The sequence below is a fragment of the Lolium perenne genome, chromosome 4 (assembly GCF_019359855.2).
Source record: "Lolium perenne isolate Kyuss_39 chromosome 4, Kyuss_2.0, whole genome shotgun sequence".
Classification (NCBI taxonomy): domain Eukaryota; kingdom Viridiplantae; phylum Streptophyta; class Magnoliopsida; order Poales; family Poaceae; genus Lolium; species Lolium perenne.
In genome coordinates this window covers 236,960,213-237,032,301 of record NC_067247.2, presented here as the reverse complement: position 1 = coordinate 237,032,301, position 72,089 = coordinate 236,960,213, and the positions used below count along the sequence as shown (strand labels likewise).

The 72,089-nt window shown below is 43.8% G+C and overlaps 2 protein-coding genes and 1 long non-coding RNA gene across 6 annotated transcripts; 1 reads left to right on the top strand and 2 right to left on the bottom strand.

Moving 5' to 3' along the window:
• Window positions 1-3,271: 3,271 nt before the first annotated feature.
• On the bottom strand, window positions 3,272-12,045 carry LOC139839307 (uncharacterized). Its single transcript, XM_071829352.1, has 2 exons — window positions 11,563-12,045; window positions 3,272-3,301 (listed from the first exon to the last, which is right to left on the bottom strand). Exons 1-2 carry the CDS (start codon window positions 12,043-12,045, stop codon window positions 3,272-3,274), a joined length of 513 nt encoding a protein of 170 aa, XP_071685453.1.
• A 14,025-nt stretch (window positions 12,046-26,070) lies between these two features.
• Window positions 26,071-29,740, bottom strand: LOC127332549 (uncharacterized). Of its 3 annotated transcripts, none has more exons than XR_011743420.1 (4): window positions 29,160-29,740; window positions 28,214-28,380; window positions 26,657-28,091; window positions 26,071-26,568 (listed from the first exon to the last, which is right to left on the bottom strand). It is a non-coding gene; the product is annotated as an uncharacterized lncRNA (long non-coding RNA). The 3 variants fall into 3 exon arrangements; XR_011743419.1 differs by having other exon boundaries at window positions 28,214-28,387; window positions 29,160-29,739; XR_007870530.2 differs by having other exon boundaries at window positions 26,657-26,702; window positions 28,214-28,387; window positions 29,160-29,720.
• Window positions 29,741-29,835: 95 nt separating this feature from the next.
• LOC127332547 (uncharacterized) lies at window positions 29,836-41,827 on the top strand. 2 transcript variants are annotated; one of them, XM_051358855.2, is made up of 18 exons: window positions 29,836-30,039; window positions 30,742-30,911; window positions 31,705-31,843; window positions 32,017-32,168; window positions 32,554-32,637; window positions 32,725-32,787; window positions 34,074-34,211; window positions 34,286-34,489; window positions 35,138-35,254; window positions 36,120-36,169; window positions 38,312-38,474; window positions 38,569-38,691; window positions 38,884-39,012; window positions 39,102-39,200; window positions 39,899-39,988; window positions 40,121-40,205; window positions 40,634-40,764; window positions 41,414-41,827. In XM_051358855.2, the coding sequence occupies exons 2-18, from the start codon at window positions 30,792-30,794 to the stop codon at window positions 41,564-41,566; spliced, it is 2,040 nt and encodes a 679-aa protein (XP_051214815.1). In that variant the 5' UTR covers window positions 29,836-30,039; window positions 30,742-30,791; the 3' UTR covers window positions 41,567-41,827. The 2 variants fall into 2 exon arrangements, with proteins under 2 accessions (XP_051214815.1, XP_051214816.1); XM_051358856.2 differs by having other exon boundaries at window positions 29,836-30,145.
• Window positions 41,828-72,089: the final 30,262 nt, after the last annotated feature.

Sequence of the window (72,089 nt, the reverse complement as noted above, 5' to 3'; positions counted from 1 at the left end):
CAGGGAATATATTTCTATAGTTGAAAAATAATAAAGTATACATTTTTGTTTGTTTGACTCTACCCAAACGTGTCAAGAAAACCTTTCCGGGGGATCAAAAATCTAAGTCTAAACTAAAATACTCTAGATATTCAATTTGAGAAAATGACGAAAAGATTCAATCTAAAAAATGGATGAGAGAATATGCATTTTAAGATGCAGCCTCTCAACCTCATCAATACTTCTCTCAAAAGCACATATGATTTATCCCCCGGCCTTATGCACAACAGATTTCTACATGGATTTGCAAAACAGAATGCTATGTCAAGAACATACCAAAAGAAAGTATATAACTGTTTTGTACCTGGAAAAAGGGAGGCAGTTTAAGTGAGATAAATAATTAGGCCATTCTGCAAGTTGGTGCTAGGGAAAATCATATGCGCACTAATGATGAAGATTATAAATCCTATATGCGACTGGATATGTAAATAAGTTACTGCATATATCTCCATGTATTTATTTGTGCACGATGGAAAGCAACAATTAGCTAATTGGATGAAAAACATTTAACTGATGTCCCGTGGACATTAGCAATCTAGACAACTCACTGATGTAGTTTATGAAAAGCATGTAAAAGGACACTTTGATAGGCCATCCCTTAAAATATATTTCACATTATATTTTCTATAAGGGGCAGCTCCAAACGCTAGATACCTGACCTGCAAAGGAAATAGATCAAACCTATTGTTAGAAACGGACCTAAAAAATGTAGATTGATTACATAGTTATAGTTGTAAGAAAAAATCATACTAAGCCTTTTTCTGCATCTAAAAGCATGTAAAAGGACACTTTGATAGGCCATAAGTTAAAATATATTCAACATTATGTTTTCTGTAAGCGGCAGCTCCAAACGCTACATACCTGACCTGTAGAGGAAATCGATCAAACATATTGTTAGAAACGGACCTAAAGAATGTTTATTGATTATATAGTTATAGTTGCAGGAAAAATCATACTAAGCCTTCTTCTGTATCTGAACATGCAGTTAGCTAGCGTAATTATGTTTATAGGAACATTTCTAAATTCTGACACCAGATTTACCAAGAAACGATTATAGACTCTATTTATATCAGTTCAAGATATGTAGCAAGACGATTTGTGGTAAATATCAAATTCATAAATTATTCCGAACCTAGGCATCATGCCTTCATTTAATGCTGCGAGGTTTAAGGGTTAGATATACCGAAAAAAATCTATATGTATATGGCGTATGAAGAATAAACATAGAAATCCTCTCCTGAAAAACTTGGACTAATTAATTGGCCACTCCAGTTAGTAAATATTAGAAAAAAGTATCATGGAAAACCATCTCTAAAAACTCATGTAAACATCAAAGTGAGCCTGTCGCCCAGTGTTTGACTTGAGGTCATGCAGAAAGAATGCCTTTAACTGATCCCTCCATGCTAAAAGTAATCTCCTTCCAAAAGCAGATGAGTTCAGACTTCAGAGCATCCGCGTACCTGCTTGTATCTTATGCATGTTGATTAGCACAGGTGAAGCACACCAGAAGATGATTGTTAATGTATATCATAATTAGAAGCATAACTTGAATTTCTTACCTCTCTTAGACGCATAATATCATAATTATTTCCAAGGAAATCCTTTAAGTATAATTGATACATCACCTAGTCAGCAATTAGTCAAACACCTTAAACGCAACATATACCAAGAAAGCAGTAGTAATCAGACGGACCATCATGATGGAGAAAAGAAGTACCACAGTTCAGGATCGATATCTTCCTCGTGAAACTCGTTCGCTTCTAAATCCACTGATGGTAGTCCTAATTAGATGGGCTTCCCTGAAAAAAATTAGAGCCACGGCGTTGCTGAAAAAAGATTGGACCGTGGGCATATGTGGTGGCCAGGCTGCCGGTGATGTGATCAAAATAGAATTGTCTAGCATCTCACGAATCTAATTAGAAATAGAACGTGGATTCCTTACCTCTTAGGCTGCTCATAGTGGGGAGTAACATATGGTGGTGTCATGCATAAGTTACTAGTCAATGTTACTACCTTCATAGTGGAAAGTAACTTAGAGATGATATCATGCAAAGTCTCATTTATTATGTTGTAGACTCATTTTGCTTTGGGTTGTGTGATGTTATGGTAACATAGCTAGTTACCACCTCCCTCTTTTTTTTCATTTATTGCTATGCCATGTCACCAAAATATCTTGAAATGTGTGATGTTACTACCTAAGTTACTCCCACTATGAGCAGTCTTACTTGTGATACCACTCCTTGGGCAGTCCAGCTTGCGGGAGATGTTGGGCACGTTACAAACTCTGACCGCTACTACTTTTGGGGAGCATAGGGTTGGATGATGCATTGATGCGGCTCGGCTGTAAAAAATTAATCGGAAGCAGTTCACAGCATGGGACATGAAGGCCGCCAGATTGAACAGTCCCACCGTTACACAGTCGAGGCGACGACGATTAGATCTGTTTTACTTTTGTTTTTTCTTTTAGACGGAGAAGAGTCACACGGACACGATGACTCTTGGGGAAAACCCTTCGCACAATTATTTCATCTTGACCGTCTGATTTAGATCCTAAGGTTACTATAAGTTAGTTTTCTAGGATTAACAGGATGTCTCGTAGGGAGTCTCCAATTAGTAAATATAAGATGTAACTACTCTGTTACATCAAAAGGGGAAAAGGAAAAATAGTTGCATCTAATTAGAAGCCAGATTAGAGTGGAGATACTCTAAATCACCACTCTATCCATCTCCAGCCCTCTCTCTCCTGTAGTCCTGTTCCCCAATATCTGTTGACGGGAGGAACAGGGGTGGAGCTCCCCATCCTGTCCTTCTCCCTCATCTATTTCTAGGAAATCACAGGTTATAGCTAAAACTCCTCCCACCTGTTTAATTCTTGTTAAAGTTCCAGGCTGATTCATCTAATGTAACTACTCGGTTACATCAAAAGGGGAAAATGAACAATAGTTGCATATAATTAGATGCCAGATTAGTTACATCCTACTGCATTGGTTGAAGTAAAAAAAAAAAAATCAACCGTTGTGGATACATCAGGATTTTAACCCAATGCAAGGGGGAGAAAGTAACATGCCAGTGCATCAGATTCCAACTTTTTATCATCCTAGGCTTAAAAAACTTACTCTCGGAGAAACATTTGCATGTAACATGAAAATGATCACGAGATCGCGTTTTCTGTTGCACTGATTGCTGACGACAACTGTTTGCATTATGAACTTACTTTCTGCTTGGCATCTCCTTAAGGATCATCACTGACAGAAACATGAACCTGCAAAAAGGAAGAATGGAATAATCCAGATTAGAAACTACAAAAATACAGAATTTGTGGTTCATTATGATGAACCAATAATGTGGTTTTGACAGAAACTACAAATACAACAGGAACTCATCATTTATTTACATGTTTTAGTTAAAGAAGAAAAATTCATTTAATTCGACAAAATTTAACCTGGGTTACAGCTATGTTGGTCTGGGAGCATCGGTACTCCACCACCGCCTGAGTAGTCTGTGACGTCCAGCGTTCCTTGATAAACAATCCCAATCGCTGTTCTCATTTACGGGCGCACGCCAGCTGTGTGGCCAGCAACAAATGCAGACTCGATCTCTCTCAAAATATCACTCCATTCTAGCACGTTGTGCAACTGTGGTGAGGAGAAGCTAGCTAGCAGTAGCAGGCAACAAATGAAAAGCTAGCTAGTAGTAGCAGGCAACAAACGCAATCTGGGTCTATTTGAGTGTTTCCCTGTGTGTTTATTCTTTACTATTTCCTAGCTCCTCCAACAAATGCAGTCCTCTATTTCGTTAATTTTAATCCTTGCATCTTAATTGGAGAAAGTTCGAATAATGCCTCAGTTTTTGCACAAATATACCTTTTTTTCCTTACATATTTCTATGTTTTTTTTTGAAAGGGGGCAAAAGCTTTGCCCCATTCATTGAATAAGAAAGAGTTATGGTTTGTTACAAGCCGAGTACAAACTCGGAAAACAAAAGATCACTCTCGCGGCATGATAGAACCCAAGTGTGTAGCACCCGCCGCGCTCCAAAGAGCCGCCTCTCCTTTAATTTTAGCTACAACAACCATCGGCATGGTGGAAACCTTACGGAAAACCCTCGCATTGCGCTCGTTCCAAATTTCCCAAGAGGTGAGCATGATGAGAGACGCTAAGGATTTCCGTCTCGTGCCATTGACGAAGATGAAGCTTAGCCACCAATCTTCGACCGTCACGAAGTTAGGCCAATTAGAGGTGTCGACCGAGATGATCCCAAGCCAAGAAAGTAAAGAGTTCCAAATCCTCCGGGAGTAGCGGCATGTGGTGACCCAGCATACCACTGCATGGTGTAGTATGCAAGTCTGATATAACACCAATGAAACACCGTTCCACTCGTATTAAATCGCTCAGAGTGGTACAACAGAAACATATGCGGGTCCAAGGCATGTCTATAGAATTACAACACAGACTCTTTACAAAAGATCCACACAGCCTCCTACTTTACAATGAGGTAAAACTACAAATAAACTCCAGAAGAACGACTCGTGATCTAATCTTATCACGGACTCAATTTATAGAGTATTTGACTAGCTAAAGAGGTTATGACTAGATTCTAGCTAAATAGGAGCTAGGTTTAGGAAGCTAGTTCCATTCTACTACTTAATTTAGGTTTTCTCCATGGTAGTTGTGGTGTTTGACTCTTCCGGCAGGTTCCTGTCCCCTTGAAGTATTTGTAGACTCCTCGGTCTTCGAGTTGCACGGTAGATCCTCCTTCGATGCCTCCATATCTAAGCAGGGGATTTAAGAGTGGGATGAGTACGAGCGTACTCAACAAGTTCATTATAGGAAAGAGGTGTTTAATGCACTAGCTACGGCATTAGACCAGAAAGTCTAATACCAATGCAGGTTTTCATAACCATTTCTTCAAAAGGTTGCTTTTATTCAGAAGAACTATGTCCGACAGCCTTCACCGGTTTACTAGAACTTCATGGAGCTCCTTTCAGCCCGCGTTCGCAGTTCCATATCCCGGAACAGGGAGTGACAGGTCACGATTCATTACACTCTGCAGAGGTGTGTTGCTTTACCCATAAGAGATCTTAACCTTGGTGCCAACCGAGTCTATAGTTCTCGTCCACACTTCCTTTGGTGTGAGGCCCGGTATAAGGTCATAGCCAATCATATTCCTCCGCTACCTCATACACCCACCCGTTGATGCAAACTCCGACCCTGGGTCCTCGCCGGTGCTCTTATACCAATTAAGGACGGCCCCCGACCACGACAACAGTTCAGGTCTCTACCATGAACTCCTTCGCCGGCAGCTGCAACCCATCATAGACCGCAATAACCGTGGGGACTTCATCGGGACCCCCACCCTACCACTTGTCCTCTCTTGGATCAAGGGTACCACTTGTCCTCTCTTGGATCAAGGGTCTACGGTAAAGCGCATCCGTTGATGTACAAGAGGTGGAAATACAATTGACTATTCCGTCCCACTCCAGATCTTATGGTTAACACGGGTATTACGGCACAAGAATCACTGGACGACATTTGTTGTTTAATCCTAGATGGATATAAACCCTTGCAATGGAACCTCCACCATATCAACACAATCCATGGTTCCATTGCCCACCACATAGTCATATTCATAGTTATGAAAATAGTGGTTTTGGTTTTTATGCAATAGTGATAATCATAGTACTTTGCAAGTAATTTGATAAAGATACTCAAATGACATGAGCAAGCGATGAACTTGCCTTTCTTGACTGCAAGATTATGCAGGCAACAGCTTCGATACGTGATAACTCCAAATTCTGAAATACCATCATCGTCCGGTAAGGACAATGTTTAAAGAACTGGCAAAGATGCTATAATGCATAGTATGAGATGCAATCGCCCCGAGTGTAACCTAACCCCGATGATTTAGGATTGGGTGAGTTGTAAAGATTTCGTTAGGGTGTGTTGCACTTTTAGGATGGTTCTCAAACAAGGTTCTTATTAGGGTTGGTCATAGTATAGTATAAACAAGTGATATAATGCATTATAACAATCATACACCCAAAGGAATGGTGGTTGCATAATAAGTTAAGAGTATTTGTCAGTTTTAAGTTCTACAGGACAAGGTTGATGATTACTTATATCCCACTTCAAAAGAATAACTTTTGAAGAACATGTTAATTAAGAAATAGTAAGTATTTCAAATAAGAACTATGGGCTTCTATGGTTTGATTGACATTTGTACTTAAAAAGAATAAATTTTGAAGAACAGGTTAAATAAGAACAAGAACTACTATAAATAGGTGCTATGGGCTTCTAGGGTTTACTAAATAATCTCTAATGGTTTCTAAGCTGAGTGGCTTATCATTTCCTAAGTAGGGTTTAGTGGAATAGGAGCATGTGATGTGAATTGTTACACAAGGTTGGTACTAGGGTTTATCTTATGGTTCTACTAGGGTTTGATGATTGAGGTTGATTTCAATGGTGTGGTATGATGATCAATGGTGTCAATGTGAGATTAGCAAGCTAGGGTTTGCAATTAAGTGGCACTAGTGGATCATACAAGGTTTATTTAAAAACGAAGACATGAAATGATGACTTCATGTGAAGTGGTTTTGTTTTATTTTAGTATATCATGAGCATGTATTAAATTGTTTCTTATTAGGGTTCTATAGGTGTAAGTGAAGCTTATAGATTCACATGGGTTAAACCCCTAGGTTTTAGGATTGCAACAATTAAGGATGAACACATAAAATAATGGGGTCAAGGTCTTAATTAAATTGAAACTAGGGTTTCTAAATTATGATACAATTCTTAAAATGATAACTGGCAATTAGTTGTGGTTACTAATTACTTTGAAATAAAATTAATAATGGATTTAACATTTATTATTTTTAAAAGACTTAAAATATGATAAATATTAATAGGGTTTAGGGTTTTAATTAATAGTTGGAATACTCAACAATTAGGATTTTCATATGATTAGACATAATCATCAAGAAATATTTGTTGTTTTATATGAAATTTTAATGTGAAGTAATATTTAATATTTTCTTTATGTGAAGAATTGAAACAAGAAATTATATTTTTAGTATTTAGGTTTAATAGTTTAAGATTTAAAATTAGTCTTTTTAAAATTTAGAGGAAACTCTAAATTATTTTTCCTTTAGTTTCAAAGTATTTGTTATATATTATTATAGGGGTAATTTTCTGTTACTCACTTTTATTTATTGGTTGTTATTTAACTAAATTTTAGGTGATAAAATTTCATAGGGAAAGGAAATAAATAAAAAAAATGGACCAAATGGCCCAATGGTTTGGCCTAAGGACCAGGTCAACTAGGTCCGGCCCAACCTGGTCGGGTTAGGTCGAGTGGACCGAACCCGTTGGGCCACCGACCCCCAGCACTCTTCTTCCCCCTCTCGTTCCTCTCTGTTCCTCTCGCACTTGCCAAGCGACCATGGCTCCACCGCGCCGCCTCTCACTCATGCCCGACTCTGGTCCTCCCCGACGCCGGCGTGGTGGAGATATGGACCACCTCGTCGTGCTCTACCCTTCTATCCAAATCGATTTGATTTTCCCGACCCCTTTTCTCTGGATCCCGACTCCTGGAACCCTAGGTGGTCACCGATCAGTCTGGCCGCCGTCGCCACCACTTCGGCCGGCTCCAGGCGTCCTTGCTACACCTCGACCTCCCCCACATAACCTCCATCGGCATCACCCTCTCCATGCCCCTGTAACATGCTCGATGGCAACCCTAGCCGTGGCTAGGTCGCCGGTGTGGTTTCTGGTTGCCACGCCTCCTGCTGCTCCGTTTCACTGCCTACGAGCACTACTTCGTTCTTCTTGAGCTCTTGTCTTCGGTGGAGTGGTGCCAGTGTGGTGTAACGGTGTGTTGCTATGGTGGTGGTGCTTCTGTGAGCTGCGGTGCTCGACATCGATGGACGGCGCCATAGACGCAACCTCAGCGTCGGTGTACTGGTGGTGCTGTCACTGTCCTCACTGCATCCTCGACCTCGACGCCGGCAGGACGGCGTCGTCGACGCAACCCCGGTGTCAACCGCTACGACTACTCCTCTATAACAATGTGAGCTACTTATACCCTCTTTCCCTCTTTCTCTCTCGGTATTCTATATGGCTATGGATTTGTTGGCCAAGAACTTGTGTGTGTTTGGCCAGATTATTGCATATGCGTGTGAGTGCTATACATGTGCTATATGACTTGTAAAATTATCAGTCACGTACTGATGCTAGTGAGTTATATTATATGCTTAAGATTGGTAACTCATTTGTGAAGTGGAATGCTTCATTTTTGGATGGATTAATCATCCAAAGCATGTGTAGTTTGTGGTGGCATTAGTCTGACCAAACAGAATGTATAATTTCAATTACATGATTTGGTTACAGTTGTGTTTATCTCAAGGATGAACTGAGATATGGCAGTATACTAGTGTTGATGTATACAGAGACCTTATTTACTTGATACTTAATTTGGCAATTCACTTGATGGCTTGCTGTGTTAGCTTGTATGCTTGTAGCCTCTAATTGCTGCCATGGTGCTACTTGGTTGGCCTAGGAGGATTTCCTGGACCCCAAGTAGATTATGAGTTTACTGCTGAAAGCTGTGCTATGTAAAAATTTATAAGAACATAGATTGCACTTGATATCTTGGCCCAGCCTATGATGCAAAGGCTGAGGCACAAACTTGTGATAAGAACAGATGCTTTGATGTGGCTTTTTTAATTCTCTAGGATAATTGTGAGCAGCACCTCTGTTCATGACTGAGAGAAATATATTTCTCTATCCTCCTAGATGATACTCTAGTAGAAGGGTAGTTAAATGGAATGATTGTATATACTTCCTTTATTTACCCAGAGATGTTTATGGGGAACATATATTGTATGATCTATTTGAGCTACTGGTTGATTTCTACATGTTGCTCCCTAGCTTGATATCTGGTGGATTCTTCTAGCTTCTGTGATACCTTGCTTCTGGTGACATGCCTGCTCCTCCTAGCTTCTTGATCTACTTCATATTGATCTAGTTGCTGTCTCTCAGAGATGTGTGTGGGTGCTTGTTGTTCTAGATTTTCTTGATATCTACTAATGTGTATATGATCAAGGGCTGTTGGTGCTGCCTTTGTCAAAGCACAAACAAGGTTATGGCCGGATAGATTGTGTGTGTCCAAGGGACTGCTGGTACTGCGGTACTGCCTTTTATACTGTTGGCTGCGGTTTGTGGTGTTGACAACACACACCTGCATGTGTGTGACTGTGCTACTTGTGGTTAGACCCCACCTGGGTGCTTCTCCCCTGTGCAATCTACAGTGGTGTCCATGCTTATCCATGTGTAGTCCTCTGCTAGTTGCCAACTTGATTTTCTCATCCTCTTGTGCAAGGCACGGCTGATATAGATACTTATCACTGTTCTGTCTATCCTTGGTACTGTTAAGTGAAAAATACGTATTGGCTAATACTATTATTATTATGCGGACTAAATATTCAAGTGTGCCCCTAAGATTTAATTAAGCTTTTCTTAATTATTAAGTGGCTTATATAGTTAGTTGACTTAGGATCATGCTGACTTTTCTATGTCAAAAATGATCCAGTAAAATTTCCAGTGGGCTTTCTCTATAAAGGAACTTGACTAGGTTAGAGCGATCAATTAGTTATCTTTTTTTGCCTAAGATAAACTGATAAATGTTGCCTCCTGTCCCTTTGCTAAGATGGATCATTCAATGTTGCCTTGTCCCTTTTATTGTATGGATCAAATGCTGCCTTAAATCCTTGTTGCCTACTTGTCAGGAATGATCTAAAGTGATCCAAGTTTGATCCATGATATATGTCTTGTTGCCAACAGATTGAGGTTGACCCCTCTAGCCACTCTTTGGATACTAGGATAAATTCCTACTGTCTAATAGTTGAGTTCCAAAATTAAAATGCCTCACCTTGGTGATGGCAACATCATAACATTAACCAATGTTATTTCTGTTTGCCTTTGTTTTCTTTGTATCTTACAGGAAGAGAAGACTGGAAAGATTGAGAAGATTAGATTTAGGACTTCTTGTATTTTCTTTTGTAATCTTTCTATATTTCTATTTATGTGACTTGTAAATAGTTGGGTAATGATATTTGTAATAAAGTTTAAATTGTTTGTTCATTTGGAGTTATCAAATGTGTGTACTATTACTTATTATGTTTATATACTTGTTTAGATTTAAATTCCAATTCAAATTCTCATTTGAATTTCTATTTTCATATTTGAATTTGAATTCAAATTATTTCCCCCATAACACATGTGTTTAGAAAGGTCATGTCGAAATTTATCGCACCCACATCGAAGACTAACTCAATTCCACCGATGTAAGAGAAACCTCGATCCCTTTGGAGGTTTTAAACAAAAGCGCGAAAATTCCCCAGATTTTCTATGCATGAATGCAATGCACACATCTGTTTCCTCTCTTTTTGTAACCCCCAATCCTGGGATATTACAGTCTCTCCCCCTTAAACTAAACTTCGTCCTCGAAGTTTGAACTCTCTCACGTTTCCGGAGTGTGGATCTGACTTATGCAGACTACGACTTCTCTCGAACTCCGTGGTGATCTCACTAGATATAATTGAATATATCCCTTGTCCAGATTCTTCCTGGAATCCATTAGGTTTTGTCTTACTTGAGCTTTCATACTTCTGAGTAAATATTACTCACTTTCTCAAGTTATAATCCACTTCTTACTTCCTCGAGGTATAAACCTCGGCTTCTGGTCTGACATCCTTCTGAAAGTAGTGTTCGATAATCTTATGAAAATAAGATTGAACTTTCTCTCAGTTCAGACCTTCATCAACTATCTTGCTCAAAGTATTGATTCATATTGGACCCAACTGATCCCTTGCTCTCCCCCTTGGGGATGTCCTAATGGTTGCTAAGCTCATCTTCCCCAACCAACTCGCTCCTTGGTTAGGCTATATGTCTTTTCCTTTGCTTTCTATTGTACTTTTCTAGGGTATCCTATTTGGGTTGGTGGTGTACCCACATGGCTGTGAATACCAGTACGATATGTTAGTTGGTTATGCAACTATGGTTATTCCAACTTTACACAGGACAAGTGTGTTGCCCATGAAAGCTTGAGCAATTTAAAGATATTATTCTGCAACTAATATTCTGCTAAATGAAGAAGTTGTTTCAACATACTGATTGGGTCAGAATAAGTATGGTCAAAGTCCTATGCATCCGTCCTTGTGCTCCATCCACTTCCTTGTTCGAACTTCTTAGATGATGAGCTCCCTCGGTGATTTGAAAATCGGTTCATTGCTTCATTTGATCTTCGTACCAGATATGGATCCGGGCATTCTGATTTCATATGACCTAGTTGTCCACATCCAAAACAGGTAATATCCTGTTGCGTGCAATCCTTGGCATAGTGACCTTTTCTTGCACAGTTATGGCATCGAACTTGACTATAAAACGGTGTGATTGTCTCATCTCTAGTTTGGAAATTCATCTCTGGTTGAGTTTGTTGTATCTGAATTGGTTGTGGTTCCAACCTTGCCTTCCATTTTCTTTCATTCTGCACTTCTTCATAATCATTCTCCAAAGTAATTGCAGTATCCACTAGCTCGTGGAACCTTGTGCATTTGGTCAGATTCAACTGCATTTTCAGGAATGGATTCATCCCTTTTAAGAACCTTTTTATCCTTTTCTCCTCTGTGTTCACATCCTCTGCTGCATAACGTGATAAACGATCAAACTCTACTAGATATTTCCATACCGACAAGTCATTCTGCTTCAAGGTCTCGAACTCTCTTCTCTTTAGTTCCATGATACTTTCAGGAACCTGGGCTTCTCGGAACTTCTTCTTAAACTCGTCCCACGTGAAAACATGTCCCGAAGGTTGAATTAGAATCACGTTATCCCACCATGACGCTGCTAGTCCTGATAGTAGATAGGTGGCATATCTAACCTTCTCTTCATCATTACACCGAACTGTCTTTAATTTCCGCTCAGTGTCCCTCAACCAATCATCTGCATCCATAGGTTCTGGTGCGGTAGCAAAAGTCATTGGATTGGTTTGTAGGAATTCCGTAAGACTCACTCCTTTTGGCCCTCCATTTCTGATACCTCCATTATTCTCACGTATCAAACGACTGAAAAACTCATTTTGTTGTGCTAAGTTTGTTGTTCTATCCTCAGCCATCCTTTCCATGTGCTCAAAGAATTCTTGCCCAAGCAGGACAGGGGTTGATGTTGACGATCTAGTGGCGGAGAATGCCTCTTCCATTCACTTAGCTTCTCTTTCCTGACCTTCTTTTGCCTCCCTCTCTTCATGAGTCGTTACTATTTCCTCAGTTGGTTGGTAACTCGTCTCTCCCTCACGCGATCCCATTTACCCTCTAGACCTGTAACATCAAGAAAGAACTCAATGATGCAACATGCATTTTCACACCAAGGTCAAACTTCATGCACAGATCTAGTCAATCAATGAAAATCCAATAAAATCCAAGAAGATTCAGCTTTGTGCTTATAATACACATCATCATAGGCCTGAATAAAATAGTTGAGTAAGACATCTCTAAACATCAGGCTCTGATGTGTAGTATATAACACCACATAAGATAGGTTTAAATCGTGATACTTAGCACGAATATATGGGATTCTACTATTTGTCTCACCCTTTACCTTAATTACACATTTGCAATGAGATAAACTTGAAACAAAATGGTCTAGGATAGTTAAGGTTAACCTAATTTTCTTTGGAAGTACTAATTTAGCTTCCCTTTTTGTTGAGGAATACCTCACATGATATCTTTAGGTTCCAACATGGCTACTCTAAGTACATAACTATTAGAGCATAGCTCATATACTTCCAAGTGTTTCTACAATGTGGCTATGGTCCTGATATACTTGGCACAATCACCATGGTTTAGGAACATAAATCTTGCACTATCATTGAACACCTGACTTCTTATTGTACTCCTCCTAAATATTTACGATGTTTTAGTCCATCACATCATGATTCTCAGGTGAATCATATATGATTACTTTCCCTACCATGGAAGTAGACATATATTATTCCTATCACTCTTCCTTTCCTCCCATGATTGACTCATCATGGTCTATACTACCTTATATAACTTATGATTATCACTTACTATTCGTTGTTTCACAAGTCTGGATAGTTTTCTTACTCATTACTTGTATTGGTTTACACCTTCTAGTAGGATATCTTTCTTATACACATATCTTCATTACTTGATATTACTCTATTATGAGTTTGATTAACTCTTACTTAATCATAACATGTGTTGGTACACATCTTCCAATAGGATATCTTCCTTATGGTTGTATCCTCTCTTTGGACTACCATGTATTGTATACCAACTATGGTCTACTCATATATTGTTTTAAGGACTTACTGGTGTGATACATACTTGGGATTATCTAACTAACTTTACTTAAGAAGAATAGATAAGAAAAGTTGACTTAAGTGTGTCAGGATTATTCTCAAGTGAATATCCATCTCAATTCATCAGAACTATTTGGTTTAGCTAAGACAACTTCCTATAGACACTACCCATCCTATAGGTCTCCTTTGAAGGTTTTTAATCCTAGGGTCAAAGCATTTGCTCTGATACCAACTGTGGTGACCCAGCATACCAATGCATGGTGTAGTATGCAAGTCTGATATAACACCAATGAAACACCGTTCCACTCGTATTAAATCGCTCAGAGTGGTACAACAGAAACATATGCGGGTCCGAGGCATGTCTATAGAATTACAACACAGACTCTTTACAAAAGATCCACATAGCCTCCTACTTTACAATGAGGTAAAACTGCAAATAAACTCCAGAAGAACGACTCGTGATCTAATCTTATCACGGACTCTATTTATAGAGTATTTGACTAGCTAAAGAGGCTATGACTAGATTCTAGCTAAATAGGAGCTAGGTTTAGGAAGCTATTTCCCTTCTACTACTTAATTTAGGTTTTCTCCATGGTAGTTGTGGTGTTTGACTCTTCCGGCAGGTTCCTGTCCCCTTGAAGTATTTGTAGACTCCTCGGTCTTCGAGTTGCACGGTAGATCCTCCTTCGATGCCTCCATATCTAAGCAGGGTATTTAAGAGTGGGATGAGTACGAGCGTACTCAACAAGTTCATTATAGGAAAGAGGTGTTTAATGCACTAGCTACGGCATTAGACCAGAAAGTCTAATACCAATGCAGGTTTTCATAACCATTTCTTCAAAAGGTTGCTTTTATTCAGAAGAACTATGTCCGTCAGACTTCACCGGTTTACTAGAACTTCATGGAGCTCCTTTCCGGCCGCGTTCGCAGTTCCATATCCCAGAACAGGGAGTGACAGGTCACGATTCATTACACTCTGCAGAGGTGTGTTGCTTTACCCATAAGAGATCTTAACCTTGGTGCCAACCGAGTCTATAGTTCTCGTCCACACTTCCTTTGGTGTGAGGCCCGGTATAAGGTCATAGCCAATCATATTCCTCCGCTACCTCATACACCCACCCGTTCATGCAAACTCCGACCCTGGGTCCTCGCCGGTGCTCTTATACCAATTAAGGACGGCCCCCGACCACGACAACAGTTCAGGTCTCTACCATGAACTCCTTCGCCGGCAGCTGCAACCCATCATAGACCGCAATAACCGTGGGGACTTCATCGGGACCCCCACCCTACCACTTGTCCTCTCTTGGATCAAGGGTACCACTTGTCCTCTCTTGGATCAAGGGTCTACGGTAAAGCGCATCCGTTGATGTACAAGAGGTGGAAATACAATTGACTATTCCGTCCCACTCCAGATCTTATGGTTAACACGGGTATTACGGCACAAGAATCACTGGACGACATTTGTTGTTTAATCCTAGATGGATATAAACCCTTGCAATGGAACCTCCACCATATCAACACAATCCATGGTTCCATTGCCCACCACATAGTCATATTCATAGTTATGAAAATAGTGGTTTTGGTTTTTATGCAATAGTGATAATCATAGTACTTTGCAAGTAATTTGATAAAGATACTCAAATGACATGAGCAAGCGATGAACTTGCCTTTCTTGACTGCAAGATTATGCAGGCAACAGCTTTGATACGTGATAACTCCAAATTCTGAAATACCATCATCGTCCGGTAAGGACAATGTTTAAAGAACTGGCAAAGATGCTATAATGCATAGTATGAGATGCAATCGCCCCGAGTGTAACCTAACCCCGATGATTTAGGATTGGGTGAGTTGTAAAGATTTCGTTAGGGTGTGTTGCACTTTTAGGATGGTTCTCAAACAAGGTTCTTATTAGGGTTGGTCATAGTATAATATAAACAAGTGATATAATGCATTATAACAATCATACACCCAAAGGAATGGTGGTTGCATAATAAGTTAAGAGTATTTGTCAGTTTTAAGTTCTACAGGACAAGGTTGATGATTACTTATATCCCACTTCAAAAGAATAACTTTTGAAGAACATGTTAATTAAGAAATAGTAAGTATTTCAAATAAGAACTATGGGCTTCTATGGTTTGATTGACATTTGTACTTAAAAAGAATAAATTTTCAAGAACAGGTTAAATAAGAACAAGAACTACTATAAATAGGTGCTATGGGCTTCTAGGGTTTACTAAATAATCTCTAATGGTTTCTAAGCTGAGTGGCTTATCATTTCCTAAGTAGGGTTTAGTGGAATAGGAGCATGTGATGTGAATTGTTACACAAGGTTGGTACTAGGGTTTATCTTATGGTTCTACTAGGGTTTGATGATTGAGGTTGATTTCAATGGTGTGGTATGATGATCAATGGTGTCAATGTGAGATTAGCAAGCTAGGGTTTGCAATTAAGTGGCACTAGTGGATCATACAAGGTTTATTTAAAAACGAAGACATGAAATGATGACTTCATGTGAAGTGGTTTTGTTTTATTTTAGTAGATCATGAGCATGTATTAATTTGTTTCTTATTAGGGTTCTATAGGTGTAAGTGAAGCTTATAGATTCACATGGGTTAAACCCCTAGGTTTTAGGATTGCAACAATTAAGGATGAACACATAAAATAATGGGGTCAAGGTCTTACTTAAATTGAAACTAGGGTTTCTAAATTATGATACAATTCTTAAAATGATAACTGGCAATTAGTTGTGGTTACTAATTACTTTGAAATAAAATTAATAATGGATTTAACATTTATTATTTTTAAAAGACTTAAAATATGATAAATATTAATAGGGTTTAGGGTTTTAATTAATAGTTGAAATACTCAACAATTAGGATTTTCATATGATTAGACATAATCATCAAGAAATATTTGTTGTTTTATATGAAATTTTAATGTGAAGTAATATTTAATATTTTCTTTATGTGAAGAATTGAAACAAGAAATTATATTTTTAGTATTTAGGTTTAATAGTTTAAGATTTAAAATTAGTCTTTTTAAAATTTAGAGGAAACTCTAAATTATTTTTCCTTTAGTTTCAAAGTATTTGTTATATATTATTATAGGGGTAATTTTCTGTTACTCACTTTTATTTATTGGTTGTTATTTAACTAAATTTTAGGTGATAAAATTTCATAGGGAAAGGAAATAAATAAAAAAATGGACCAAATGGCCCAATGGTTTGGCCTAAGGACCAGGTCAACTAGGTCCGGCCCAACCTGGTCGGGTTAGGTCGAGTGGACCGAACCCGTTGGGCCACCGACCCCCAGCACTCTTCTTCCCCCTCTCGTTCCTCTCTGTTCCTCTCGCACTTGCCAGGCGACCATGGCTCCGCCGCGCCGCCTCTCACTCATGCCCGACTCTGGTCCTCCCCGACGCCGGCGTGGTGGAGATATGGACCACCTCGTCATGCTCTACCCTTCTATCCAAATCGATTTAATTTTCCCGACCCCTTTTCTCTGGATCCCGACTCCTGGAACCCTAGGTGGTCACCGATCAGTCCGGCCGCCGTCGCCACCACTTCGGCCGGCTCCAGGCGTCCTTGCTACACCTCGACCTCCCCCACATAACCTCCATCGGCATCACCCTCTCCATGCCCCTGTAACATGCTCGATGGCAACCCTAGCCGTGGCTAGGTTGCCGGTGTGGTTTCTGGTTGCCACGCCTCCTGCTGCTCCGTTTCACTGCCTACGAGCACTACTTCGTTCTTCTTGAGCTCTTGTCTTCGGTGGAGTGGTGCCAGTGTGGTGTGACGGTGTGTTGCTATGGTGGTGGTGCTTCTGTGAGCTGCGGTGCTCGACATCGATGGACGGCGCCATAGACGCAACCTCGGCGTCGGTGTACTGGTGGTGCTGTCGCTGTCCTCACTGCATCCTCGACCTCGACGCCGGCAGGACGGCGTCGCCGACGCAACCCCGGTGTCAACCGCTACGACTACTCCTCTATAACAATGTGAGCTACTTATACCCTCTTTCCCTCTTTCTCTCTCGGTATTCTATATGGCTATGGATTTGTTGGCCAAGAACTTGTGTGTGTTTGGCCATATTATTGCATATGCTTGTGAGTGCTATACATGTGCTATATGACTTGTAAAATTATCAGTCACGTACTGATGCTAGTGAGTTATATTATATGCTTAAGATTGGTAACTCATTTGTGAAGTGGAATGCTTCATTTTTGGATGGATTAATCATCCAAAGCATGTGTAGTTTGTGGTGGCATTAGTCTGACCAAACAGAATGTATAATTTCAATTACATGATTTGGTTACAGTTGTGTTTATCTCAAGGATGAACTGAGATATGGCAGTATACTAGTGTTGATGTATACAGAGACCTTATTTACTTGATACTTAATTTGGCAATTCACTTGATGGCTTGCTGTGTTAGCTTGTATGCTTGTAGCCTCTAATCGCTGCCATGGTGCTACTTGGTTGGCTTAGGAGGATTTCCTGGACCCCAAGTAGATTATGAGTTTACTGCTGAAAGCTGTGCTATGTAAAAATTTATAAGAACATAGATTGCACTTGATATCTTGGCCCAGCCTATGATGCAAAGGCTGTGGCACAAACTTGTGATAAGAACAGATGCTTTGATGTGGCTTTTTTAATTCTCTAGGATGATTGTGAGCAGCACCTCTGTTCATGACTGAGAGAAATATATTTCTCTATCCTCCTAGATGATACTCTAGTAGAAGGGTAGTTAAATGGAATGACTGTATATACTTCCTTTATTTACCCAGAGATGTTTATGGGGAATATATACTGTATGATCTATTTGAGCTACTGGTTGATTTCTACCTGTTGCTCCCTAGCTTGATATCTGGTGGATTCTTCTAGCTTCTGTGATACCTTGCTTCTGGTGACATGCCTGCTCCTCCTAGCTTCTTGATCTACTTCATATTGATCTAGTTGATGTCTCTCGGAGATGTGTGTGGGTGCTTGTTGTTCTAGCTTTTCTTGATATCTACTAATGTGTATATGATCAAGGGTTGTTGGTGCTGCCTTTGTCAAAGCACAAACAAGGTTATGGCCGGATAGATTGTGTGTGTCCAAGGGACTGCTGGTACTGCGGTACTGCCTTTTATACTGCTGGCTACGGTTTATGGTGTTGACAACACACAGCTGCATGTGTGTGACTGTGCTACTTGTGGTTAGACCCCACCTGGGTGCTTCTCCCCTGTGCAATCTACAGTGGTGTCCATGCTTATCCATGTGTAGTCCTCTGCTAGTTGCCAACTTGATTTTCTCATCCTCTTGTGCAAGGCACGGCTGATATAGATACTTATCACTGTTCTGTCTATCCTTGGTACTGTTAAGTGAAAAATGCTTATTGGCTAATACTATTATTATTATGCGGACTAAATATTCAAGTGTGCCCCTAAGATTTAATTAAGCTTTTCTTAATTATTAAGTGGCTTATATAGTTAGTTTACTTAGGATCATGTTGACTTTTCTATGTCAAAAATGATGCAGTAAAATTTTCAGTGGGCTTTCTCTATAAAGGAACTTGACTAGGTTAGAGGGATCAATTAGTTATCTTTTTTTTGCCTAAGATAAATTGATAAATGTTGCCTCCTGTCCCTTTGCTAAGATGGATCATTCAATGTTGCCTTGTCCCTTTTATTGTATGGATCAAATGCTGCCTTAAATCCTTGTTGCCTACTTGTCAGGAATGATCTAAAGTGATCCAAGTTTGATCCATGATATATGTCTTGTTGCCAACAGATTGAGGTTGATCCCTCTAGCCACTCTTTGGATACTAGGATAAATTCCTACTGTCTAATAGTTGAGTTCCAAAATTAAAATGCCTCACCTTGGTGATGGCAACATCATAACATTAACCAATGTTATTTCTGTTTGCCTTTGTTTTCTTTGTATCTTACAGGAAGAGAAGACTGGAAAGATTGAGAAGATTTAGATTTAGGACTTCTTGTATTTTCTTTTGTAATCTTTCTATATTTCTATTTATGTGACTTGTAAATAGTTGGGTAATGATATTTGTAATAAAGTTTAAATTGTTTGTTCATTTGGAGTTATCAAATGTGTGTAATATTACTTATTATGTTTATATACTTGTTTAGATTTAAATTCCAATTCAAATTCTCATTTGAATTTCTATTTTCATATTTGAATTTGAATTCAAATTATTTCCCCCATAACACATGTGTTTAGAAAGGTCATGTCGAAATTTATCGCACCCACATCGAAGACTAACTCAATTCCACCGATGTAAGAGAAACCTCGATCCCTTTGGAGGTTTTAAACAAAAGCGCGAAAATTCCCCAGATTTTCTATGCATGAATGCAATGCACACATATGTTTCCTCTCTTTTTGTAACCCCCAATCCTGGGATATTACACGACATTTGAAGAGGAGGTGTGTTGCGGACTCGGGTTCCCTCATGCATAATTGGCAAACCCCGCAATTTGGCCATCCACGCTTTTGGAGCCGGTCGGCCGTCCAGACACGATCTTGCAACACGAGCCATGCAAAAAGCTTGCACTTAGGAGGGGCCCAATTGTTCCACACCAATTGGGGCATAGGGGAAAAGGTCATGCCCTCAAATTGGGCCTTGTATGCCGACGCGGCCGTGTAGACACCCGAGCTAGTGAACTTCCATTTGATGTCATCCGTAGTGCCCTCGGATAGGCGAACCTCATGAACCCTTGACCATAGATCCACAAACTCGGAGATGTTGTTTGTCGAGATGCCCCCGGCGGTGTCGATCTTATCAATCCAAAAATCATGGTGTAGCCCTTTATTGACGGTGAAGTTCTTGCGTTTAGAGATGGCGAAAATGGATGGTGCAATGTCCTTAGGCTTCACACCATCAAGCCAAGGGGCATGCGAAAAACTCGCAATGCGCCCATCTCCGATGGTTATGGTGGTAGCCGCATAAAAGAAATTCATATCCGCGTCATCACAAGGGTGGTCCGCACCAATCAACGCCTTAGAGGGATCTTTCCAAACAAGCCACGGCCACCTAAGCCTCAAAGCTCTCGCAAATTTATCCAAGTCGATGATGCCGAGACCACCTCTCTCCTTCGGCCTACAAACAATTTTTCAAGGGAGATCATTGAGTCGTTTTTTTTTTAAGAGCGGTGAATGTGAAGCTAACTAGCAAGTCAGTGGCTGTTCAAAAAGTCAGTGATTAATTCAAGTGCTTTATGATGACTAACTCCATATATTTTTGTACAAATATTTCCCTTTTATGTTACTTTGCCATCTATATATATGGCAAACATGTTTTTTTGCAGAAACCAATGGGGTCAAGTTCAATAAAGCTTCTCTCATTTCTATAAATTCCAATTTGATTTAGCTGTAAGACTGGGCACTCCTATATTGTGCATATAGTCTGGGAGTCTGCCGCCGTTAGATTTCGCTTAAGCTCGGCCACTATCTACATATATACATGTACTGAGAAAATCCAATCCTAGCATGACGTCCCAAAAGCTCCACATCTAAATATACCGAGAGGGCCCGCATCGAGAATTGCGAGAAGCGGGCGGACGTACACCGGAACCTCGCGAAGAACAAGGACGAGCGGTACTACCCGACGCTCCAGCCCCTGCCGCGTCGGCGGGCCGCCCCGAGCTCGGCCAGAAGAAGCTGAAAGAATTGAAGAAGGCCGGCCATCCAGCCGAAATGTTGCAGGCGTCCTTCGATAAATGCTGGGCCAACGCGAGGGCGCACGCCGCCGGGAGGGACGAGGACGACAAGTACGACGTCGGGTGGAAGGAGATGCTCGCCAACGAGGGCATCCGGATCGCCTTGCTGAAGGCAACCTCCGCGGCGAAGAAGAGGAACACCGAATCGGTGTTCCTGATCGGCGGCAACGACGACAAGATGGACGAGGAGACGTGGGCTTGGTACGACGCCCATCGCCAAGATATCCTATGACCCCCTCTGTCGAGTGTTTCGTCCTCTCTTCGACGTCCACTCCCGCTGTTGCGACTTCGGAGGCCAAAGATGCATCGCCGCCAAAATCCGCGCCAGACAAGGCGCAGGACGGGACCGCCGATGTCCCTATTATCGTCTAGTTTCTGTTTCGATCGGTGGTATGTGTCTGATCCGATCACCGAACTATTGGGTGATGCTTTTGTGTAGCGGGAAGACAATTTTTTGAAATTATCACCGCTGTTGGGCGAATGCTGGGGTGCGACTGAGAAACTGGTGCCCCCCACACTCTATTTTCATCCAATCCGACATTTTTTTCAAACGACTGGAGGTGCTCTTATAGTCAAATCTACCCTCTGAAATTTATTACTACTTTTAGTCAGTTTGGAATTTGGATCGAGTCTCTTTTTTTTCGATTTTTTTTGGATTGGGTCAATTTTGATATTCAACTCGTTTACGTACTATGTACGTGTGTCCCTCCAAGGCAGACGCTATGCGCTCATCTCAGAACAGACGCGTAGATAAAAGAGACTCCGTGACGCGCGGTTTAAGGTTTTCCTTTTAGTGAGATGCATGCCGTGGCGGCTAAGTTATCCCCGTATAGAAAAGGCAAACTCAAATCGATCGATCCATCTCCCGGACGTGAACGAGGGTAGATCTATCCGGCGCGTCCGTCGTCGTCGCTACATCACGATGAACACTGGCGACGACAGGGGCGACGGCATCTGCTTTCCCTCCGACGTCCTCGTCGACATCTTCAGCCGCCTCCCTAGACGTGCCCTCGCCAGGTCCCAATGCGTCTGCCGCACATGGCGCGCCCTCATCAGCGCCCATAACCTCAACCCCCCGCTGCTCCCGCTCCCGCTCCCGTCCTACTTCCCAAGACGTCCTCTCGGAGGCATCTTTTTCTGCAAGCTCGGGTACGCGTCCAGCACTTGCTTCTTCGCCCCACCTGGCTCCCGACGCCTCTTCTTTCCAGACGAGGAGGAGGTGGACCAGTTATGCAACGGCCTCATCCTCCTTCATCGGAATGGTCGTACGTGTGTGCTCAGCCCGGTGACGGGACGGTGCTCTCGCCTACCAAGCTTAAAGCCGCCGCCGCGCGTTGTCGCTGAGCCTGTCGTTGAGTCACTCGCCTTCGACCCGGCCGTATCGCTGCACTTTGATGTGTTCCTCCTTGAGGAACTAGCAAGGCCAAACCAAGGCAAGGTTCCGAAGCAGCTCAAGAGACCACAGGTCGTGCGGTCGTTTGTGTACTCATCGAGCACCGAGCGGTGGGAGAACCGAGAATTCGTGCCTGGGCGATGTGCCCCTGGGCACCTCTACGATATCGTGGCGACCCCTGGCAACACATACAATCCAACGGTGTGGTCATCAGTCTATTGGCGTGGATCGATCTACATGCACTGCCGCAATAACATCCTAATGGTTCTACGCCCGTCGTGTGGAACTTATGATATGGTGCAGCTACCTGAAAACCAGGCAATCCATCAGACATGATCTCGCTACCTTGGAAATCTGTACTAGCAAGCTATGAGAGAGGGATACACTACGTGGAAAGAATAGACAAGTTGCAGCTCCGTGTATGGACACTAACTGAATCCACGTATGGTCAGCTATGGTGGACATTGGCATATGACGTTAGCCTCAATCGACATTGCCATATGATTAAGACTCTGGGGATCGTGAAATGGGGACCATGGGATATTGTTGGCAACAGGGGAGGACCAACCAAGTTGACCAAAGATGATGACTATTATGATCATAGTGATGTTGATGACGATGATGATGATGAGGAGGAGGACGGAGATGGTTGTGGATATTCCCGGAACTCCTTCTACAAGGATGAGGATGAACATGGTCATGGTGATGCAGATTCATGGGACGAGGACAAGGACAACTTCATCGACATAGACGAAGGCGCCGAACTCCTAGGCCCGCCATCGTGGCGTGACTACTGCGAGATCGTGGGATTCCATCCTCACAAGAACGCACTCATCCTCATAATTCACTGCGGTGGTAGTGTACCATCTCGACACGTCAAGGATACAATATCTTGGCGACGAAAAACAGCTCGACGAATGTCCCATTCAACACGCTCGTTCTATCACCGGTTCCTTCACCTACCGACCTTGCTACGCGGACGTGCTACCAGACGGACAATCTTAGAAAGGGGAGAGGGTTCCATTATATATAGCGTTTGAAACGTTCTTTCTTTAAAACTAAACAGGGATCTTATATTTATATATACTCTCCTTCATGGTCACCTAGGTAGCTTGTCGGTGGTAGTTGCCATATGCTTTTCATTTCAGTTAGAATTAGCAAGGAAATTTTGCTTGGTTTTGGCATGTAATACTATATGTTGCTTTTTGTTAGTTTGATTGGGTCGCAAGTTATCATTGGTTGTTTCAACACCTGCGTAAAAGTGTGAGCTACAAAGTTTTATCCATGTCACGACTAGTTTATCGGCACGTTGTGCTGATAGGTGAATGACAAATGTCACTACCACTCTATCTTCAAGAACCCAAGAGATCACACCATGTAATGTTGAACAGTCTTTTGATGACGTTCATGTTTCAGAAAAAGCATCAACTTCACTGCCAGAGGTATCACTTTCAGAGAAACCCACGTATCTACTTTGCCATAAAGGATATCAAAGTATGTTGTTGGTTAGCGATGTATGGTAAAATTTGAGAGTGCTCATTTCGATTTCAGATATATATTTCAACTATACAAACAGGGAACATGGCATCAGAATTATATAAATATGGTCTTAGAATTTGAAATTGAACTTACGATGATTATTTTCGAAATGGGGGATAAGTAACCTGCCCTCTACATCAGTCGATGCACACATCCAGATTTATTACAAGTTTCAAATAGCAATCAATTTATAAATGAATAATCACAGTGGGTCGATACATATATTAACCATTTGAATGAGACAAAATAAAACATGGCATATGAAACATATCTACTAGTAAGCCGCTTACCAGCCTAGCGGTACATGTCCTAAGCAACCATCAGCAACAAGTTGCATCCAGTACTCATGACCTCCCGCTAATCCGACGGCAGAAGGAACGACCATAGGTCAATCCAGTATCTAGCCAAAAGGATAACCTGCAAAAAAAATGCTTCTAATCTTGTTAAAAATAATATTATTTCTAAACAACTAAATAGATCAACATACATAGCTGAAAATGAATGTTTAATGTAGCCTTGTTTTCTTATCAATTCCATTTACCGAATTCCCAAATATATTAGTAATATTGCGGGCAGCTGCACAAGGCGTTCGTCACAGGTTGGGCTCCTCACTGAAAACCGTGCCAAGTTTCCACATGGTTTTCCTTGTGTTTCTTGGGAGTGACAGGGAGCTGGCTGCAGGCGTGCCGTCGCTCAAGAGGTCGGAGCTGGAGGCCGCCTGCGAAGATTTCAGCAACATCAGTCATCGGCTCCCTGTCGGAGTACATGATGTACAAGGGGGACGCTGTCCAGCCAGCAGCGTCGAGATCGCGGTGGTGTCCACGACCAAGAGCTCCCCCAAGGAGTGGTCCAAGCACTGCGAAACACGGTTCAGGAAAAAGGTGGATGCAAAGCTAGAATGAAACTGACAAATTGAGATCTACCCTAAAAATATACGTATGTGTGGCAAGAAACGACCAATGTGTTTTCAGATAACAAGCCTGTCCAGAGTAAACCACGTGAACCTGCTCGGCTACTGCCAGGAAGAGCAGCCGTTCACGAGGATGATGCATGGTGTTCGAGTATGCTCCCAACGGCACGCTCGTCGAGCATCTCCATGGTGATCAACTAATGGAGTTTCGTCCATCAGACATTCATGAGCTGTACGTAGCAGGTTAACTAATTAACAAATGGTGTGGTTTGCTGCAGTGAGGGAAGACGGTCACCTGGACTGGCCGACGCGGTTGCGAGTGGCGGTGGGATCGCCTACTGCCTGGAGCACATGCACCTGCTGAGCCCGCCGGAGATCCTCGGGACGCTCGACACGTCCACCGTCTGTCTACCTCACCGACGACCTCGTGGCCAAGATCGCCGACGAGGCCTCGTCGACCACCAAGGAGATGGCGAGCCTGCAGTCCCCGCCCATGTCCAACAAGGAGAGCGTGGTGTACAGCTACGGCATGGTGCTGCTGGAGATCATGTCCGGCAGGTTCACGGCGTCGGACGGCGGCCTGCTCGAGGGCTGGGCGGCGAGCTTCCTCAGAGGGGAGAGGCAGCTGAGGGAGGTGATGACCCGGCCTAAGCAGGAACGCGCCTCTCCAGGGAGGTGATGACCCGACGATGACAGAGGTCGCAAGGCAGCTGAGGGAGATCACCACCATGCCACCAGACGCGGCTACCCCAAGGTGTCGGCGCTGTGGTGGGCGGAGCTGGAGATCATCCCCACAGAGGCCGCCTGAAGAGTTTGCTTCAGTTGCCTTGCTGCTTGTTTGCCACAAGTGTTGGCTCTCCACATGTATATACAAACAGTTCGAAATATTGCGTACTTGCTCTAGCAGAGTGCTGCTTGTTGCAAAGATGACTAAATAAATCCCCAGATTTGGTAACGACGTGTTTACCTGAGTGCAGCTGCTGCACTAGTGCAACTCATAAACTGCAGAAATTTCATTAAACAGAGCTCGGAGATAGTTCAATCCACAAAGCCATGATAAGAAGATTATAATGCAAAAAACAGTAACATCAAGCAGGATAGCATGGATGAACACAGAGTAGAAGAATACATCAACAAATTTAGCTGTTCAAGACGTCCAATGCCATAACCCCCATAACCCACTGCCATCAAATGTGACGCATACCGACTTGACACACTGAAAATGTGACGCATAACGACCTGACAGACTCAAGATAAACAACACAGGAGACTCCTACAACAAGGTTCCTACCACTGACGCTACATATACTTTGGTATCCTTCCGTTCATCTGCGCCAAACGGGCATTGGCGCAGCAACAAAACAGAACCTCCGCCATAGCAGACAAAGCAAGATAATTTCTCATACTAAGAAACTATTGCCTGGTTTATCATTCCCTGGGTCCACGACGCCGTATCCCTGACTTCGTCGTCCATATCTTGGCACTCCGTCAAGAACTCAACATGGAAGAGGTGGCTCTTGAACAGATCCTTGGAGATGGGGCCAAGTGTGTCTGCAAGATCCCCCAGGACAGCAACCGCAGCCTTTGTCACGCTCTCGTCCCTAAAAGTGAAGCACATACATATGATGTTAAGGAACAGGACCAATCGCCCATGTGTGTAACAAACAAGGGAACAGAAAGGACATGCACCTGCTACTATCTTTGTAGACAGCTTCGGTGAACTACAATAGATGGCCTGCATATTTTTCGATAAAGAGAATATATTAATATCAAAAAGATATCAATTACACCCAGCTTCTGCAACAACGCACCACCCTAATGGCACTACGGATGCACACGACGAAAAAAAGGAAAAGAAAACTAAGAAACAAAAGTCCCGCTACAGTATCTCGGGCCTAACAAGAGCAATACATCCACCGCCAAGACAACACCTGAAACTCCAAAAACGACGCCTCCAAGAAGGGAACAGTGCTCTAACACCGTCGTCGCCCGATCAACGATATTAGATTTTCACCCTGAAGATAGTCCCCGCTCTCAAAACAATGCCTCCAACAAGGTCATTGCCAGGCACAACCAGTTAAGGCAAGACCTTGGGTTTTCACCCTGAAAGATAGGATTCTGAACTTCACTGTGTTGTCGGCTCCACTTTCATACCGCTACCAAGTCCCTCAACAGCGCGGAGACTTGAACCTCCCTTAGCTAGTCCTCCCATCCGGCCTTCATGAACTTCTCTTCTTCCGACTTTCATCATGGATCCATAGTCACTTGATGTCAACATAGAAAAAGAGCTTCGCGCAGCTCCCTCCAGAACCAATCGGTCGGAATAAAAGCAAGGGTGCGCACGACCGAAAACCACCGATCCAGCAAACTCCAGGCAAAAAACATTGTTACATTCGCCGGCGAAGCCTTCCGGAACTCAACACTCCGGCCAGATCAGGAGTCCAGGCCTCCAATAGGTCTTCCTCTTCACGCAAGAGAGACCCTAGGACCACCGCCTTTATTCAGGTTGGACCCCACGTCGGCGACCATCCCGGGCTGGCCACTCCAACCCTCCACCGGCGACACCGTCGCCGGCTTCCATGCTTCTCCATCTCGCCACCGGAACACGGTGATAGATCGATAGATCCACTACCACCAACCCCAGGCCGACCCTCTCCGGCGAAGAAGAGGGCCACCTCCACCGTCGTACCCAAGGCTGCTGCACCGGGCGACCTCGTGTCGCAGCCTCCACTCACCGATGAGAGGCGGGGGGGGGGGCCTGGCCGCCGCCCACCACCAGCCCCTGCCCGGAGTGCTGCGGAGAGCCGACGGGAGGAGGGAGACCGCAGCGCATGCCACCGCCGCCCATCCCATCCGCGCCGGCCGGTCCACCAGGGGAGAGCCGACGGGAGAAGGGGGCGCAGTGCAGGCCGCCGCCACCCATCCCATCCGCACCTGTCGGTCCGCCATGCGTCGAGGAGGGGAGACCCGGCCGCCGTCCACCACGCATCGACGAGGAAGGGCCCCAGCCGCCGCCACGCCCCGAAGGTCTTTGCCCCGGCGGCGGCGACGGCTGGGGCGGTTAGGGCTGGGAGGGTGGGGTGCGGGAGGGTATCATCAGCTGAGCCTTTGCGCCCTTGATACCCTGTAGTGACAAAGGAAATAGACAGAAGCAACACATATTCATAATCGATTGAACCCTAGCATGCATCAAAAAATTACGCATAAGTACTAGATTGAGAGATTAGTGAACATAACAACGATTACCTTGCATGGGATGCAGGAACCGCGGCAGATGTAGCCGGAATTGCGGGAATGTAGCCATAGACACGTGATGCAGTGGAGATGTGGCCCAAGACGCGAGATGCAGCCGTTGCTGCGGGGAAGCTGCTGTCTTCGAGGGGATGCCGCCTCCACCGCGAGGATGGAGTCTCCTGGACACTAAACAGAGGTCAGCTGTTTATTAGAATGGTGGTTTAGACTTTGGAGGGATTGACCTAAACCAGCGAGCCTTATAAAAACATCTAAAATGCAGGGACACTGTTATTTCATACATACACAAAATAAATTCAGGATCATATTGTTACAAAATCCCACCCCAGTTAGTTGACTACATCTAAAAAAATCCCAATCATTATATTTAGAATAAAAAAAGTAACACCTGAACTGCGATGTATTATCTGGTGCCATCGAGTGCCATCTGGTACCATATAGGTAAAGAATGTGTTGCGTCGTACTAAAATGTAACCATGATAGCTAGTATACCAGCTAGTACAATCTAGTACCATCAGATAGCATGTACATGAAGAATGTGTTGCATCATACTAAAATGTAACCATGATAGCTAGTATATAGTTGGAAAATTGCATCCTGCAATGTATCAGTACCATCTAGTACAATCGAGTACCATCAGGTTACGCATGAATTGAAAATCACATCCAGCGGCAAGTATAGAAACATCTAAAATTCGAAAATCCCATCCACTAAATTTCCAGATGTAATCACAGAGATTATCAAATTTTTAAAAAGACGTCTGCTACATCCAAAATCAAGCAGGCAAAAGTACTTCTACTTCAAAAAATTATCTACGCAACTAAACAACCATTACTTCCGGTTTTGTGATGCAGGTATCTGTGAAAGGTCATGTTCGGCCAAGCCCTATCATGGGGAAAAATACTGAAAATTGCTAAATCTTCAAGGTCTAGGCTATTACCTTGCAGTTGTGTGTAGCTGCCGACGAGGGGATGTAGCCGGAGCCCTGGGATGGAACATGCCGCGAGGGGATGTAGCCGGAGACCCAGGCGGCGAGGGGATCTAGCCGACGACGAGGGGTTGTAGCCGGAGACCCTGAGATGGAACAGACAGCGAGGGGATGTAGCCGAAATCGCGGGATGCAGCCTCCGTCGCGAGGATGGATCCGCGGCCGCGAAGATAAAGCCGCCGCCGAGTGGATGTACCCCGCTGCCGGAAGGACGGAATCGCCGTCACTAGGTCGCAGCCTCCACCGCGAGGATGCAACCACCGCCCCAACGATGCAGCCTCAACCGCCACCGAAACTCCCCACCATCGCATGTAACTGGAAACATGGCGCATGTAGCAGGAGGCGCTGAATGTAGCGGACAACACGGGGAAGTAGCTGCCGCCGCCCGCGCGGGAAAGGAGCCGCCGCCGCCGCCGCGTAGATGTAGACAACGCCGGCGAGCCCCCCTACGCCGTCGCGGACCAATCGGGAAATCTCGAGGGGAAGAAGTGCTCCGCGAGAGAAACTGCAATTTGCTGTTGCAGAGCACCTATCGCCGCAGAGCGTTGGATTTCGATCGGATGGTCAGGGGGAGCCACCTCGCTGTAAAAGAGAGGTCAGAGGGGAATTAGAAATTGCGTTTGGGAAAAGGTTCGCCCTTTTTTTTTCTCCCGTCCACTTCACTTTCCCCTCCTCCTCTCGCCTACGCGCACGCGCGCACACAAGAACCAGAGGACGGCACGATCCGCAGGCAGCTATATAGTCGTCGGTTCCTGCGTCTATCCGAGCTGCTCCGGCGGCCGCCGGTGCTGCTTCACGTCTTGGACCAATCTCTCAATCAACCCACGCCAAGGTCTGTGACTCTGTGCTCAGATCCCCATCGAACCCCACCCTAATCCCCTTTTTTCCATGACCGATTTACTCCAATCTTGGGCTGTTTAATTGGAGATGGGATGCAAGTAAGTGCTACGTGGTAGATCTGATCTATTGTTTATCAAATCCTTGTTACTTGTCTCGTGCAAGAAAACGTGGCATGTTAATCCCATCACACTAGTTATACTGAACTTGGTTGATACTTATTTCTTAGTCCTTCATTGCTGATTCAGAAGCACATACTTGCAATTTTATTTCTCCACTTTGGTGTTCTTATATAAGTTATTCATCCCTATTTGTTAGTGTTGAACTTCAATCTTTGCTGAAGGAGCATTTGGGGTCGCTGAAGACTAGTGTTATGCCCAGTATGGGTGCATTTTGAGCCACTTTGAACAAAAACAGACTCAAAAATTATCATTAAGCACAAGATAATATATACTCATACGTGATTATTTTGTTTCCTCTATAGTCGGTCCTAGTTTTAGGAGTTGTATTTCCTATTATGTTCTGCAAAACTACTTCACTGTGTTGGTACTTATTGTTTGATCGAGTTATTCATTGTATTTGGTGTGTTGTTACTTATTGTTTGATTGTGCCTTCATTGTATTTGAGACGACTGTACATTTGCTGCGACTATACTGATTAGCCTGACACTAGATACCCTTTCTACCCCTCTTATTAGGTGTCAGTTCTGGAGGGTTATCTAGAGATATATAAATTGAACGGTCATCAATGGATTTGAATGCATCACCATTGCCTGAGGAAGATGACCAGACTTATGAGGAGCCGGTTGATATTGATTTTGGACAGGATGAGGATCATATCGAGTCTGCTGTTGAGATCATGCGAAGGGTAAATAAAATCTGTTCTGGCCATAAACTTTTATCATGCACATACATCTGTATAAATGGTGTCTAGTATCATCAGTTGGTTCCTTTTGTATTTACTATTTTGGTGGTGATGATGGTATTGATATGCATATATAACATAATAGATGAAGTATTTATCAGCATTAGATGAAGGTCCTTTAGTTGAAGGCATGGTTTTGGACTTGTGTGCATGTGACTATACCTTTTAAGCGACATATTAGGACCATCTTATTGTCTCTTTCGAAGATAAGTAGGCAACTATGTCTTCATGTTACTTTTATTGGTAACTTGGTTGGTTATTCCTTTTTTGTCCTACGGCCTTGGGTTTTTCATGCTTTTAGTTTATTTAGTTCTCACTGGTATCATGCACACACATGCTTTTAGTTTACTTCAGTGTTTTGTTATTTAGGACAGCCACGGTTTGTCATAATTATTCTGATTACACACACACATGCGTGTTAAGTGGGGCAGCATGTGTCCATGTCAAGTGGGGCCTCCAGTATTTTTCCTAGCGTGTGTACAACGCGTCCATGTGTGTGGGTTTGTGTGTGTGCGCGTGCCCCGCATGTGTGTGTTTTGTCTTGTTTGTTTTCCTTGTTGTATTATCTTCAGAATTTCAACTAGTTCTCTTTGTTACTAATTAGCAAGTTAAGTTTTTGACATTGTTTAAAGCAGCAAAGGTGCATAATAGACTGTAATCATTATTAGATTCGTTTTTTAAGAATTCTGGTCTTCTATTGGTTCTCTTTTTATGTTGTCCTTGCCGGGTTTCACAGGAACGTGAAGAAAGACGCAGAAAGTTAAAGAGAGATCAGCCAGATGATGGACCAAGGCCACGCCCTCAACAGATAAGGAATGATAATATGGCCCAAAGACAAATTGGTGGATACAAACGAGTAAAAGAGACACCCCAGGGTATGTGTTCACTTGAAAAGTCATTTTGCATCCTGCTGATTTATCCAATGATCACGTCTTGTTCTTGTAATCTTGTTTGTTATTCTTAACTGAACTATGACTATACCGTATAGCTACACTAAGTAGAGTTTTTATATTTGCATTGTCGCCTTTGACATTATCATTATTGCCAGGTTGGTTGGATTGCCCTGCAACTGGCCAGCCAATAGATAAAATCATACCTTCTAAAGTTCCGCTGGATGAGACATTTAATGAGTCGGTGCCTCCTGGAAAAAGATATTCGTCCAAACAAGTTGTTAATAAACAAAGAAAGGCTGGCAGAGATGTAAGTACTTTTTTATCATTTTTCACACATCTATAATGTGGGTGCGATTACTTATATTATCTATATGGCTGGATATTGTAATACTACTCTGTTTCTTTCCTATTATCTGGCTCTACTTTGAAGGCATGTGTAATTATATCAAGTTTATGTGTACATTCCTCTTTCATGCTCTGTTTGTTCTTATGATTGTCGTTGTTGCTACCTTGTTCTCTTGCATGTTGAGCTGTAGCAGTTGCTTGCAATATATATCTGAATTCTCAATCGACATACTTTCACGCTTCAACTGATTTTCTCTCTTCCTGTATTTTAGCTATTTATTCTTGAAGAAAACTATGCAATTCAGACTGTGTACTAGATTGATCAATTTGGACGCATTTTTTATCAGATAGGTTTGGTGATTGACTTGACAAATACCTCTCGGTACTATTCACCATCAGAGTGGACAAAGCAAGGTACTAAACATGTCAAGGTGAGAGAACAAGGCCTGAGTTTAGATAGTAATATGTATACTCTAGCATTAATAGGCTTTGTTCTCATGACATTTTTTTCATTTCAGATTGCCTGCAGGGGAAGAGACGCTGTACCAGAAAATGAAGCTGTTAATACGTTTGTGTATGAGGTAACCTAGAATTTTAATTTGTTAACTTGCTATAATATTTTGGAATGACTATGCTTTTTGTATTATTTTTTTGGGTAGGCATGAGTATGTAAACTTCGAAGCTTCTAATTGTTTTGATGTCGAAATAATTTTCTCTTGTGTGTTACTGAAAAAGATTGCTTGCTGGGAAAAAAACTGCTGAACATATCAGGGTTTTAAGTAGATATTGACCGTGTTCTCCGATCAGGACAAGAATGATGCTCTATATTATAGTAACTTGTAACTGCAAATGTTTCCTATGTGTCTCAGTGGATAGTGTCACACATGCATCTGTAGCAGACTTATTGTAAAGGTAGGTTACCTGGTTAACTATGAGAAGAGTCAAAAGTTCAATAAAACATTAATGATACCAGGCCTAATTATTCAACATTCCAGATTGACTCCATGCTTGTCTTTACCAACTTTATCACTTCGATGGCTCGCTGGATGATGAGTTTGTCTATTTTTACTTCGGCTAAATAGCCTCTGAGCTCTCAAATGTAGAAATTTTGTTTACATTCAGCTACCCACAAAGTTATGTGAATACTGGGAACAGCGCACGTGCAGAAATAATTGAAGCATTTAAAAATAATGTTTCTTAAAATTTACAGCTATACTTTTTCTCATTGATTTTTTACATGTGTTCTTACATTCAGTATTGTTGATGTGGAAGAAAACTATTAAAAACATGTAATTTTGAAAGCTTGTGAAGAAATGCTTGTATGTATTAGATCCAACATAGTACAAGCACAATAGAAATTTAGGTCCGCATATATTGACCATCAGATTTTTTTTATGTTGAGTCACACAACCATTGATAATTATGAAATTAGATTGAAGATTTTTTACACTCCAGATCGAAGTATCCTAAGCAACTTGTGTTTTTTTTATATAGAGATTGTCTGAAGAATGAACTTATCAAGGGTCTTTTTATGTAGTCTGTAGGTAGTAGAATCTGTATGTGAAATGCCATAAGTGGTGTATTGTTCGGGCTCTATGTTGGTTCATATGGTTTATACTTCAATATCATATGTACACATGGAATAGGTGTTCTCCTGTGAGATTTTTACGAGCATATCCATGAACCATATTATTATTCTATATTTTGAGTATCTATACTGAAAACAAAATTTTGTATGGCTACACTCAGTACGTGCACTTGTAGTATCTTCACTTGGAAAACACGTAGATCAGGATGCTGATAACCTAATTACAGCAAATTTCCTTTAAATAATCTAGCTGATCAAACTATCCATACTCAATTTTAGGTGTTGGCGTTTCATGAGCGCCAAAAGCCATCAAGGAATCCCAAGTACGTTCTTGTTCATTGCACTCATGGGCATAATCGTACCGGTTTTATGATTGTTCATTACCTAATGCGCACACAACTCTCTAGTGTTACTGAGGTGAGACAACTTGTGCTTCAAATGTAATTGCTACAGTTCTTTTATTTTCCCTGGCTTAAGATTTTGTTTGCTAGGCGTTAAATGTATTTGCTCAAAGGCGGCCTCCAGGAATATATAAAGCCGATTACATTCAGGCGCTGTATTCATTTTATCATGAAATTCCTGAAAGTATCCCATGTCCGCCGACACCAGAATGGAAGAGGCCTTCTGATCTTGATTTAAATGGTGAAGCTAAGCAGGACGACGATGATGACAACGGCGAGCCTGCACCATCACCTGTAGGTGTTTCTTCTAGTACATGTTTGGGAAGTTCTTTGTTGATGCACCTGGATGTGTGTGTGTAGGGATGACTCAGTTCAACATTACAATATGACAACCAGCAGCTAATAGATTTGTTTTAAAAGAAAAATTGCATATGGGGCGTATGTAGTAAGTGTAAACTGGTATTTCAATGTAAATTAATATGAACTTTGCATAGAAAATTTAAAAATTCATCAAAACCGTTGGTTGGTAGAGAAGGGGATTTACAGTATGTTGTGGCAAAGTTAAAGGAAAATTTGACTCTATTTCAGGGATAGTAAAGTCCTTCACTGTACTGGTGTGTCTGACTTGAAATTTACGGAGTGACACAATATCTTTCCCCTATATTCACCAACATCTGTTCATATTTTTGAGATCAGAATTTTTTTGCACGTGTCATGTTGAATTTTGAATTTACACCTTCTTGCCCTCTCATATGCTGTTTCCTTGTGAATCTTCTTTTTAACTAGATCGGTCCAGGGTTCCACTCGAGTATTATTTGCTCAATCAATGGATAGTGTTTGTGGACTGAATCAAACTTTGAAATATGAATATGTAAACCTGGTAACATTTCGTTCACTTTCTTGTATTGTTAATGATTCTCAAATCATTCCTGCTTATTGTAGGAACCTGCAGATGATAAGACCATTACTAACGATGATGTCTTAGGGGATGCTGTACCTTTTGACCAGCAAGATATCTTGCGTGGCATATGTTTTAGGTTGCTTGATTTTGTGCCCAATGTAAGTTATTAATCTATCTTTTGTTCTTAGCCACATCTTTCACATGCTCATCAATTTTTCCCACCCCCAAATCTGTTCGATGACATAGTTTCCCTTGTAGTATGTCGATAGAAAAATCTAGCAGCATTTTATTTGCATAGTTTTGATTTGTCACTGTGCCACTACTCATAGACCGCTATGTTGATTATATGACCACTGTTTCATTTTCTCAAACCAGTTTACAAAGTTAAGATTTAGTTTTCGTATGGTTTCAAGAGTCTTACAACAACATCAACATCAAAGCCTTTTTTCCCAAGCAAGTTGGGGTAGGCTGTATGGTTTCAAGAGTCTCGTTTGATCAAAATTTAAACTAGTTAACTTGTTGCAACATGTAACACAAATTCTTAAAGCATCTCATATCAAGTACTCCCTCCGATCCATATTACTTGATGCTAAAATGAATGTATCTACAACTAAAATATGTCTAGATACATCCATATTAGCATCAAATAATATGAATTGGAGGGAGTAATTTTTTAAGTTTGGTGTGGATGGTACATCAAAATATCTTTAAGGATATTATATGGTACAGAATGACATATCTGTATTCTCTGGAATTTAGGGACACAAATTTTAATTTATTAGTGGCTATGGCTTCGATGAATGGGTGTGAAGATGAAAACAATTTTGCTGGCGTTGGAGATTATTATGGAAGATTGTGTTTATTTGCATATCCATTATGTTCCACTGGCTTGCTCTCGTTGGTGTTCTTTTTTTGGTAGCTTTAGCTATCCCTTTATTTTGAATGAATCACACTATCTTGTGTAATCCCTGCACCCAAAAGAGCAAGGTCCTTACAGTGTGCTGTTACCCTTTTGCTTACCAGGGTAGAGCCAATTCTCAGTTTCCAGGATCTCATCCAGTTTCTCTTAACAGGTATCGCTCAGTGTATTTTTGCTTGTGGTTTTGATTTACAAATATATGTTTTCTAATGCAGTATTTGTCACCAAATACCCCTGCTGTGCTAAATAAATGTAGTAGTACTAGAGATGAGTAAACAACTAATAAGGCCAAACGGATATACTAAATTAAGGCATTAGCTCCTATCTTATTCTGTATGCAATTATGCATACGTCGGAGAACCCTACATTTTTTTTCAAAGTTTGTCCTATATTGTTGTGGTCACTGATATTTCTATGCAATTTGTACTAGGCAATGTGCCTGTACTAGGCAGTGTATCATGCACTAGTGGAGAGTAGCCTAGTAATGGTGTGGCGTTTATCCGACACACAACTAATAATGATGCCACTGGTAACAGTTATTAGTGATGTGTCCTGTAAACGCCACTATTAATAGACACATTAGTGGCGTGCCCCTGTTGGCACGCCGCGGAATAACAATACTAGTGGCGGTCATTACAAGTCCACGCCACTATTTATTTATTTCGGCAGAAAAAAAAGTCACAGCGGGAAGTTTGCACGACGAATCTCATGCATGCATACGTTACCTACGTGCAAATATATTTTTCAGAATTAAGGAAGTATGACTTTTATACGCCTTAAAAAGAAATATACATTTTCTTGCGGGCCCTACCTCCCCTGACATGTGAAGCAACCTCCACCACAAAATTAAAGGGAGTAAGTCAGCCTGGGCTGACATCATCCACGTTGTAGATTGACATCTTTCTTTTAAGGTTCATAGAACAATGTTTTATATGTCTTGAACAACCATAATGTTCATTTTGGTCGCTGAGATGTATCTTTTGTTGACTTTAATTCTCCAAGTTTAGATATGTTAGTTCCAATCTCTATTTCGTACCTTATTTATCAATTTTGATTCGTGACCAGTTGACCGGCCACAATCTGATGACCAAAGCTTAGTTTGAGGGAATGTTCCTGCAGTCAAGTATGGTTGGTGTGCCAAATAGATAGTATATACTACAGCATACAATTGTTTGTTTATACACATAGCACGTCCCAACCAAGGCATGCAAACCCTGAAATGTCTACCCATCTCATCCAAAAACATACAATGCTCTATGTTGCTGTGAAGCTTTGTTATTTAGGAGTCTTATCAGGCTATGTTCATGCTTAATGTAATATGCCCCCTAAGCACTGAAATTTAGGTCTTACAGTTCTTTTTCTCTGCTATATACTGTCATGGCCAACTATTTTGTCGTATTTTTAACTTTTTTTGCTTGAAAGTATAAAAAACGAGAAACAAATAAGATACTCCCTTCGACCCAAGGCTTAAGGCATTTTTTTTTTTTGCAATTTACCTCAAAGCTTAAGGCGCAGGGTAGGTTTTGATGCTAACTTTCCAAAATTGACCCTCCCTCATGATTTCCTCTGCTCCGTCTTCCCTGCGAAAGCGCAGCCGCACAGGGCCGCATCCTTGACGATGGCGCACTGGGCGCATCCTCCTTACCTCCAGTCGAAGGAAAACACGTGTCCGACGGCGGGCTAGGCGAGGTGAGGGCATGGAGGCGGCAATTTCCCGGGCGGCGTCGGGCCTGGGGCCGAGGCGGAGGTTCCCGGGCGGCGTCATGCCTGGGGCCGAGGCGGCAGTTCCCAGCCGGCGTTGGGCCTGGGGGCTAAACTGTGAGGCAGCTGTCCTAGGGCAGCGTCGGGCCTGAGGCGAGGCGGCAGTTCCGCGCGGCGCTAGGCACAGGGCGGTTCTGGGCGGCGGTTCCAGGATGGACCATGAACCATGGGAGGCACCGCGTCAGGAGTGGGGAGGGTGGGCTCGATGCGGGATTGGAAGTGACGAGGTGTGGGTGAATGGCCTGAGTAATTAGTGGTACGACGGGAAATTATTTCGCAACGTAAGTCTCCTTAATCGGCGTGCAATGTAATTTACGCCTTAAGCCTTGGGTCGGAGGGAGTATGTGTCTACATGGAAGTATAATGAATGGTCCGTCATCAGCTAGTTTCAGCTCAGTTGAACTGAATCAGTCATTCTTTAATTAGAAAATAACATAAGAGTGTGTCGCCCTTTAAAAGACAATGCCATTATAGTGTTCTTGTTTTAGTTGGCCTTGGTGCTTCCTCTAACCCATGTTCTTTTGTATGTCAAAAGCGAGAACCTGCAACTTCTGAGACAACGATATTATTATGCTACGTGGAAGGCTGATGGAACACGATACATGATGCTTATAATGCGAGATGGCTGTTTCTTGATAGATCGAAACTTCTGCTTTAGAAGAGTTCAGATGCGTTTTCCCATTAGGAATCTTACCGATGTAAGGCCTCCTTTTTGGTTTGGGCACAGTGCATTTTATTTTTTCATCACAGTGCAGATTAATTTTGACTTTGTTTCTGTTTTCCTAATTCAAGGGTTTCCACAATTTTACATTGATCGATGGAGAAATGGTTGTAGACACCATACCAGGTGGTGGATTGAAGCGGAGGTACTTGGCATATGATCTAATGGCAATTAACTTCTCCTCCAAAGTCAAGGTAGAAACTGCAAAATGTATTATTTTTATTGATAAAAGCAAGTTTTTAATTTTGAGATAATCACTGAGCAAATATATTTTGCGTTGTTATTTTAATTTACATAGATATATGGTAGATGGTGATTCCGAAGAGTTAAATAGTTTAAGCATTGCATTAGTCTGTAGTGCCTTTTTATTTAATCTCTGGATGCAGTTGCCCTTTTCCGACAGGTGGAAACTACTTGAGGATGAAATAATTCGTCCACGCATGTATGAGAGAAAGCAGTTTGAAACTGGTCTGAAAGGCAATCCATCATACAGATATGACCTGGAGCTTTTCTCGGTACCTAAATCTAGACGCACTATTTTATTTACTTTGTTGTTGTACAGTGAATAACCATAAACAGGTCCATAATATTTGGCTTTTATCAGGTAAGGAGAAAGGATTTTTGGTTGCTCTCCACAGTGAAAAAATTACTCAAGGAATTTATTCCAGCACTTTCACATGAATCTGACGGACTTATATTTCAGGTAGGGTGGTCCTTTTGTTTCTGACTTTTGATACATGATTTTCACCTTGCACAGAAATGGGGAATTACGAAAGCTATAAGCCAGTTGCAATAAAATTATATACAGATCAGTGTACTTCTCTATGTATTGTAAATTAAGAACTGTTTCTAGATTCTCCTATATTTTATTATGTTATGTCCACTTTTTCTGAAAACTAGTAATACGTAAATGTTGATCTAAATTATGACTGGGTGCCTCTGTGGTTTACTGGTTATCCTGCTCTTATTGCTGAACTGGTTCTACAGGTGGTTGTGTTTCAAGTTTTGTTTCCTACATAAGGATAAGATCCTGTGGAATAATTAGTCGATCTCTAGTGCGGGCATTTCCTTTATCATACTATAAATCTTGCTCTAAAGCATGTCAATGACATGCATTTAGGAACACTTGTACAATGTAAATAGGTACACATCATTCAAGGGTATGTCCCATCCTAGCTCTGATTTCCTTAACAAGACACTATTTGTTGAGTTTTGACTAGTCATTAATAACATATTAGTGAAAATAAACTTGTTTATCACTTCAGAAAGCCCACCTAAAGCTGCCTCCATGCACCTGTTGTTTATCCCTCCATGTTCATGTATTTCAAGTTATACGCAAAACAGACTTATTTTTCTTCAATGCTCTTCATGTTTTAAGTGTTTCTGTTATTCTTAATATAGGGCTGGGATGATCCATACGTGAATCGTACCCATGAAGGCCTTTTAAAATGGAAGTACCCAGAGATGAATTCAGTTGACTTCTTGTTTGAGGTTTGTATGGTAGTCATTTTCTTTTAAATATTAAAACAGGGCTACTTTAGGTGTTGAATCTGTTTCTGTAGATGTGTGTCTTGCTGAGGTTTGTTTCCAGTTTTTCATTGTTCTAATTTCTAAATGCTGCAGACTGGTAGTGAAAACCGTCAACTGATTTTTCTCTATGAGAGAGGCAAAAAGAAACTTATGGATGGTACCCGGGTGGTTTTTTCTGGTAAGGATGTGTTCAATAGTACTTCTGTTCAACTATTTCATAGGACAATCATGCATAATGTTACTATGTTCGTAATGCATAGATTAACTGTAAACTGTTTCAATCCCAGCATAGTCGGTAACTTTGAGTCTTTAACCATGGCTTTCGTATGCTGTCTTGGAATAGAATCACCACCTCGGTTTCATAGTCTTCTTCGCTCCAGTACTATTGGATACATTATTAGGCCATTCTAGTATAACCTCTCTTTGGAACTTCCAAAGGTGTTGTGTTACCATAGTTCTTGACTTTTGTTAGTTGCTATACCTGCTTTATTATTACTTGAGTTTTTCATACCGCACCATGTTGTCGCGGTTCTTGAAGTAGAGAATTTTGCTGTAACTTGATTTCCTTTTGGCCTTAATATCGGTGATGCGCTGTAACTTCTGCAGATGATGTAGACCCATCTTCGATATCAGGGAAAATTGTTGAGTGCTCTTGGAATAAACAGGAGGACTGCTGGTTCTGCATGCGCATCCGAGCAGATAAATCAACTCCTAATGATATCAACACTTACAGAAAGGCATTCTCCTTTCACTCCATTTCCCTCTCTTTGTGTGTGTTTTCGATTTCCCAACCAAACCATGCTGAAAACTAGTGTTGATATGGTCATCCAATACATGTTATTTACAAAAAAGGTCAGTATCTTGGTCATCCACACTGTAGAGAAAATTGGATAAGTGACGCAGGCTACAGGCCGCATATTGCACGCAATCATATTTTTTTAATACGGTATCTTCATAAATTAACATGCTTGTACTCTTTAACTCCCCTTTTCTAAACTGGCTAGTGACTGTACCCACTACCTGGTCCTGGCTGTTGCTGACTAGTGACCACATCCAAATGATAGATTGTTGTCTTTCCGCATTTGTGAAAATCATGTTACTTCTACTCCATTAATTAAGAAGATGTACAGAATGGTACTGATGGTGTTGCTTTACCATGGTTGATACATCTTGAGCACATCAAGCAACTCCATGTTAACTTCGGTTATTGTAGCATTTTATTTACTTCTATCGTGGATCATTGACATGCCTTTTATTTCATACAAATAATCTACTGTACACTTGTTCTCCATCTATTGTGTCCTGCTGTGTAGGCATAATAAGAGTATAAAAAACCAGAATCCTACAGTCTGACAAGTTCCTTTGTATTATTTAATATATGCGCAGGTAATGAGGAGCATCACGGATAATATCACTGAAGACAAGCTCCTGGGTGAGATGAATGAGATCAGTAGTCTTCCTATGTATGCCGATAGGAAGGCTCATGCTGATAGAAAAGCCCATGCTGAGAAGATGGCTCAGCAGCATCGAAGGAGATGAAGGCGAGCAATCTTAGCTCTCCTAATTAGAACCAACAATTCCGGCTGGCCTCCTGTAGCCTGTGTATTTAGCAATAATCAATTTTGGATTTGATAGCAATTTTTAAACAACGGCTGCAAGTTAGTTGGTCTTAGGAAATCTTCAATACTCTTATATTGGTCATTGTATATGTATCATTTCAGAGTCCTGTATATCTTACATTATGCCGTCACGATTACTCTCGTGATGAACGGTGATTAGAAGAAACACAATTACCTGCCACCACGCGTCCCGCCGGCAGGTGACACCCGGTCGTCAACCGCGCCCCGGAACGTGTCTCCCTGGCCATTGCCCCTTCGCCTGCTCCTTCTGTTGTGACTGATGCGCACGGCTGGGAGTGCTCGGCCCATGTTGCGTGGGGCGGTGGAGGTGTGGAGATGTGGAAGTGAGGTGGTGAAGATGTTCGGAGGGGATGGCGCTGCGGCCCTCTTTATAGCCCTGGTGCTATGTAGAAGGATGGTTCGCCTTCGTATGTAGTTGCTGCCGCGAAGCTCACGCTCGGCGGCGACTGCGCGGCTCCATCCAAGTTTAGGTGTGCCCCATCTCCTGCCTACGTTCTGGTGCTCTCTCCAGATGACATGTCGCGCAGAAATCCTGTCTAGACCTAGACCCATGGGTCTGTTCAAGGGGGTAGCCCGGCAACTCTCGCATACTCGGGCCTGGCACAAGACCAAGAGCAGGGTGCCGACCCCCGGAAGGTTGCCGGACCAAACTTGGGGGCTAGAACCAGGATCCCAAGCGCACCGAACGTGTGGGTGGATACACTGCTCGAGGCGGTAAGGCATGTAGCGCATGACACGTTGCCGAGAGATCAAGACAATGGCGGGGGCGACAACCCGGCTATAAAAAGCCTCAGCGCTAGGCAAGCTCCCGCACCAAGCATACTAGAAGAGAGTGGAGACCTACAAGATCTACATCTTGGAGAAGATCGGGGAAGCTCCCACGGTGGAGCTTCTCGAAGATGTTTTTGGTAGAGGCCACAAGACATCTTTGAGGAGCTCGCCCCCGGAGAGCCCCAGCCAATTGACATATCCCCCACTTCGGCGCTCCACGGCCCTGCAAGGAGTTTTACCCCCAAAGGCTGTGCTCGAAGAACGGCAGCGCGGTGCTCTAGGAAAGGGCGTTCCCGGGAGCGGAAGGCACGTATCCTTTTCGGAGATGCATGCGCTACACCTAGCACCTATTATCTAAAGACTCGGCTGGCATGCCTCTGTCTGAGCGTCCTGCCGCGCAGGTCGACAAGATGGATCAAAGGCGTCAAGTCAAGACTGACCAGGCCATGCTGGCTCTTGGTGGCGGTTCCACCGCTACGCCGCCACGATGATCGCCATCTATCGGATGGGCGTGTTCGCGGTATCCCTTGTGTTATAAAAGGAGGGCCAGCGCTCAGAGGGAAGAGGTTTGGTCAGTTTAGCTCAGTAAGGAGGGAAAAACATGACAAGAAGCTTGGAGGAAGGAGGAGAAACAAGAGGGGAATGAAGGGGGGAGTCTCAGCTCCCCGTGTACTTTGTGCAAGCATAAGGAGATCAGATAATAGGAGTTTCGTATCTTACACTTTAAAACTAGGTAAAATCACGTGTCTTTTGTCTTTAGTTTGATCTAGGTTTGCACCGGCCATCGTCCAACTACCAAACAAAAAAGGGTGTACATCTCCTGTGTCTGCCGTAACGCGAACGCGACAGCTTGATCTCTATTGAGTTTCAAGTACTTTATGGCATTAGGGCATCTCCAACGGCGCGATGCATTTTAATGTCCGCCACCGTCCGTTTGCATCGCGTTGCGGACACTAAAATGATCGTTTTTATCCGTGTGTCCGTTTGCGTCTGGGGTCTGCTCCAGCGGGGCGACACATTAATTTTTTTCTTTTTTTCCCTCTTCTCCATTAATTAAACATAGTTTCAAATATTACATTTTGAAACATGATTTTACACAAACTAACACATAGTTAGGAACATGGTTTATACAAACTAACACATAGTTTGAACCATGGTCGACACAAATATAATTTTTTTTTAAAGAAGCCAGTTGTGTTGATTTCCGTATGTTCGCTGCCAAGAAAGAACATTCGAGGGCACACCCAATCACCCAAACTGGAAAATTCAGCGGGAGGAGATGGTGCCCTTGTTGGTTCTACCGATGAGGCGAACATCCAGAAACCTCGACTACTGGCTTCGTCTGGCCCATAGCCAGATTCGCTGCAAAGAAAGAACACTCGACGTTCTAACTATCGGTGTCGGAGCCGGAGTCGTCGGTGTGGTAGTGCCTGCGGCAGGCTGTGTCGTCGAACACCTTGACGATCATCTCGCCGTCCCCCTCGTAGAGGAAGGTGAGCTGGCAGCCGGGCTCGAGCTCGAGGTCACGGGCGAACTTGTCCCACCCCATGTGCAGGTACATCTTGCCCTGCCCGTCGAACAGGACCTCCACGGTCCAGCGGCAGAAGTTGCAGCTGGCCTCCCGTAGCTGCAACTGCGCCGGCTCGACGCCGTCGACGAACTCGGCGAACATGTCCGGTAGCCGCTTGATGGCGAGTGGGTCGTCGTCGATGCGGAGGAGGAACTCGAAGCAGCACTCCTCCTGCGAGGACGAGGAGGGCGCAGGCGACGGCGAGCGTGGGGCCGTAGCTGCTCCACCACGGCGGCCCCTGTCCCGGCCACGGGGGCCCCCAGGGCCGTGGCCTCGACCGCCTCGCCGGCCACCAGGACCGGCCATGGACTTCCTCGCGGGCTTGGCTGCGTCGCAGGAACACCTAGGCGGCGCTACGGTCGAGCTTTGTGGCGGCTAGGGTTTCTTTGGAGGAGTGGATGAGGAAGAAGAACGCGCGCCCCTTTATATAGGTCGGCGGCATGCGGTGGCCGCGGGACGCGTGGCGTCGCCATTAACGTGGTTGGCGGAGGTGGGCGGCCGCTTGGCAGCCGAGGTATCGTCGCAATTAACGTGGCGCAGAGTGCCGAAGCGACGCAGCGGCGCAGTCGCTGGCGCGTTTGAGAAGACGCATCGACGCAGGATCGCTGCCAGGCGGGCCCGACGAAACGTCCGCCACACGCGAGCGGACTTTTCCGGACATCCGCCGAGACGCATATTTGGGCCAGGTTTGTGTCTCCGCGGACGACCCGATCACTCCGCTAGAAGTGGTGCGAGACGCATTTCCGGTCACGGCGGACGAAAACGGTCGTCCGTCGCGCCGCTGGAGATGCCCTTAACAGCATCTAGTTTCTCGTTTCAGCTATATTTACTATTATATTGCTACCTTTCAATCACTTTTATTTTCCTGGCTTAGAATTAAAAATACATCAACAAGGGATGCCACCGTTGTGCACACGAGCGAATGGAGTTCTATGGCAATGCCCGTCCCCTAGATTGAGAGCATCTTAGCCGTCGCCCACTACCAAGACACGGAGATGGAGGGCTCGTTAAGACTAGTCGCAATGAGAGTATCATATGTAATATCATGTATGTTATGTTGGTAAAAATCTGATGTTGCGTACTAATTAATGAGGTGAGAGATATGTGTGGTATCATAATATAATACCGTAGCACGTAAAAACTAGAAAATTTAATAGCAAACACATCATATACACAAATTTACATTGAGATTCTATAAAACATCAAATATGATAATACTAGATACTACTGTCTTATACATGATCCTAATGTATGATACTTCTCATCATGACTAGTCTAATACAAATCTCGCCACCACCGTGTGCCCAAGTCGGAGAAAGATGAGGCTCTGGCCGTCAACGACCTGGAGGACACACTGGGCTCCTTGAACGCCTTGTGCACATTGGATAACACGATGTCGCTGACACCGCTGGCACCACGATGTCTAGCCAGATGTGCCTAGCTGACTCTGATGACACATCGGGCATCAAGGCCGTCCTGCGATGGCCTATCGTCCAGGTTAGCATCATTGTCGTCGTTGACACCGATGATATTAGCTAGGAATAGGGTCAGGGCTAACATATATTTAGTTTAAACTTGGATAAATTTCGTTGTAATATCGTTTACATTTGAATAAAAAAATGACCCTTTTAGTTTAACCAATTTTAGATCCGGACGTGTGAACACATTTAGAGGAGCAGGGGTGGAAATCCTCCAAAGATTTATTTTCCCCGGAAAGGAGGCTGGGACCTAGACTCTGCACAAGAGATACATACGATCTTTATTTATTTTCCCCAGAAAGGAGGCTAGGATCTAGACTCTGCATAAGAGATACATCATGCACTCGCCCTAGAAGCCATCACCTCCATCAAACGTAGAGCCATATCCACGGTGGAGATTCGCAAAACCCTCACCCTACTTGCCATCGACGCCACCACAAGCCAGACAAGGCCCCAACCCTGTGCAAGTCCATTACGTTACATCCACCACGGAGACCCCGCGCCGCCATGCCGCCGAGACTCGTCCTCGTCGACGCGGTAGATGTACACCGTTGTACCTCTTCCTCCACCATCCATCAGCTGCTCCAAGATATAATGCCCCCATAAGTGAGAGCGACACCGAGCGAGCCACCATCTTTTGATTTGGGAGAGCCAAATCCGAGGGGAGCAGCATAAGTGAGTAGACGATACCTGCACCGATGATGCCTTCAACAAGATAATAGCGTATAGACATTGTCATCGCTCGCCATGACATCATGAGGGCTGAGTTTTCACCGGCAGTCCTGCTTCCACAACTCGCTGAGATGTGGGATCGTGAGATCTGGCTAACCACCTCTAATGTGGGATCGTTAGAGCCGGCCAACCACCTCCGGGGTTCACCTTCGCGTTCCACCAGCGAAGACGACGTGGTGCAGTACGGGCATCTCATCAGGCCTACACCCATCGCAGCAGTCCGCCGAGCTGACATGACCACCACTGCCTCGTAGCACCGCCATAGAATAGGCCGGTGCAGGCGCCACCGCCGCCGCGCCAAACCGACGACTAAGGAGAGGATCCGCTGCTGGCTACGGCGGGAGGGGAGATGGAAGGGATGGGGTCGGAAGTAGGCCTTGACGACGCTGTTGAGATACATATCCTTGTATATCTGGATGTGTATCTTCTATAGTTATGTATAGCGATAAATATCTTTGTATTTATTATTGGGCCCGCCTCCTTCCTTGTATAGTCGAGGACGTGGCCTATATATGTACCGCCATATGCATCCGATCAATATATCGAGCATTGCATCTCATTCTACATGGTATCAAACACCACCTAGATCCTACCCCAGCCGAGTGCCGCCTCCCCCCCCCCCCCCCCGTGCGCCGCCCCCCACCCTTCCCCACCCCCTAAACCCTAGCCGCGCCGCCCTAAGCCGAGCACCGCCCTCCTCCCCCCCTTTTCCCCTAACCCTAGCCCCGAGCGCCGCCCCTCCTCCTCCAGCCGTGCGCCACCCCTCTTCCCCACCATGTCCACTCCCAGTTCCAACCCCTTCGCCGACTCCTCCATCCCCGACCCCGGCCAGCTCCGCACCGTCGCCATCACCGACCATGTCCCCGTCAAGCTGTCCACCACCGAGGCCAACTACCACGCCTGGAATATGTACTTCTACCTCCTCTTTCCCAAGTACAGCCTGCGCGACCACATCAACAGCACCGCCGATCTCCTCGCCCGCGACTCCGACTGGCTGGCCATCGACGCCACCATCATCCACTGGCTCTTCATCACCGTCTCGCCGGACATCTTCAAGACCGTCGTTCGGCAGGGCGATAACGGTGTGGGTGAAGATCAATGGCCTCTTCACCAATAACAAGCTCCAACGTGTTGTCTTTGCAGCATGAATTCTTCGGCACACCCCAGGGCGATCAAGCTTTGGACGCCTACTGCCTGCGCCTCAAGGCCATCTCCGACGAGCTCCAGGAACATGGGTCCCGGATTGGCGACGAGCTCCTCCTCTCCACCCTCACCGCCGGCCTCAAAGAGGACCTCGGCAACGCCGCCTCCAACCTCACCCTCATGACCAACCCTACGTTCGAGCGGGCGGTCGACTACCTCAAGCTGGAGGAACGTCGGCTGAAGGGCGTGCGCGCCCGGGCGGTCCACACCGCCCTATGGGCCAGCGGCAACAACATCCTTCCTCATGGCGAGGAGCTCCGCCGGCGCCCACACCCACCCCTCCGAACTCCGCGCCTCAACCGCAACAACACCAAGGAGGAGGGGTGGTGGTCGCAACCGTCGCCGTGGCCGTGGTGGTGGCCGCGGCGGTGGCAACAACAACGGCGTCCCCAGCATCGTCGGTCCGCGCCCCGGGTACTCACACCCCACTCCGCCATGGGTGGGTGGACACAACCCCTGGACGGGGGTCGTGCACGCCTACACCATGCACGTTCCGCCCCCGTCCCCGGCACCGTAGGCCCCCATCCGCCGATGCACCAGGCCTTCATCGCTGCGCCACCGCAGGCTCCCTCCGGCCTGCCCTACGCCCCCGCCTACGGCGGCATGATGTCGCAGGCCCCGACGGCCCATTGGGACCCGTGCTATACACCGCCCTATAGTACGCCCCCTCGCCGGGGGCTTACTCCCGCGGTGGCGACTGGTTCATGGACACCGGAGCCTCCACACACATGGCTGCTCACCCGGGTAACCTTTCCACTTCATCTCCGACTTCCACTTCCTGTCGCATCATTGTCGGTAACGGTGCTGGTCTTTCCATCTCTCATGTTGGCTCTACTCATTTTCCTTCTAACTCCAAACTATTGTCTCTCAATAATGTCTTAGCTTCACCACATCTTGTTCAGAATTTAGTTTCTGTTAAATCTCTTTCTCGTGATAACTCTGTAACTGTGGAATTTGACGAGTTTGGTTTTTCTGTAAAGGACGCCCGTACCCGGATGGTTTTGCACCGCTATGACTGTTCCGGCGATCTATACCTCGTTCAGTCGTCTCCCTCCTCTCACGCTGCACCTCGGGCGCTCTCCGCCGGCGTCGACCTTTGGCACGCTCGTCTTGGCCATCCCAGCTCCACCTCACTCCGCCAAATAATGAGAGGCTTTTCCTTTTCATGTAATAAAATGGCGGCTCACTCATTTGATGCCTGCTGACTGGGCAAACATGTTCGGCTCCCCTTTAGTGCTTCATCCACAGTTGCATCTTTTCATTTTCAATTACTTCATAGTGATGTATGGACGTCCCCTATACCGAGTCATTCTGGTTTTCCTTATTATCTTGATATTCTCGATGATTTTTCTCACTTTGTCTGGACTTTTCCTCTTCGTAAGAAATCTGACGTCGCCTCGACACTCACCGCTTTTTATTCTTATGTCTCTACACAGTTCGGTCGCCCCATCCTCGCCCTCCAAACCGACAACGGCAAGGAGTTCGACAACACCACCATCTGCACCCTCCTATCCACCCACGTCACCATCTTCCGCCTAACTTGCCCGTACATTTCCCAGCAGAATGGCCGCACCGAGCGTGTCCTCCGTACCCTTAATGACTACGTCTGTACCCTCTTGTTCCATGCCCACATGCCCCCCCCCCCAGTTCTGGCCGGACGCCCTCTCCACCGCCACCTCCTAGTCAACTTACGCCCGTGTCGCCCTCGCTGGAATTACACGCCACATCACCTCCTTTTCGGCTCACCCCCTTCATACGACGGTCTTCGTATATTCGGTTGCCGCTATTTTCCTAGCACCGTGATGTCTACTCACGCTTCTTTTCCTGTAGACAGTGTTGGGCCTCCAAGAGCAGAGGTTTGTAGAACAGCAGCAAGTTTCCCTTAAGTGAATCACCCAAGGTTTATCGAACTCAGGGAGGTAGAGGTCAAAGATATCCCTCTCAAGCAACCCTGCAATTACGATACAAGAAGTCTCTTGTGTCCCCAACACACCTAATACACTTGTCAGATATATAGGTGCACTAGTTCGGCGAAAAGATAGTGAAATACAAGTGATATGGATGAATATGAGTGGTAATAACAATCTGAAATAAATATGGCAGCAAGTAAACATGCAGTAGAACAATAAATAAACGGAGATTCGATATTTGGAAACAGGGCCTAGGGATCCTACTTTCACTAGTGGACACTCTCAACATTGCAATCATAATTGAATATAAATATAAGCACTTCATCATACTACTCTCTTATTGGATAGAGAACTCAAATTCATTGGGCAAGTGTGCAAAACCACACCTCAAAGGCGTATTCCCAAGTACTAATAAACACCCCACACCGTTACCGTGAGCATTCATAGGAGGTACTAACACACCACAATTCATAAGGGAGTTACACACAGCGCACACACTGTCACCATTACACCGAGGTCACACTAACCCCAAAGTTCACATAATTAAGCACTTGAATAGCATATGACATCTAGATTACAAAGCTCATCATATGGATCTCAATCATGTAAGGCAGCTCATGAGATCATTGTATTGAAGTACATGGGAGAGAGAGATTAACCACATAGCTACCGGTAGAGCCCTCAGCCTCGGGGGAGAACTACTCCCTCCTCATCACGGGAGACAAGAACAGCGATGAAGATGGAGGTGGTGTCGATGGAGATGACCCCGGGGGAAATTCCCCGTCCCGGCGGCGTGCCGGAACAGAGACTTCTGTCCCCCGAAACGGAGTTTCGCGATGGCGGCGGCGTCCCTGGAGTCTTTCTGGTGTTTCGTCAATTGGTATCGCGTTTTTAGGTCACGAGGGGTTAAATAGGCGAAGAGGCGGCGCAAGATGGGCAATAGGGCTCCCTCCCCATAGGCCGGTGATGACGCGTAAAGCACACGCCCGTTGGGAACCCCAAGAGGAAGGTGTGATGCGTGCAGCGGCAAGTTTTCCCTCAGTAAGAAACCAAGGTTTATCGAACCAGTAGGAGTCAAGGAGCACGTGAAGGTTGTTGGTGGCGGAGTGTAGTGCGGCGCAACACCAGGGATTCCGGCACCAACGTGGAACCTGCACAACACAATCCAAATACTTTGCCCCAACTTAACAGTGAGGTTGTCAATCTCACCGGCTTGCTGTAACAAAGGATTAATTGTATAGTGTGGAAAATGATGTTTGTATGCGAAGAACAGTAAAGAACAATGTTTGCAGTAGATTGTATTCAGATGTAAAGGAATGGACCGAGGTCCACAGTTCACTAGTGGTGTCTCTCCAATAAGATAAAGCATGTTGGGTGAACAAATTACAGTTGGGCAATTGACAAATAAAGAGGGCATAACAATGCACATACATATCATGATGAGTAGTGTGAAATTCAATTGGGCATTACGACAAAGTACATAGACCGCTATCCAGCATACATCTATGCCTAAAAAGTCCACCTTCAGGTTAGCATCCGCACCCCTTCCAGTATTAAGTTGCAAACAACAGACAATTGCATTAAGTATGGTGCGTAATGTAATCAACACAAATATCCTTAGACAAAGCATTGATGTTTTATCCCTAGTGGCAACAGCACATCCATAACCTTAGAACTTTACATCCTTTGTCCCAGATTAAATGGAGGCATGAACCCACTATCGAGCATAAATACTCCCTCTTGGAGTTACAAGTATCAACTTGGCCAGAGCCTCTACTAGCAACGGAGAGCATGCAAGATCTTAAACAACACATATATGATAGATTGATAATCAACATAACATAGTATTCCATATTCATCGGATCCCAACAAACGCAACATGTAGCATTACAAATAGATGATCTTGATCATGTTAGGCAGCTCACAATATCGAACAATGATAGCACATGAGGAGAAGACGACCATCTAGCTACTGCTATAGACCCATAGTCCAGGGGTGAACTACTCACACATCAATCCAGAGGCTTTCAACTTCAACATGTTTATCTCATGGATAATTGTCAATACAAAGTAATATGATGAATACAAATAAGCAAGTATGTAAGAATCAATGCACAGTTAACACAAGTGTTTGCTTTTAAGATGGAAGGAAATGGGTAAACTGACTCAACATAAAAGTAAAAGAATGGCCCTTCGCAGAGGGAAGCAGGGATAAAATCATGTGCTAGAGCTTTTCAAGTTTTGAAATCATATAGAGAGCATAAAAGTAAAATTTTGAGAGGTGTTTGTTGTTGTCAACGAATGGTAGTGGGTACTCTAACCCCCTTGCCAGACAGACTTTCAAAGAGAGGCTCCCATGAGATTTTTATTTTTGGGTGACACTCCTTCCAACCTTTGCTTTCACAAGCCATGGCTAACCGAATCCCCGGGTGCCTTCCAACAATCACATACCATGAAGGAGTGTCTATTTATTTTAGTTTTATTTAGAGATGACACTCCTCCCCACCTTTGCTTTCTCAAGCCATGGCTAACCGAATCCTCGGGTGCCTTCCATCCTATCACATACCATGGAGGAGTGTCTATTTGCAAAATTATGAAGGTTAATTAATTGGGGCTGGGAACCCCATTGCCAGCTCTTTTTGCAAAATTATTGGATAAGCGGATGAAGCCACTAGTCCATTGGTGAAAGTTGCCCAACAAGATTGAAAGGTAAAACACCACATACTTCCTCATGAGCTATAAAACATTGACACAAATAAGCGGTAATAACTTTTGAATTGTTTAAAGGTAGCACACGAAGTATTTACTTGGAATGGCAGAAAATACCATGTAGTAGGTAGGTATGGTGGACACAAATGGCATAGTTTTTGGCTCAAGGATTTGGATGCACGAGAAGTATTCCCTCTCAGTACAAGGCTTAGGCTAGCAAGGTTGTTTGAAGCAAACACAAGTATGAACCGGTACAGAAAAACTTACATAGGAACATATTGCAAGCATTATAAGACTCTACACTGTCTTCCTTGTTGTTCAAACCCTCACCAGAAAATATCTAGACTTAGAGAGACCAATCATGCAAACCAAATGTCAACAAGCTCTACAGTATTTCTTCACTAATAGGTGCAAAGTACATGATGCAAGAGCTTAAACATGATCTATATGAGCACAACAATTGCCAAGTATCAACTTATTCAAGACATTATACCAATTACCACATGTAGCATTTTCTGTTTCCAACCATATAACAATTAACGAAGCAGTTTCAACCTTCGCCATGAACATTAAGAATAAAGCTAAGAACACATGTGTTCATATGCAACAGCAGAGCATGTCTCTCTCCCACACAATGAATGCTAGGATCCAATTTTATTCAAACAAAACAAAAACAAGAACATAAAGACGCTCCAAGTAAAGCACATAAGATGTGACGGAATAAAAATATAGTTTCACAAGAGGTGACCTGATAATTTGTCGATGAAGAAGGGGATGCCTTGGGCATCCCCAAGCTTAGATGCTTGATTCTTCTTGAAATATGCAGGGATGAACCACGGGGGCATCCCCAAGCTTAGAGTTTTCACTCTTCTTGATCCTATTGTATCATCCTCCTCTCTTGATCCTTGAAAATTTCCTCCACACCAAACTCAAAACAAACTCATTAGAGGGTTAGTGCATAATCAAAAATTCACATATTCAGAGGTGACATAATCATTCTTAACACTTCTGGACATTGCACAAAGCTACTGAAAGTTAATGGAACAAAGAAATCCATCAAACATAGCAAAACAGGCAATGCGAAATAAAAGGCAGAATCTGTCAAAACAGAACAGTCTGTAAATACGAATTTTTCTGGGGCACTTAACTTGCTCAGATGAAAATGCTCAAATTGAATGAAAGTTGCGTACATATCTGAGGATCACACATGTAAATTGGCAGATTTTTCTGAGTTACCTACAGAGAATACTACTCAAATTTGTGACAGCAAGAAATCTGTTTCTGCGCAGTAATCCAAATCTAGTATCATCTTTACTATCAAAAACTTTACTTGGCACAACAATGCAATAAAATAAAGATAAGGAGAGGTTGCTACAGTAGTAACAACTTCCAAGACTCAAATGTAAAACAGAAGTGTTGTAGTAAAATAATGGGTTGTCTCCCATAAGCACTTTTCTTTAACGCCTTTCAGCTAGGCGCAGAAAATGTGAATCAAGTATTATCAAGAGATGATGCATTGACATTCTTACCAGGGGCGTTGCGCCTACCTTTCTTACTCTTATTCTTACTCTTTGGTTTAGGGAATATGTGACCGCATCCGGGCATAGAGGTAAAATTTAGAGTCCCTTTCCCCGCATCTATGATTGCTCCCACGAGTTTCAACAGGGATCTTCCAAGTGTGATTTGTCCTATCCCTACACATTCAATAACGAGATAATCAGTGGATACCGTCCTTCCAAGAAAGGTTGTGAACGCACCTTCAGCTATTCCTTTAGGAATTATAACAGAGTTATCAGTAAGAGTTATTCCTTCTCCTCGTTCAGTAAGTTTCCAAAGTGTCAAAGATTCATAAATACTTTTAGGCATAAGGCAAAACTCAGACATAATATCACAACGAGCATGAAAAGTTTCACCACAAATAGCAACTTTAATGGTAGGCACCCACATTGAAGGTTCAAAGCTTAATGGAACATAATCATAATATTCACGAATCTGGTTGTACCCTTCTTTTAAATAGGATATATTTGTTTCGAGAGTGTTTAATCTATTATGAATGCTAGCAAGGGATGAATCAAAATTATTAGCGGAGCTAGATGATGTAACCAATTTTCTTATGGCATTAAAAGCTTGATCCCCATCACAGTGAAGGAAATCTCCTCCCACTACAGCATCTAAGGCATATCTATAGCGAAGAATAAGCCCAAAATAAAAGTTACTAAGAAGCAAACTTAGCGTCATTTTAGCTTCAGTCTTACTATAAGAATCAAAAATTCTAGACCAAGCTTCTTTAAAACTCTCCTCACCCCCTTGTTTAAAAGTAAAGATCGATTCCTCAGGTGATAGAGCAACAGCTACGGGACTAGTCATGATAACAAAATAAAGTAAATGCAAGTAACTAATTTTTTTGTGTTTTTTGATATAGAGAACGCAAACAAGACAGTAAATAAAGTAGTGCAAGTAACTAAATTTTTTTGTATTTTGATATAAGAAAACAAACAAAGCAGTAAATAAAATAAAGCAAGACAAAAACAAAGTAAAGAGATTGGAAGTGAGAGACTCCCCTTGCAGCGTGTCTTGATCTCCCCGGCAACGGCGCCAAAAAACTGTCTTGATGGCGCGTAAAGCACACGCCCGTTGGGAACCCCAAGAGGAAGGTGTGATGCGTGCAGCGGCTCCCTCAGTAAGAAACCAAGGTTTATCGAACCAGTAGGAGTCAAGGAGCACGTGAAGGTTGTTGGTGGCGGAGTGTAGTGCGGCGCAACACCAGGGATTCCGGCACCAACGTGGAACCTGCACAACACAATCCAAATACTTTGCCCCAACTTAACAGTGAGGTTGTCAATCTCACCGGCTTGCTGTAACAAAGGATTAATTGTATAGTGTGGAAAATGATGTTTGTATGCGAAGAACAGTAAAGAACAATGTTTGCAGTAGATTGTATTCAGATGTAAAGGAATGGACCGGGGTCCACAGTTCACTAGTGGTGTCTCTCCAATAAGATAAAGCATGTTGGGTGAACAAATTACAGTTGGGCAATTGACAAATAAAGAGGGCATAACAATACACATACATATCACGATGAGTAGTGTGAAATTCAATTGGGCATTACGACAAAGTACATAGACCGCTATCCAGCATGCATCTATGCCTAAAAAGTTCACCTTCAGGTTAGCATCCGCACCCCTTCCAGTATTAAGTTGCAAACAACAGACAATTGCATTAAGTATGATGCGTAATGTAATCAACACAAATATCCTTAGACAAAGCATTGATGTTTTATCCCTAGTGGCAACAGCACATCCACAACCTTAGAACTTTCTTTCACTGTCCCAGATTAAATGGAGGCATGAACCCACTATCGAGCATAAATACTCCCTCTTGGAGTTACAAGTATCAACTTGGCCAGAGCCTCTACTAGCAACGGAGAGCATGCAAGATCTTAAACAACATATATATGATAGATTGATAATCAACATAACATAGTATTCCATATTCATCGGATCCCAACAAACGCAACATGTAGCATTACAAATAGATGATCTTGATCATGTTAGGCAGCTCACAAGATCGAACAATGATAGCACATGAGGAGAAGACGACCATCTAGCTACTGCTATGGACCCATAGTCTAGGGGTGAACTACTCACACATCAATCCGGAGGCGATCATGGTGATGAAGAGTCCTCCGGGAGATGATTCCCCTCTCCGGCAGGGTGCCGGAGGCGATCTCCTGAATCCCCCGAGATGGGATTGGCGGCGGCGACGTCTCTGGAAGGTTTTCCGTATCGTGGCTCTCGGTACTGGGGTATTCGCGACGAAGGCTTTAAGTAGGCGGAAGGGTAGGTTTAGGGGCGGCACGAGGGGGCCACACGCTAGGGCGGCGCGGGCCCCCCTTGGGCCGCGCGGCCCTAGTGTGGCGGCGCCTCGTCGCCCCACTTCGTGATCCTTTCGGTCTTCTGGAAGCTTCGTGGAAAAATAAGACCCTGGGCGTTGATTTCGTCCAATTCCGAGAATATTTCCTTTGTAGGATTTCTGAAACCAAAAACAACAGAAAACAGCAAATGGCTCTTTGGCATCTTGTCAATAGGTTAGTGCCGGAAAATGCATAATAATGACATAAAGTGTGTATAAAACATGTGAGTATCATCATAAAAGTAGCATGGAACATAAGAAATTATAGATACGTTTGAGACGTATCAGCCGGCGCGGCCAGGGGGGCACCCGCGCGGCCCTGTGGTCTGGGGGCCCTGGGCCTCCTCTTCGTCTCCCCTTCGGTGTTCTGGTCCGTCTCGGTGAAATAAGATGTTTGGCTTTTGTTTCGTCCAATTACGAGAATATTGCCCGAACAGCCTTTCTGGAACCAAAAACAACAGAAAACAGGAACTGGCACTGTGGCATCTTGTTAATAGGTTAGTTCCGGAAAATGCATAAAATCATTATAAAGTGTGAGCAAAACATGTAGGTATTGTCATAAAACTAGCATGGAACATCAGAAATTATAGATACGTTGGAGACGTATCAAGCATCCCCAAGCTTAGTTCCTACTCGCCCTCGAGTAGGTAAACGATAAAAAGAATAATTTCTGAAGTGACATGCTACTATCATAATCTTGATCAATACTATTGTAAAGCATATGAGATGAATGAAGTGATTCGAAGCAATGGTAAAGACAATGACTAAACAACTGAATCATATAGCAAAGACTTTTCATGAATAGTACTTTCAAGACAAGCATCAATAAGTCTTGCATAAGAGTTAACTCATGAAGCAATAGATTCTTAGTAGAAAGTTTTGAAGCAACACAAAGGAAGATATAAGTTTCAGCGGTTGCTTTCAACTTCAACATGTTTATCTCATGGATAATTGTCAACACAAAGTAATATGATGAATGCAAATAAGCAAGTATGTAGGAATCAATGCACACTGTTGACATAAGTGTTTGCTTCAAGACAGAAAGAAGTAGGTAAACTGACTCAACATAAAAGTAAAAGAATGGCCCTTCGCAGAGGGAAGCATGGATTGCTATATTTGTGCTAGAGCTTTTATTTTGAAAACATAGAAACAATTTTATCAACGGTAGTAATAATTCATATGTGTTATGCATAAGACATCTTATAAGTTGCAAGCCTCATGCATAGAATACCAATAGTGCCCGCACCTTGTCCTAATTAGCTTGGATTTACATGGATTATCATTGCATAGCATATGTTTCAACCAAGTGTCACAAAGGGGTACCTCTATGCCGCATGTACAAAGGTCTAAGGAGAAAGTTCGCATTGGATTTCTCGCTTTTGATTATTCTCAACTTAGACATCCATACCGGGACAACATAGACAACAGATAATGGACTCCTCTTTAATGCATAAGCATTCAACAATAGATAATATTCTCATAAGAGATTGAGGATTGATGTCCAAACTGAAACTTCCACCATGGATCATGGCTTTAGTTAGCGGCCCAATGTTCTTCTCTAACAATATGCATACTCAAACCATTTGATCATGATAAATCACCCTTACTTCAGACAAGACGAACATGCATAGCAACTCACATGATATTCAACAAAGGTGAAATAGTTGATGGCGTCCCCAGAAACATGGTTACCGCTCAACAAGCAACTTATAAGAAATAAGATACATAAGCGACATATTCTTCATCACAATAGTTTTTAAGCTATTTTTCCCATGAGCTATATATTGCAAAGACAAGGAATGAAATTTTAAAGGTAGCACTCAAGCAATTTACTTTGGAATGGCAGAGAAATACCATGTAGTAGGTAGGTATGGTGGACACCAATGGCATAGTTTTTGGCTCAAGGATTTTGGATGCACGAGAAGTAATCCCTCTCAATACAAGGCTTAGGCTAGCAAGGTTGTTTGAAGCAAACTCAAGTATGAACCGGTACAGCAAAACTTACATAAGAACATATTGCAAGCATTATAATACTCTACACTGTCTTCCTTGTTGTTCAAACACCTCACCAGAAAATATCTAGACTTTAGAGAGACCAATCATGCAAACCAAATTTCAACAAGCTCTATGGTAGTTCTTCATTAATAGGTGCAAAGTACATGATGCAAGAGCTTAAGCATGATCTATTTGAGCACAACAATTTCCAAGTATCAAATTATTCAAGACATTATACCAGTTACCACATGAAGCATTTTCTGTTGCCAACCATATAACAATGAACGAAGCAGTTTCAACCTTCGCCATGAACATTAAAAGTAAAGCTAAGAACACATGTGTTCATATGCAACAGCGGAGCGTGTCTCTCTCTCACACAAGGAATGCTAGGATCCGATTTTATTCAAACAAAAACAAAAACATACAGACGCTCCAAGTAAAGCACATAAGATGTGACGGAATAAAAATATAGTTTCACTAGAGGTGACCTGATAAGTTGTCGATGAAGAAGGGGATGCCTTGGGCATCCCCAAGCTTAGATGTTTGAGTCTTCTTGAAATATGCAGGGATGAACCACGGGGGCATCCCCAAGCTTAGAGTTTTCACTCTTCTTGATCCTATTGTATCATACTCCTCTCTTGATCCTTGAAAATTTCCTCCACACCAAACTCAAAACAAACTCATTAGAGGGTTAGTGCATAATCAAAAATTCACATGTTCAGAGGTAACACAATCATTCCTAACACTTCTGGACATTACCCTAAGCTACTGAAAGTTAATGGAACAAAGAAATCCATTCAATATAGCAAAAGAGGCAATGCGAAATAAAAGGCAGAATCTGTCAAAACAGAACAGTCCGTAAAGACGAATTTTTTAGAGGCACTTAACATGCTCAGATGGAAATGCTCAAATTGAATGAAAGTTGCGTACATATCTGAGGATCACTCACGTAAACTGGTAGATTTTTCTGAGTTACCTACAGAGAGGCCTACTCAAATTCGTGACAGCAAGAAATCTGTTTCTGCGCAGTAATCCAAATCTAGTATCAACCTTACTATCAAAGACTTTACTTGGCGCAACAATGCAATAAAATAAAGATAAGGAGAGGTTGCTACAGTAGTAAAAAACTTCCAAGACACAACAAAACAGTAGCAAAATAAAAACATGTGTTATCTCTCAAGAAGTGCTTTCTTTATAGCCATTAAGATGGGCTCAGTAATTTTAATGATGCTCTCGCGAGAAATAAGAGTTGAAGCAAAAAGAGCATCAAAAAGCAAGTATGAAACAAATTTAAGCCTAACTCACTTCCTATGCATAGGAATCTTGTACACAAATAAATTTATGAAGAACAAAGTGACAAGCATAGGAAGATAAAACATGAGTGACTTCAAAATTTTCAGCATGTAGAGAGGTGTTTTAGTATCATAAAAATTTATACAACCATATTTTCCTCTCTCATAATAACTTTTAGTAGCATCATTGATGAAATCGACAATATAACCATCACTTAAAACATTCTTATCATGGTTCATATGCATAAAAGTATCATTAATTTTGGCATAAGAAAAACTCTTCTCATTAATAGTAATTGGAGCAGGATCATTATCAAGAATTTGAACATGGTAAATAAGTTGCGTACTAAGGGAATGGTTTTTGGCAATCCCATCATAACTATTACAAGTTTCATAAGGGTAATTATAACCTATGTCATAGCATTCTTTATAATAATTGTCAAAGATTGGAGGCATAGTGTCATCATAAGAAATAGAATAGTTATCTTCCACAGTATGTTCATCTGTAACCATACCATCATTGTTAATAAAAGGAGATGTATCAAACCCTATAATCATCAGTTGCAAAAGTATTTTCAAACACCTCATCCCCAAGCTTAGAGCTTTCTATATCTTTATGGGAAGAAGCATGGATAGTACTAATACTATGGCAATTATTAACATCATCATTTTCAGAATTAGTTTCCCAGAGATTTTCAATATCAAAAGTAGTGTGCTCTTCTAAATCATGATCACTAATGTAGGTAAAGGGCATAGGAAGATCATTGTACTCAGATTCATTATCATAATAATCATTAGGAGCAACATACTTACGGTTACCTATTGTTATCTCATACACGCGGGGATATGCCGTTACCTCTTTCTTTTTATTTCCCCTCTTCTTCTTCTTCTTCTTCTTCTTCTTCTTCTTCTTCTTCGTTCCCTTCTTATTCTTCTTTTCCTTCTCCTCGTTCCCTTCTTTAGGAGGAAGAGGCTTGAAGGGAGGCTTCTCCACATAACCTGATTTATTTCCAGAAACAATAGAAGAAACTTGGGAGGATTCCTCCTTTTCATTAATAAGTTCAAAACACACAGCGGTCCTATCATATTTTGGCAAAGTGTCATCTTCTAAAATATTTTGTATGTAAGTATTTGAATGGTAATTATCAATGCAATTAGAAAGACTCCCATGCAGGACACTATTAATATCAAGATCATTCATATCTAACAAAGAAATTTTTCTTGATAACTCTTCACACCCCAAAAATAAAGTAAGTTCATCATGCTGATTAGGAAGGATTTCATCATCACAATACAAATTTGCAGCACTCATGGGGTTCGAATTATCATTGGAGGAGCATTGAAAATTAAAATGACCCACTCTATGGCAAAGTTCACAAATAAAAGGATAGAGGGCACAAACTTTTTCACCAAGATCATCTAAAGCCCTAAACCACTTTCTAGTTTTTTCATTCCTATGATGGATACAATATTCATCTTCGATTTGATTAATTCCACAAGGTCTATGCATTCCACAAAAATTAACATGCTTATAAGAAATAGTATTTTCAGAAGTTTGGGCATGTTTATTGCAATCATTAACAACAATCTCATTTTCCATACAAGTGTCTTTAAAAGGTTCATGATACATGTACCAATTTTCTTTAGGAACATTAATATAAGAAGCAAAGGCTCTATAGCAATCGACCATAATTTGAGGATCAAGACCATATTTAGCACTAAGCTCTTGAAAATCAACAGTTTCAATGAAAGACTTAATGCATTCATATTCATAGTTTATACCTGATTCTTTACCTTTGTCGTTCTCCCAATCTTCAGCGTTCTCCTAAATCCGATTAATAAGGTCCCATTTAAACTCTTCTTTATTGCGCGTGAATGATCCAGAACAAGTAGTATCCAACAAGGTTTTATCTTGAAAAGAAAGTCTTGCATAGAAATTATCAATGATGATATTACCGGGAAGCTCATGAATGGGGCATTTGAGCATTAAAGACTTCAATCTCCCCCATGCTTGTGCAATACTCTCTCCATCATGAGGCCAGAAATTATATATGCAGTTTCGATCTTTGTGAATTTCACTTGGAGGATAGAATTTAGAATAAATAGAGGCATAATATCCTCCCAATCAAGAGAATGCCTATTCTTCAGCAATTTATACCAATGCGCCGCTTTACCAGACAGCGACATAGAGAATAGTTTCTTCCTCACTTCATCCATAGAGATACCTGCACACTTGAATAATCCGCATAATTCATGCAAAAATAGTAAATGATCTCCAGGATGGACAGTTTCATCCCCTTCATAGCGGTTATTCATAACACGTTCAATAATTTTCATAGGTATCTTGAAGGGAATACTTTCAGTAGGTGGATTTAAAATATCATAAGCATCATTAGAGTTATCGCATATGGGAGATAAAGTATTATCAGAGCAAATTTTCTCCCCTAAAGATGGGAAGCTAAAAAGATCATAAAAACTAGCTTCCCCAAGCTTAGACTTCTCCATAGCATTAGCAGTAATTACGTTCATACTAATAACATTGCTACTAGCATGCAAATAAGGTTCCATAGGTTTTTTAATTTTCACATCAAACAATTCATGTCTTAACTCAGGGAATAAATTAAAAAGCTCACTGTTATTTTCCATTATGCCTAACTAGTGAACAAGAAACAAAAAGATGCAATTGCAGGATCTAAAGGAAATAGCTTTGAGCACTCACACACCGGCAACAATGCTAGGAAATAGCTTAGTAGTCGGAGGATGTGAATACCTTTTACCTTACCTCCCTGGCAACGGCGCCAGAAAATAGCTTGATGTCTACTCACGCTTCTTTTCCTGTAGATAGTGTTGGGCCTCCAAGAGCAGAGGTTTGTAGAACAGCAACAAGTTTCCCTTAAGTGAATCACCCAAGGTTTATCGAACTCAGGGAGGTAGAGGTCAAAGATATCCCTCTCAAGCAACCCTCCAATTACGATACAAGAAGTCTCTTGTGTCCCCAACACACCTAATACACTTGTCAGATGTATAGGTGCACTAGTTCGGCGAAGAGATAGTGAAATACAAGTGATATGGATGAATATGAGTGGTAATAACAATCTGAAATAAATATGGCAGCAAGTAAACATGCAGTAGAACAGTAAATAAATGGAGATTCGATATTTGGAAACAAGGCCTAGAGATCCTACTTTCACTAGTGGACACTCTCAACATTGCAATCATAATTGAATATAAATACAAGCACTTCATCATACTACTCTCTTATTGGATAGAGAACTCAAATTCATTGGGCAAGTGTGCAAAACCACACCTCAAAGGCGTATTCCCAAGTACTAATAAACACCCCACATCGTCACCGTGAGCATTCATAGGAGGTACTAACACACCACAATTCATAAGGGAGTTACACACGGCGCACACACTGTCACCATTACACCGAGGTCACACTAACCCCAAAGTTCACATAATTAAGCACTTGAATAGCATATGACATCTAGATTACAAAGCTCATCATATGGATCTCAATCATGTAAGGCAGCTCATGAGACCATTGTATTGAAGTACATGGGAGAGAGAGATTAACCACATAGCTACCGGTAGAGCCCTCAGCCTCGGGGGAGAACTACTCCCTCCTCATCACGGGAGACAGCAACGGCGATGAAGATGGCGGTGGTGTCGATGGAGATGACTCCGGGGGCAATTCCCCATCCCGGCGGCGTGCCGGAACAGAGACTTCTGTCCCCCGAAACGGAGTTTCGCGATGGCGGCGGCGTCCTTGGAGTCTTTCTGGTGTTTCGTCAATTGGTAACGCGTTTTTAGGTCACGAGGGGTTAAATAGGCGAAGAGGCGGCGCAAGAGGGGCAACAGGGCTCCCTCCCCATAGGCCGGCGTGACCAGGGGGCACCCGCGTGGCCCTATGATCTGGGGGCCCTGGGCCTCCTCTCCGTCTCCCCTTCGGTGTTCTGGTCCGTCTCGGTGAAATAAGATGTTTGGCTTTTGTTTCGTCCAATTCCGAGAATATTGCCCGAACAGCCTTTCTGGAACCAAAAACAACAGAAAACAGGAACTGGCACTGTGGCATCTTGTTAATAGGTTAGTTCCGAAAAATGCATAAAATCATTATAAAGTGTGAGCAAAACATGTAGGTATTGTCATAAAACTAGCATGGAACATCAGAAATTATAGATACGTTGGAGACGTATCACACCGCCGCCACCATCCCTCATAAACTCGCCCCTCGCTCCATCCCGTGTGTATTTCTCGGTTACCCGGGTAACACCAAAGGCTACCGTTGCTATGATCCGGTCTCCCACCGCGTCATCACGTCCCGACACGTATACTTTGATGAGCACTGTTTTCCCTTTGCACAGGAACAGGTGATGACTCCTCCTCCCGCGACTGACAGTCCGCGACATCGCGGCCCTACCTTGGTGGAGTTCCCTGGCTCGGCAGCGCCCCCGCGCTCTCCCTCTACTACAGCTGTGATGCCCCCCGTGACGCCCTCGAGCACTGCCTCGGGCTCACACGTGGCCCCTCGAGCCCTGCCTCGAGCGTTGTCGCCTCGTCCCCGACACCACCAGCGTCACCCTCGAGCTCTGCCTCGGGCACCGCCGTGTCGTCTGCGCCCTCGACCGCGTTTCCCTCAAGCCCCAACTCGGGCGATGCCTCGCCTCCGGCTCCGCCTCCTCCGCCGCCGGCCACGGGGCCCCTCACGCGCGCCTGTGCAGGGATTTGCTTCCCGAGCACGCGCTACCCCTCGGACGCGTACGTCTGCATCGCGTCGACTTCCGCGCCTTCACCATCCACGCCTTCGTCCCTGCCCGCCTCTGCCCTGGCTGCTCTCCGCGACCCGCAGTGGCTTGCGGCCATGCAGGACGTGTTCGACGCTCTGCAGCGGAACCAGACATGGACGCTTGTTCCCCGCCCCCCTCACGCCAACATCATCACTGGGAAGTGGGTCTTCAAGCACAAGTTCCATCCGGACGGTACTCTCGACCGTCACAAGGCGGTGGGTGGCTTGTGGCTTTCGCCAGCGCGCCAGCGTCGACTTCACCGACAACTTCGCCCCGGTTGTCAAGCCCGGGACGATCTGCACCGTCCTTCAGCTCGCGGTCTCCCGTGCGTGGCTCGTGCACCAGATGGACGTCTCCAATGTATTCCTTCAGAGCCATCTCGAGGAGCAGGTCTTCTGCCAGGAGCCCATGGGTTTCGTCGACAGCGCCCACCCCGACCATGTGTGCCTGCTCTCGCGCTCGTCATATGGGCTCAAGCAGGCCCCACGTGCCTGGTGCCAGCGCATCGCAGAGTTTCTTCACCAACTCGGCTTCCGCTCCACCCGCTTCGATGCCTCGTTGTTTGTGTACAACAACGGCGCCACCACCGCGTACCTGCTGCTCTACGGCGACGACATCATCTTGACGACCAGCTCCACGGACCTCCTGCGATCACCGAGCGTCTTCGCGCTGAGTTTGCCCTCAAGGACTTGGGGCCCCTGCACTACTTCCTCGGCATCGAGGTCGTACGTCGCACCGACGGCTTCTTCCTTCATCAGCGCAAGTACGCCCACGAGTTCCTGGACCGCGCTGGTATGCTTAATTCCAAACCCGTGGCCACGCTTGTCGACACGAAGTCCAAGCTCTCCGTCACGGATGGTTCCTTGGCCACAGACGCATCATCTTATCGCTCCATCGTCGGTGCCCTGCCGTACCTCACCTTGACTCGCCCCGAGCTGCAGTATGTTGTCCAGCAGGTGTGCTTCACATGCACGCTCCGCGGGATCCTCATTGGGCTGCGGTCAAGCGGATCCTCCGCTACATTCGTGGCACCATGGACTTCGGCCTCTCCCTCCACGCCTCCACCGCCACGGACATCGTCGCCTACTCGGACGCCGATTGGGCAGGCTGCCCCGACACGCGTCGCTCCACGTCTGGCTACTGCGTCTACTTCGGACCTTCGCTCATCTCCTGGTCGGCTAAGCGACAAACCATGGTCTCTCGCTCCAGCGCCGAAGCGGAGTACCGGGTTGTTGCTAATGTGGTTGCCGAGGTCTCCTGGCTGCGGCAACTCTTCGTTGAGCTCTCATGTCATGTTGCCAAAGCCACTGTGGTCTACTGCGACGTCTCCACCGTCTACCTCTCCGCGAACCCGGTCCACCATCGCCGCACCAAGCATATTGAGCTGGATATCCACTTTGTTCGGGAACAGGTGGCCCTTGGACACATTCGAGTACTTCATGTGCCCACCTCCCAACAATTTGCGGATATCATGACCAAGGGTCTCCCTATAGCATCATTTGAGGAGTTTCGGTCCAGTCTATGCGTTCGACCAGGCGACACTTCAACTACGGGGGTGTTAAGATACATATCCTTGTATATCCGGATGTGTATCTTCTGTAGTTATGTATAGCGATACATATCTTTGTATTTACTAGCACATAGCCCGTGCTTCGCTACGGAATCAGAATAATAACATCACAAAACTAATTAATGTAATATTTTTTTGAAATATTAGCAGATACAAATGGTTGTAGAGTTCACTTTCGAATTTCAGATATAAATTCAGAGATCTTCTTAACCTCCAGATACATAACCATGTGCACATCATACATGAAGCAGGAATGCTGCTCCAGAAGTCAACCACAGAAGCGTTTTCTTTCGAGATTATCCACAAAAGCTTTTATTCAAGCATTAGATAGAATCAGCTGTGTCACATACGCAGCATCGATCTCTACGAACGCGATAGCGGCGGGATCTCCATGGATGCGGGCGCAGCTCCTGTAGACAGGAAGCTCCTCCATTGATTCCACGACGTACACGGCCTCATCTGCAGCCGACCGACGGCGGGGCGTGGGCGCGCTGAGAGCCTGAAACCTGAGAGGCAACCGGGAACTTTTTTCTTCAGGCAGATCGTGGTCGATCGTGCGAACCTATCGATTCGTGGAGTTTTGATTGACTCATGAGTTGTTCTTCAATTATTACTAATGGGCCTTTACGATCTTGGTTTTTTATCGCTTTGGTTCTTATGGCTGGTTTTTCCGATCGCTTCTGGTTTTTATCGCTGGTTTTTCCGATCGATAGGCGCGAGAGACCTCAGGTAGATGCGACGTACGACGTACCGGTCATATTCAGATTTAATAGTAAAGATTATTGGGTCCGCCTCCTTCCTTATATAATCGAGAACGTCATATGCATCCAATCAATATATCATTCTACACACGCCTGGGTGCAGCCCGACACGACGTCTCCACCACGTGGGGCGGGAGGAGGGATCGGCCACACCGGGCGTGGAAGGAGGAAATGCTCAAAGTACTGTAGTACAAACAGATAAACAGTAAAAATTGCGATCGGACGACTCGCTCACTCGTACAGTGTAATTGTGCTAGCTTGCGTGTGCCAAGCTGACGGAGAAATAAATAGCCATGAATGTAATACGGTGGGAGGCAGAATGGCGAGTGTTTCTCTCACCGATGCCTACAACTGCGAGAAAGAGCGAGAGGTCCCTGTCATTGTCTGTTTTAGGCACAGGCCTTCTTTACCTTTGTGCGTCGCCATGCGATTCTAGGCTCTCGGCTTCCCCAAGTTACCACGCCACGTTCTGAAACCAAAGAAAAAAAAAGAGTTACCGGACCGCACCGCACCAGAGCGTCAACTGAGTACAGTATTTAATTCCCCTAAAAAAACTGAGCAGTACAATATACATCTGTGGTACTCCTATTACTAGTTTGTTCGACAAAGACTTTTAGGATACATTAGTACTGAGTGAATAATACAAAAATCTTGTAAGAAACTTCTATAACACTATAGTATAGGATACTTAGAGCATCTCCAGCCGCGTCCCCAAAAGCGTCCCCCAAAGGGATTTGGGACGTGCCGGACCAAAAAACCGTTCCAGCCGCGTCCCCCAAAGCCCATTTTTGTCTGGCACGTCCCGATACGGTGTCCGGCGCCCCGAGCCCGTCCCCGTCCCACAGGGGACGCTCCGGGCACGCCGGACACAACGAAAAGCGAGGCGAAACGATGTGGGCCCGACGCGTCAGCGGCTCGGATGCTCAACCGCCGCCTACGTAGCGACGGTGCAGTTGCTCGGAAGCGGAACCGTCGCATTGGCAACCGCGTCGCCCGACGCGCCAACCGCCGGAATGGAGCGCGGACTACTCGGAAGAACAACCGCCGCTCTCTTCGACTTCTGCGCCGCCGTTCATCCGCGCTCAATAAGAAGACCCATACGTAGGCGCTTTCGGATCTTCAACCGCCCGCCATTGATCCAAGCTTCCAGCGACGATGAGCTACATCTCGCAGCTTCCATCCGACACCTCCAGCGAGGGCAAGTCTGCTGGATTTCACCATTGGTGGGACAGAACCCAGACGTCCAGCAGCGGTGATGATTCCCTGCCGGCACTTGACAGCGAGGAGGAATGGCTGGGGTCAGAGGAGGTGGCGGCGGCCCGTGCGAAGGCGGAGGCGGACGCGAAAGCGAAGGCCAAGGCCAAGACCAAGGCGAAGCCGGTGAGCATCGGCGACGACGAGGAGGACACTAGTTCCTCCGACGAGTCGACCGACACCGCCTCTTCGGAAGAGGTGACGAGCAGGAAGCGCCACCGTGATGACGACGACGAGGCGGGGCCATCATCGAAGAAGAAGACGAAGTAGTTTAAAATAATTTATATGTAATTTAATTATGTTTTTTCGAAGTTTTATATGTAATGTTAAGTTGAACCGATTTGAATATTATAGTAAAGTGTTTTCTTCTATCTATTTAAATTATTTTTAATGTTTGGGGGCGGCGTTTGGAAGACGCGGCTGGGGAGCGACGTCCCCCAAACGCGGCACGAACAAAACACGTCCCCCAAACGCTCGATCCGGCGCGCTTTGGGGACAGTTTGGGGGACGCGACTGGAGATGCTCTTAAGGACTCGGGAGAATACAGTGATTCTAATCATGTGTCTCTGCAATTTTGTAGTATACGACCAATAGATAGATGTCTTTGTTCCTCTATTGAGAATTCATTCACTGCGTCGTCGGGCGGGACCACGGGAAGAAAACACAAGGTGGTTTGGAAGTTCACCGACAGTGAGTTGAAATGCGTCCAGTCCCTGGTGCTTGCCATGCAGACTGCAGTCCAGTGCAGCTGCCAACACCAACACGGCAGGACCCCACACTGATGTTGTGCAGAAAGTACAGCTCATACGCATCGATCAGACCGCCTCGTCGCGAGGACAAAGGCTACTGTCTACACCCCTTGGATGCCAACCTGACGTTTTGGTTTTATTCTACCTGGCAGGGAGAAAAATGCGAAAAGTTTTATTCTGTCTAGTAAAGGGAGAGAAATGAGGGGGACAACTTGGATAAGATCTGTGTTTACATTTTAAATGGACAAACCATGTTCAAATATTCTAGAAAAAATTGACAACAAACATATGTTCTATATTTGCAACCCCTAAAAACCGTAGCTTTAAATTCGACCTACACTTAGAGAAAAAAAAGACAAATCTTAGGTGCGAATAGTGTGAAATCTTGTTCACCTAAAGCTAGCACTGTTCACAGTAGAGTTTATCATTTTTATTTCTCTGTCTACAAATGGAATTTTGGGCTGAATATTTTTTAGAGTTGTAGATACAACCCGTAGGTATGTTGTATAGAAGTTTCAGATTTTTTTTGCAATTTGTACAAATGAATTTTGTTAGATGATCCTATGATCTCACCTAATGGAGTGATCCTATACAAGTCTTCTCCGAGAAATGAGAAAACATATTCGGTCACCTCCGAAAAGCAAAAAATGTATGTTTAAGGGTATCGAGAAAATATAACATAAATACAGCTTGTATGTTCTAGGCATGTAAAATCTCAAGTTCAAAGTAACTTTCATTTTATTTGGTATTAAAAAAATTAGTGAGGAATCGTTGCAAAAAAGAATGAAGTTGTTGTTGAAGTAGAATTTTAGACCACCTCCACCGCCAAGTTTCAAATGCCCCTAGGGCATCTCCAGCGGCCCGACACATTCCGGTCACTAGAAGTGACCGCCAAAATGGTCGATATTTGTGAAGACAATCCCCAAATATGCAAGTCATAAAATAAATTGGTTTGGTATGTAACGAGAGAGTTGTAAGAAGGATATGTAGCTGACATTTGGCATTCTACAAGCTCATTTTGCCATTGGCCGGTATCTTGCTCTTACATCGTGGATATATCATATGTGGGAGGTCATGAGTTCATATGTTATTCTGCAAAACATAATTGTGAATAGTGAGAGGGGTGTTGCTTTAGTGTTTGATGAGCCATGTGAGATGCAGGGTGTCCTTTTGCCGAGCCACCATATGTGTCATACAAGTGGTTGACTTACTCTTCATGAATGCGGAAATTCATGATGAAGTTGTTCATCGACAGCTACACTAGATTATCTATTTGAGCACTTGTGCATATGAAAAGGAAACCAAGCCATTTGAGTATCATGTTGATCTAGTTGAACTTCCTAAATTTGAATTTCATCTAAACTGTTGTATGAATTATATTATTTCCATGTTTAAATTATGACTGAATTAATTTATGTGTTAAAAGTTAGTGTGCAATATAGTTGTATCATCAGACACACATGAAAATATGTTTATATATTTTTGTGATTTTTTTATAAAGAGTGCTTATTAATATCAATAAAATACCAATTTCATTCAGCATATGCAACAAAGAAATTTAAAGAAAAAGTCAAGACTTCAAGGAAGCACCCAATAAAAAATGAAGAAGAAGAGGAAAACACGGCACACGTCAAGGTGATCAGCAACTTGCAGTAGCATGAAAGAGATACCACCACTGAAAACACCTAGTGGCATAGTGTTCTCAGTAGGGAAGATAAAAGGGGTGATCACAGTGGGTAGACAAAGAGGGGACATAAGGCGGTATGGAGGAGCCCTATGCCTTGTTATAAGCCAATATAAGGAAACACGTGTACATGGTTACCGATTAGATCCACAGTATTGCTTATGATCCTATATGAGAGTATACCCTAATGGCGCTCGTAGTTGTAGGATGGTTTTATATAGGGAGCCGATCCTAGGGTTTCCAAGAAAATCTAGCTGACTAAGCTACAAAGTCCTAGACTAATTCGGCTTAGGGCCATGTCTTGGATGATAGGGCGGTCCACTCCTGGGCTTCGGATAGTCTTTGTCTTGGGCCTTCCTTGAGTTGTTATGGACTTCGTCTTAGATATTGGCAAGCTAGGATGCCCAGTATGTGAGCCGGCTATATTACATATCGGCCACCCTGGCTTGCCTAAATATTTCCACGTCTTGGGTACCGTTTAGTATGCCCCCAACACCTAGACTACAAAAATCACTCCAACAGTACACAAGCGTTATCGTCGCCCGATCTAAACAAGTAAAATAATTGGTTTTTGTTATGGAGAAAGTCCAGGAAATATCCACACAATGCCTTCAACAAGAAAGCGATAAGAAGTTCGATATTGCCAGGTAGGACCAAAGGGCCAGACCTAGGGTTTTTACGAGGATATCGAGACTCAGTACTCTAAGTACCACCAAAAGTCACCCTATTTTGCCGCCCTCGCTTCCTGAAATGGTGTTGCAGAGTGCCTACACAAACAAAATTGTGATTGCATGTCGTGATGTGAAGTATCAACTTCTCCCCATCCATTGCTTCACCCAGGGAGAGTTGCTCACGTGCACTGATGCGGGCATCACCACGCGACTAGAAAACCATGCCCAGTCAAGCGCCTTCTCCGTCTAACGTCAATATTGCCCACGACATCAAACTCTCGACATGTGCTATTGATGTATTTTATCTTGCCTTCTAAGCGTACTGTTGTGACATACCTCATCGCCGCCAACACCAAAGTAATGGATGTGATATTTTCATGGTCGATGTGTTGTTGGGAGCCGGCCGGTTGGGGGTGCCTCTAAGGGCAGTCTGGCCCACAACGCCGACCATGTGTTAGGATGCCCCCATGCAATATCCACTATGGGGTTGGTGGACACTATCGGGACGCCTGTGGAGATTCTCTAACTAGAGATGCGTGGACCTCCCTCGGACTCGCCACTGGCCTTCAAAAATTGGGTTGTATGTGTTGCATATGTATGGGTGGGTGTGTCAGTCGCCACAAGGACGAGCGGGACTGACACAGCTGGTTGGCTTTGTGTGTTAGTACTTCGCAATACAAAAAAAACATTTAAACTAATTGACGTGGGAATTACCCTTCGGGTAACCGTTATTGCCCTATCCTGTACGGTCCAACTGGAGGCCCATGAATACACTCGATGGCAAGGTGGACTACTACGTCGATGCCGAAGAAGATTCCTTGAAGAACAAGACGAAGAGACGAAGAATACAAGGAAAGTCTAGAACTAGGGCCCTTTGTAACCTAGCCGTATCCGGTCAGATCTCTCGGGACCTGGCTCCCTATATAAGGGCCAGGAGAGGGGCTGTCGAAGACACACGCAATCTTAGCAATTTTAGCCGCCATAAGCCCAGGGGTAGGTCTCCGTAGAACTTAACCTCTCGACGATATCACATCTGAAACCTTCGGCACCCCATTGTAACCCGATATTTTCATAATCAAGATCAGACAAGCAGGACGTAAGGGTTTTACCTCATCGAGGGCCCCGAACCTGGGTAAATTGCTTTCCCCGCTTGTTTGATAACCGATGTCCCGTGTCAGCCTACAGGATTCCATCTACCCTAAGCCCCAAACGGAGGGCATTGCCGAGGAGTACCCTCGACAATTGGTGCCGTCTATGGGAAGTCTGTCGGCACAAGGCAGGTCATCGGCAGTTCCAGTTACGTCTGCAGCGTTCGTGCTGGAGTCACCAACGACATCAGATCCAAGAGATTCAGTTCGTTGCGGATCCTTC

Coding starts and splice junctions, on each gene's coding strand:
- LOC139839307 (XM_071829352.1), bottom strand. CDS start 12,045: ATGGATGCAGATGATTGGTTGAGGGACACTGAGCGGAAATTAAAGACA. Junction 3,302..11,562: donor AGAATGAAAGAAAATGGAAG/GCAAGGTTGGAA, acceptor TCCTTTTTGCAG/GTTCATGTTTCTGTCAGTGA.
- LOC127332547 (XM_051358855.2), top strand. CDS start 30,792: ATGGATTTGAATGCATCACCATTGCCTGAGGAAGATGACCAGACTTAT. Junction 32,169..32,553: donor AAAGAAAGGCTGGCAGAGAT/GTAAGTACTTTT, acceptor ATTTTTTATCAG/ATAGGTTTGGTGATTGACTT. Junction 40,206..40,633: donor TACCCGGGTGGTTTTTTCTG/GTAAGGATGTGT, acceptor TAACTTCTGCAG/ATGATGTAGACCCATCTTCG.